At 47.4% G+C, this 70,773-nt stretch overlaps 1 protein-coding gene across 8 annotated transcripts; it reads left to right on the top strand.

Annotated features, from left to right (window-relative positions):
• Positions 1-19,021: 19,021 nt before the first annotated feature.
• OAT (ornithine aminotransferase) lies at positions 19,022-41,518 on the top strand. 8 transcript variants are annotated; one of them, XM_025395592.1, is made up of 11 exons: positions 19,022-19,125; positions 23,838-23,924; positions 26,436-26,661; positions 30,266-30,490; positions 30,593-30,688; positions 33,649-33,776; positions 35,298-35,420; positions 36,082-36,210; positions 37,294-37,407; positions 38,146-38,290; positions 40,727-41,518. In XM_025395592.1, the coding sequence occupies exons 3-11, from the start codon at positions 26,463-26,465 to the stop codon at positions 40,885-40,887; spliced, it is 1,320 nt and encodes a 439-aa protein (XP_025251377.1). In that variant the 5' UTR covers positions 19,022-19,125; positions 23,838-23,924; positions 26,436-26,462; the 3' UTR covers positions 40,888-41,518. The 8 variants fall into 8 exon arrangements, with proteins under 8 accessions (XP_025251377.1, XP_025251378.1, XP_025251379.1 ...); XM_025395593.1 differs by having other exon boundaries at positions 23,838-24,151; XM_025395594.1 differs by lacking the exon at positions 23,838-23,924 and having other exon boundaries at positions 19,022-19,120.
• Positions 41,519-70,773: the final 29,255 nt, after the last annotated feature.

The raw sequence follows: 70,773 nt of genomic DNA, 5'->3' as shown, positions 1-70,773 counted from the left end.
CGTGAAACCAAAAACCACTTGTACCCCAAAAGCTATTGAAATAAAAAAATATAGATTTTAGAAAGAAGCCAAGTGTTGTGGCTCACGCCTGTAATCCCAGCACTGTGGGAGGCCGAGGGGGGCGGATCACTTGAGGTAAGGAGTTCGAGACAAGCCTGGCCAACATGGTGAAACCCTGTCTCTACTAAAAATACAAAAAAATTAGCGGGGCATGGTGGCACGCACCTATAGTCCCAGCTACTTGGGAGACTGAGGCAGCAGAATTGCTTGAGCCTGGGAGATGGAGGTTGCAGTGAGCCAAGATTGCACTACTGCACTCCAGCCTGGGTGACAGAATAAGATGAAAGGAAGGAAGGAGGGAAGGAGGGAAGGAGGGAAGGAGGCAAGGAAGGAAGGGAGGTTGCTAGGGTCCAGGTGTTCAGCCTGGGCAACAAAGTGAGACCCTGTGTCTACAAAAATTTTAAAAAGAAAATTAGGCTAGGCAGGGTGACTCATGTTTGTAATACCAGCACTTTGGGAGCCCAGGTGTTCAAGACAAGCCTGGGCAACATGGCGAAATCCTGTCTCTACCAAAAAAATATGCAAACATTAGCCGAGTGTGGTGGTATGCGCCTATAGTCCCAGCCATGCAAGAGGCTGAGGTGAGAGAATCACTTGAGCCTGGGAGGTTGAGGCTGCAGTTGGAGCAGTGATTGCGCCACTGCATTCCAGCCTGGGTGACAGAGTGAGACCTTGTCTCAAAAAGTTAAAAAAAGAAAAAAACCCATCCTAGTAGGTAGAAAGTGGTAACTCCTTGCGGTTTTGATTTGCATTTCCCTAATGACTAGTAACACTGAGAATCTTTTCAAGTGCTTGCTGGCCATTTGTGTGTCTTCTTTGGAGAAGTGTTCATCAAGTCCTTTGCTCATTTTTAAATTGAGTTGTTCATCTTGTTGAGTTTTAAGAGTTCTTCATTCAAAACATTTATATCCTCCCTCCATTTCTTTTGTATATTAAAATAAATATATGGGGCAGGCACAGTGACTCATGCCTGTAATCCTAGCACTTTGGGAGGCTGAGGCGGGCGGATCACTTGAGGTCAGGAATTCAAGACCAGCATGGCCAACCTGGTGAAACCCTGTCTCTACTAAAAATACAAAAATTAGCTGGGTGTAGTGGCGCCTATAATCCTGGCTACTCGGAAGGCTGAGGCGAGAGAATCGCTTGAACCAAAGAGGCGAAGGTTGCAGTGAGCCAAGAATTTGCCATTGCACTCCAGCCTGGGCAACAGAGCAAGACTCCATCTAAAAATAAGTAAATAAATAAATACACAGCCACATTACTCCTCTTGGTCTGCTGTGTCAGGCACTGTGCTAGGCCCTGGGGGTGCAATGGTGAGCAAGAAAGCCTGGTCCTTGCCCTCCATTCCTGCCATGTATCTAATCCAGTGGCCTTTCAGCTTAAAACAGTTGTTCTAAATTGATGCATAATAATTGTACAAATCTACATGGTACTTGGGATTTTAAAACAAATTAAAATACATATATGATCTAAAGATTCCCTCCTCTCTCCTTTTGCACATTTACTGGGCACCAACTGTGTGCCAGGTGCTACCCTGGGCTCCGGGAGTACAACAGAAGACCCTGGCTTGGCATTGGCGAGGGAGCTCAGGTGGATGGAGGTAACAGACAGGTGATGGTTGGTACAATGCAGTGCAGAAAATTCCATGGCTTTCTCATCAGCTGTTTCCGTACAAAGAAACCTTGCTCTTTGCACTGATGTCATTTGGGATTCAGGCTGGAAAGAAAGAACTCTGTGCTACTAATTCCTCCTTTGCCATGCTTGTTCTATACAGATCTGGTGTGTATTTTAGAAAAGTTTTTCCAGGGGCCCAGCTTGGTGGCTCACGCCTGTGAGTCCAGCACTTTAGGAGGCCGAGACTGGGGGTTGGGGGGGTGGGGCATCGCTTGAGGCCAGGAGTTTGAGACCAGTCTGGGCAACATGGTGAAACCCCATCTCTATAAAGAATAAAAAATGTAATTTTGTTAAAAAGAAAAGTCCTCCCAGACATTTATACCTCCCAGAGTGTAGCAAAACATTACTCACAAATAAGTCAATGATATTACCAAGGCAAGTTCAAAGTACCAGAGTTACTTGTTTTTTTTGTTTTTTGTTTTTTTTAGTTGAACCATAACTGGCTCCTTTCACTTATAAAGCCATGAGCTTCCATCATGGTTTTCCACAATAAGCTGATTTATAACCACCTTAACTGTGTTTTGGCAGTCTCTATTTCTCTGTCTTCCAGGTGGCAAGATTCCATGTGCTTATGGAGAACAAACTCATGTAAAAGGATCCACAGCTGATTTCGAATTTCTCTCTTTTTTTTTTTGAGACGAAGTCTCACTCTGTTGCCCAGGCTAGAGTGCAGTGGCACAATCTTGGCTCACTGCAACCTCTGCCTCCTGGGTTCAAGTGATTCTCCTGCCTCAGCCTCCGAAGTAGCTGCGATTACAGGCACACACCACCACACCCATCTAATTTTTGTATTTTTAATAGAAATGGGGTTTCACCATGTTGGTCAGGCTGGTCTTGAACTCCTGACCTCAGGTGATCTGCCCACCTCGGCCTCCCAAAATGCTGGGATTACAGGTATCAGCCATTGCGTCTGGTCTTTATTTATTTATTTATTTATTTACTTACTTATTGAGACAGGGTCTCGCTCTGTCACCCAGGCTGGAGTGCAGTGGCGCAATCTCAGCTCACTGCAACCTCCACCTCCCAGGTTCAAGTGATTCTCTTACCTCAGTTTCCCGAGTAGCTGGGACTATGGCACACAGCACCATGTCCAGCTAATTTTTTTTTTTTTTTTTTTTTTTGAGACGGAGTCTCGCTGTGCTCCCAGGCTGGAGTGCAGTGGCGTGATCTGGGCTCACTGCAAGCTCCACCTTCCGGGTTCACGCCATTCTCCCGCCTCAGCCTCCCAAGTAGCTGAGACTACAGGCGCCCGCCACCACGCCCGGCTAGTTTTTTGTATTTTTAGTAGAGACGGGGTTTCACCATGTTAGCCAGGATAGTCTCGATCTCCTGACCTCGTGATCCACCCGCCTCGGCCTCCCAAAGTGCTGGGATTACAGGCTTGAGCCACCGCGCCCGGCCGTTTTTTTGTATTTTTAGTAGAGACGGGGTTTCACCATGTTAGCCAGGATAGTCTCGATCTCCTGACCTCGTGATCCACCCGCCTCGGCCTCCCAAAGTGCTGGGATTACAGGCTTGAGCCACCGCGCCCGGCCCAGCTAATTTTTATATTTTTAGTAGAGATGGGTTTTTGGTATGTTGGCCATGCTGGTCTTGAACTTATGATCTCAGGTGATCCACCCACCTTGACCTTCCAAAATGCTGGGATCACAGGCATGAGCCACCACACGTGGCCTCAAATTTCTCCTTCAACTCAAAAAGATGACAATACTTGGCCGGGCGTGGTGGCTCACTTTTGTAATCCCAGCACTTTGGGAGGTCAAGGTGGGTGGATCACGAGGTCAGGAGTTCGAGACCAGCCTGGCCAAGATGGTGAAACCCCATCTCTACTAAAAATACAAAGATTAGCTGGGCACGGCGGCGAGTGCCTATAATCCCAGCTACTCAGGAGCCTGAGGCAGGAGAATCATTTGAACCCGGGAGGCGAAGGGGTTGCAGTGAGCCAAGATCATGCCACTGCACTTCAGCCTGGGCAACATGAGCGAGACTCCATCTCAAAAAAAAAAAAAAAAGAAAAAGAAAAGAAAAGAAAAGAAAAGAAAATGCTATGTTTGAATAACTCCCTGGCAGGACAGATATGGGATGCTTTGCCTTATCCTTGTCTTTAGAAACTGAAATATTTAGCAACCACACCTACAGAAGCATGCTGGCTCTTGATGCGGGTACTTATTTTCAAGGCTGTAAACAGCCACATAACCCCTCTTGGCACTGTGCTAGGCCCTGGGGGTGCAATGGTGAGCAAGAAAGCCTTGTCCCTGCCCTTCATTCCTGCCACGTATCTAATCCAGTGGCCTTTCAGCTTAAAATAATTGTTCTAAATTGATGCATAATAATTGTACAAATCTACATGGTACATGAGATGTTCTGATACCTGCACATGACATGTAATGATCAAATCAGGGTATCTAGGCGATCCAGAACCTCAAACATCTATTATTTCTTTGTACTGGAAACATTTCACATCTTTTCTTCTAGCTATTTTGCACTATACAACAGATTGTTGTCAACTATAGTCACCCTACTGTGCTATCAAATACTAGAACTTATTTCTTCTAACTATATTTATGTGGTGTCTTTTTGTGTGTGTGTGTGTGGTTTTTTTTTTTTTTTTGTTTAAGACAGGGTCTCCCTCTGTTACCCAGGCTAGAATGCAGTGGCATCATCACAATCACAGCTCACTGCAGCCTCGACCTCCCAGGCTCAAGAGATCCTCCCACCTCAGCCTCCTGAGTAGCTGGTACTACAGGCATACACCACTACGCGCAGCTGGTTTTTTGTATTTTTGTTTTTTTAGAGACGGGGTTTCACCATGTTGCCCAGGCTGGTCTTGAACTCCTGGGCTGAAGCCATCCTCTCACCTTGGCTTCCCAAATTGCCGGAATTACAGGAGTGAGCCACTGTGCCCAGCCCCTAACTGTATTTTTGTACCCATTCACCAAACCTCTCTTCACCCCTCCCCACCCTTCCCAGCATCTGGTAACTACTACTTGACTGTCTGCCTCCGTGAGATCAGCTTTGAAACTCCTACATATGAGTGTAAATAGGCGATATTTGTCTTTCCGTGTCTGGCTTATTTCATTTAACATAATGACCTCCAATTCCAACCATGTTGCTACAGAGGACAGAATTTCATTTATTTTTAGGCTGAAGAGAATCCTATTATGTATACATGTACCACATTTTCCTCATCTATTCTTCCATTGAGGGGCACTTAGGTTGAGTCCATATCAGCTTTTTTTTTTTTTTTGAGGCGAAGTCTCACTCTGTCGCCCAGGCTAGAGTGGCACAGTCTTGGCTCACTGCAACCTCCACCCCCTGGGTTCAAGTGGTTCTTCTGCCTCAGCCTCCCAAGTAGCTGGGACTGCAGGCGTGCACCACCACACCCAGCTGATTTTTGTATTTTTAGTGGAGACGGCATTTCACCATGTTGGCCAGGCTGGTCTCAGAACTCCTGACCTCGGGTGATCCACCCACCTGGCCCTCCCAAAGTGCTGGGATTATAAGTGTGAGCCACTGCGCCTGGCCCATATCAGCTTTTTGGATCACATACCATTCAGAATAAGAAAATAGTGACCCTGCATCATCCCCAATATATGTATTTATCTGAACTATGTGTATGTTTACATATGCTTCAGTGCTAATAGATTATCTACATTGCAAAGTAAAATGTACATTTAAAAGAATAAGATTGGCCGGGTGCGGTGGCTCACACCTGTAATGCCTGCACTTTGGGAGGCCAAGATGGGTGGGTCACTTGAGGTCAGGTGTTTGAGACCAGCCCGGCCAACATGGTGAAACCCCGTCTCTACTGAAACTATAGAAATTAGCCGGGCATGGTGGTGCACACCTGTAATCCCAGCTACTCAGGAGGCTGAGGCAGGAGAATTTCTTGAACCCAGGAGGCAGAGGTTGCAGTGAGAAAGATCGTGCCACTGCACTCCAGCCTGGGTGACAGAGCCAGACTTCATCTCAAAAAACGAATAATCAGAATTTAAAAAGGGAAAAGATTATAAAACATAAATAGATTTTCTAACCTTTTCTTTCTGCTCATTCATATTTTATCTTATCCCCACTCCCCATTTTTTGGAGATTGGATCCCAGCAGACAGACTGACTCCTGATGCTTTGCTTTTCTGCCTGGGGATTCTGGGACTTATGCAGGTGAGATGTCACCATGTCCTTTAGCACCTATGACATTTTGTACTGTGCCATTGCCATTCGTTTCATCTGGGAGAGGCGTGCTTTTCCTCTCTCACTCCTTCTCTCTCTAACAATTCATCCACGTTTGATGAATCTTGTATCTCTCACACCCCAATATGTTGATGTTCAAAACATTGCTGTTAAATGATTGAAATAGGTTTTCTCTTTTTCGTTAGCTTAATTATATTTTATTTTTTGATGTTTAGGCATAGTTCTATTCTTCCACAACTTTTCTGGAGGTGTGAATAACAAGCCTTTCTGGATGTGAAATGATTTGAAAGGAAAATCTCACGTTAACAAAAAAGCTTTGCTGGATGTGGTGGTGCACGCCTGTAGTTCCAGCTACTTGGGAGACTGAGGTGGGAGGATTGCTTGAGCCTAAGAGTTTGAGTCCATTCTGGGCAACATAAAATTTTAAAATAACAATAATAATAAAGAAGTTGTTTGTAGCTTTGGAAACATTCATTTTTATTTGTTATTTTATTTTATTTTATTTTTTGAGAGGGAGTCTCCAGGCTGGAGTGCAGTGATGCGATCTCAGCTCACTGCAGCCTCTGCCCCGCAGGTTCGTATGGTTCATGTGCCTCAGCTTCCCAAGTAGCTGGGATTAGAGGCGCCCGCCACCACGCCCGGCTAATTTTTGTACTTTTAGTAGAGATGGAGTTTCACCTTCTTGGCAGGGCTGGTCTCGAACACTTGACCTCAAGTGATCTGCCCGCCTCAGCCTCCAAAAGTGCTGGCATTACAAGCGTGAGATACTACACCTGGTGTGATTTTTATTTGTAATTTCGAACATGTCTTGCATAGCCATGAGGAGTATTTTTTGAATGGGCTCGGTGGCTCATGCCTATAATCTCTGCACTTTGGAGAGGCCAAAGTGGGAGTACTGCTTGGCCCAGGAGTTGTAGATCAGCCTCGGTAACGTAGGGCGAGGCCATCTCAACAACAACAACAACAACAACAAAAATTAGCTGGGCGTGATGACACATGCCTGAAGTCCCAGCTACTCTAAAGTGGAAGGCTAAAGTGGGAGGATCACTTGAGCCTGGGAAATTGAGGCTGCAATGAGCCATGATTGTGTCGCTGTACTCATCCTGGGCAACAGATCAAGACCGTATTTTTTAAAAAAAAAAGTAATTTTTTTCTTTCGTATCTGTGGTCACAAATTGTTAAAATCAATCCTTAGAAAAATGGTAATGCACTTTGGTATTGCAACAAGGTAAAGTTGCTCTAAATTCTCTGACTACTGTCAATTTCCGCAGTATTTCCTTGAGAGACTGGCATCAGCCCATGGACCGCACATTGGGCAGCACGCTTCCTGTCATCCAAGCCCTGGGTTTAGAGTCTTAACCTTATTGTTGGACACGTAGGCAAATCCTTTGACCCAGCAATCCCACTTGTAGGGCTTCATCATGCAAACATACCTGCATGAAATGTCAGAGACAAAGTGTCCTTTGTGGCACTGTTCATCATAGCAAAAGACTGGAAATAATCCAAGTGTTCGGCAACATAGGGCTATTCATGTAGCTGTAAAAAAGAATGAAGGAGAGCTCTCCATACTGACACAGAGAGAAGTCCATGGTATTAAAAGGTAAAGTCCCAGGCCAGGTGCAGTGGCTTATGCCTGTAAGCCCAGCATTTTGGGAGGCCAAGGTGGGTGGATTGCTTGAGCTCAGGAGATGGAGGTTGCAGTGAGCCCAGATGACGACACTGCACTCCAGCCTGGGCAATAGAATAAAAGAAAAAAAAGGATGGCCGGGTGTGGTGACTCACACCTGTAATCCCAGCACTTTGGGAGGCCAAGGCACGTGGATCACGAGGTCAAGAGATCGAGACCATCCTGGCCAACATGGTGAAACCCCATCTCTACTAGAAATACAAAAATTAGCTGGGCGTGATGGCGCGTGCCTGTAGTCCCAGCTATTCAGGAGGCTGAGGCAGGAGAATTGCTTGAACCTGGGAGGCGGAGGTTGAAGTGAGCCGAGATCGTGCCATTGCTCTCCAGCCTGACGACAGAGAGAGACTCCATCTAAAAGAGAAAGCAAAAAAGAACACACTCATTTTTTTTTTAAGGTAAAGTACGAAAAGCACATATGTGTTACAGGGAAGAAAATAATGCATGTATTTGTATTTGCTTCTATTTGCATGATGAACCATTGAAAGGATAAAAAAGGAAACGGTATAAAGCATTGCCCACTATGGGCTGAGTGGGGTTGAAGCAGGAAAGAGAATTCTCAGAGTGTACTTTTTAATTTGCCTTGATTTGTGAAGAAAGGAAATGAGTTAACTGTTTATAAAACAGAAAGGCCAGGCGCGGTGGCTCACACCTGTAATCCCAGCTCTTTGGGAGGCCAAGGCGGGGAGATCACCTGAGGTCGGGAGTTCGAGACCAGCCTGATCAACATGGAGAAACCCCGTCTCTACTAAAAATAGAAAATTAGCTGGGCATGGTGGCGCACGCCTGTAATCTCAGCTACTCAGGAGGCTAAGGCAGGAGAATCACTTGAATCTGGGAGGCTGAGGGTGTGGTGAGCCAAGATTGTGCTATTGCACTCCAGCCTGGGAAACAAGAGCAAAACTCCGTCTCAAAAACAAAAACAAAAACAAAAGCAAACAAACAAAAAGGAAACAGAAAGAATGAGTTGCCTGGGGGAGAAAATGTCAAAGAGGAAAGTAGTTCTATAGAGTGATGAAAAAAAAGAAAAAGAAAAGAGCTAGATGCTTTAATTTACATGCCTTGAAGGTTTCCAAAGTTCCTTCTAGCATCAATCTTTGGAAGTTTAGAAGAGAATTTAAACTGTCTTTTGACAATCTGCCAGTGGGGCATTGGGCTACCTCCCTGGATTTATCTCAAGCTTCCTCTAGAAAATTACCAAGTAGGAAGTGTTAATATGGCTTGTTTATTGTGCAGAGGAAGACCAACTCAGAGTGAAATTCAAAACCTGTAATCCAGCCTCACTGGGCTTCCCAAACTCCAGGGAGTGGCAGAGATAACTCTAGGGTGGCCAGGGATTGTGCCAGAGTGGGAACAGTTTTCTTTCTTTTCTTTTTTTTTTTTTTTCCATCACAAATAGCACTTTTTATTTGCCACTATTTGAAGTCTGAACTTTAAACAGATTCTTGGACTGGTGGTTCATATCCATCAGCTTGTTCAACTTTAGCACCTGTCTCATCCCCAGTGGCTTTTCCAGAACTACTGCCTTCACCATGAAGCTCCATGAATTTTCCCAATTCAAACTTTGGCTTCATACTTGGGAACAGTTTTCTGAGCTGTCTGAAGGACATCTTATTCAACAGAGTAAAATTAAAGAGTGGATTTTTCTGAATACAATTACTCAAGTAGATCCCAGATCCTAGTGATAAAAATATCATTGCCTTTTTTTTTTTTTTGACAAGGTCTCGCTCTGTTACCTGGGCTAGGCTGGAGTGCAGCTCATTGCAGCCTCAACTTCCTGGGCTCAGGTGATCTTCCTACCTCAACCTCCAGACTACCTGCGACAAGTGGCACGCACCACCATGCTCAGCTAATTTTTGTATTTTTTTATAGAGACAGGATTTAGCCATTTTGCCCAGGCTGGTCTCAAATCCCTGGACTCAAGCGATCCACCCACATCGGCCTCCCAGAGTGTTGGGATTACAAGTGTGAGCCATCGCATCCGACATCATTGCCTTTTAAATGGACACTTTACAAAAGCTTTCTAAGTATGTGTACTTGATTTCTTTAGATTTCAATAAGAATCTCTGTAGAAGAGGGAAGATTCAAAGCTAGAGGACTTGGAGAAGGGCCTTTACTTATCATTCTAAATAAAGATAATTACACCACCATGTAAGCCACCGGGTGGCTTAGAAGTAGCTGGAGAAGTCTCACATGTGTCAGGGATCCTCAGAACAACCCCTTTTACAGGATGGGATAAGTAAGGCTTGGGGTCTCAGGTTACCTAAGTAATTATCAATAGAGTCAGGATTTCGCTTCTGGATTGCCTCACTCAATCCAAAGCCTGCTCTCTCAGGCACTCTGTAGTATGAATGCTGGGTGCTGTGGGGTCTGGAAAACATGTTTCTTAGAGCATTCGCCACAGTCAAGACTGACGCCAGCATGTGCCTCAGAGGGCCAGAGCTGAAATGTATTTAATTGCTTTGATTTTCCTTGGAATCAAAGGGCTGTGCACTGCCCTTTGCAGGTTAGGAGCCCTGCAGAAACAGTTCAAAATTGAATTAAAAATGGGGAGAGGCCAGGCATGGTGGTTCACACTTGTAATCTCAGCACTTTGAGAGGCTGAGTGGGAGGATCACTTGAGCTCAGGAGTTCAAAACCAGGCTGGGCAACATAGTGAGACCCTCTCCATGTCTACAAAAAAAAAAAAAAAAAAAAAAGTAGCTTGGCATGGTGGCACACACCTGTGGTCCCAGCTGCTTGGGAGGCTGAGGCAGGAGGATTGTTTGAGCCCAGAAGTTCGAGCCTGTAGAGAGCTGTGATTGTGCCACTGTACTCCAGCCTAGGTGACGTAGCGAGACCCTGTCTCAAAAAAAAAAAAAAGGTAATTTGTATGATCAAAGGACTAAGTCAAACTTTAGGTGGTGGAGAAGAATGTAACTTAAGGATCTCCAAGAATCTTTTTTTTTTTTTTTTTTTTTTTGAGTAAAAGTCTTACTGGGGCACCCAGGCTGGAGTGCAGTGATAAGATCTCGGCTCATTTCAACCTCCACCTCCACCTCCTGGGTTCAAGTGATTCTCCTGCCTCAGCCTTCCGAGTAGCTGGAATTTCAGGCACACACCACTGCGCCCAACTGATCTTTTGTATTTTTAGGGGTTTCACCATGTTGGACAGGCTGGTCTGGAACTCCTGACCTCTAGTGAGCTGCCCACCCTGGCCTTCCAAAGTGCTAGGTGGGTGAGCCACCGCACCTGGCCTGTAACTAAAATCTTCTGGGGGAGAATTCAGGTTAAAGGAAAGGATCCTGGTTGGGTACAGTGGCTCACACCTGTAATCCCAGCACTTTGGGAGGCCAAGGTGGGCAGATCACAAGGTCAGGAATTCAAGACCAGCCTGGCCAATATTGTGAAACCCCATGTCTACTAAAAAATACAAAAATTAGCCAGGCATGGTGGCGCCCCTCTGTAGTCCCAGCTACTCGGGAGGCTGAGGTAGGAGAATTGTGGGAACCCAGGAGGCAGAGGTTGCAGTGAGCCGAGATCGTGCCACTGCACTCCAGCCTGGCAACAGAGTGTGACTCCATCCCCAACTCCAAAAAAAGAAAAGAAAGAAAGGATTCTATATGACTTTTTTTTTTTTTTTTGAGATAGGGTCTCACTCTGTCGCCCAGACTGGAGTGCAGTGGCGCCATCTCGGCTCACTGCAACCTCTGCCTCCCAGGTTCAAGCGATTCTCCTGCCTCAGCTTCCCGAGTAGCTGGGATTACAGGCGCACACCACTACCACCCAGCTAATTTTGTATTTTTAGTAGAGACAAGGTTCCACCATGTTGGCAAGGCTGGTCTTGAACTCCCGACCTCAAATTATCCACCCACCTCGGTCTCCCAAAGTGCTGGGATTACAGGCATGAGCCACTGTGCCCAGCTTTCTATACCACTATTAAGGATGTGACAGCCACAAAGGCAGAGCGTTTTGATGACCCAAATACCAGGACTGGCATTGCTTTTGGCAAACTCCATTATCCAAAACGGTGAAACTCTCTGCAAAGTTCTGTGCGAAAAATATTAAATGTTTTCAGCAAAGATGAAATGATTTACAATACCCGTTGTATTAATGAATTTATTTCATAGCATTTAGCTTTGAAATTCAAAGAATTTTAAAGCTACATTTACTTAGGTCAAAAAGTTCAGGAATAAATTGTGGAAATTTTTTCTTTTCTGGTTTGTTTTTATTATAGTCCAACTTCAAAGAGTCAGAATTAAAGTCTTCAAAAGAAAAGTAATCAAAGTTATCTAAGTTTGCCATCATGGAATCAATAAAAAAAATTATTGCAAAACACACTGATCTTCTTGGTACCTAAATACATAAGGATATAAAGTAAATGTTTAACTAGTAATCGAGGTTTATCTTGTTTTTTAAATTAGCTAGCAATGTAGTATTCTTTAAAGAAATACTGCTGCTCATTCCTTACATTTTTATTAAACATTTTTATTTCAACCTTTTTTTGTTCTTAGTCAAAATTCTTACTTCTGATTAAATGTCTCAAATATGGAACACATGATTGGTAGAACACACAGTTTCTTGGCTGCCCCCGCGACCCATTTCGTAACACTGATGGGGGCCCTTTACCTTGGAATCTTGGATTGGATTTCTCTGCCTTTAAAAGAGTTAGATTAGGTTTTTTTTTTTTTCTTTTTGCGACAGAGTCTAGCTCTGTCACCCAGGTTGAAGTGCAATGGTGGGATCTTGGCTCATGGCAACCTCTGCCTCCCGGATTCAAGCGATTCTCCTGCCTCGGACTCCCCAGTAGCTGGATTACAGGCATTTGCCATCATGCCCAGCTAATTTTTTTTTTTTTTTTTTGTATTTTTGTAGAGATGGGGTTTCACTATGTTGGTTAGGCTGGTCTTGAACTCCTGACCTCAGGTGATCCGCCCACCTTAGCCTCCCAAAGTGCTGGGATTACACGCATTAGCCACCAAGCCTGGACTAGATTAGGTTTTAAAGTGTCTATCTCTAAAATCTATTCTGTATTTGCACCTCTAATGCTTATATTCATAAGAAAGAAAACATATTATTTTTCTTTCTTTCTTTTTTTTTTATTTTGAGATGAAGTCTTGCTCTTGTCCCCCAGGCTGGAGTGCAATGGTGTGATCTCGGCTCACTGCAACCTCCGCCTCCCAGGTTCAAGCGATTCTCCTGCCTCAGCCTCCCGAGTAGCTGGGATTACAGGTGCCTGCCACCACGCCCAGCTAATTTTTGTATTTTTAGTAGAGATGGGGTTTCCTCGTGTTGGCCAGGCTGGTCTGGAACTGCTGACCTCAGGGGATCTGCCCGCCTCGGCCTCCCAAAGTGCTGGAATTACAGGCGTGGGCCACTGCACCCAGCCAACATATTATTTTTCAATATTGAGACTTAGCTGACTTTCACAGCTCCGTGAGCATAATGGCTTTTTACATGTTTGCTTTTGGGCTAATTTGAATAGCCCTGACCCTCCCGCTTGGTGAACTGAATGGGCCTGGTCCTCCTCTATCCCTCTGCTGGTATTTTCTGTTCCCCCCACTCCCCTGTACCTAGTCTTTCAGGCACCCAATGTCCTCTGGCCTCAGCCCCCGCATCTCTCAAGATCCTCACAGAGGCTCCCCTCCAGATTTCATGCCACATCCAGAGAACTGTACATCTCCTCTCCGGACAACTGTAAACGTGCCAGGCCCGGGCAACATTCCTTCAGCGGGACAGTTAGCAAAGTGTAAATGGGCAATAATACTTTGGAGTATCCTCCTGCCTTCAACTCAAGCTTCTGGGGCTTTAATTTGAATAGCTGTCACTATTCTAGGGTTTAGAAGAGGCTTTTGGAATCTCAGAACCACTCCCATAATGACTACGTGCTCTGCCTCTAATTCCTGTCCACAGGAAGAAAGACGAGTAGTGACAAACGAGTGAGAATAGTAATTTCTACTAGAGCCATGTAGAGATGGGCGCTGGGAGGCTGTGAAAATCCTGCAAGACAAGCTCTACCTTTAAGAACTTAAATCTGGTTGGGAAGATAAGACGCTGTCAACCTTAAATAACGAGACTCAGAAAATACGGTGAAGTATTGAGTTTATTCAAGCCCAAAGTTAAGGATGGCCACCTGGGAGCATCCATTCAAATTGCCCTGACCATACGCTGTGATTGACATCAGTTACGAGTGGGTTTTTTTGTTTTCGTTTTTGTTTTTTGAGACAGAATCTTGCTCTGTCGCCCAGGCTGGAGTGCAGTGGTGTGATCTCTGCTCACTGCAACCTCTGCCTCCTGGGTTCAAGAGATTCTCCTGCCTAAGCCTCCAGTGTAGCTGGGATTACAGGCGCGTGGCACCACGCCCGGCTAATTTTTGTATTTTCAGTACAGATGGGGTTTCACCATGTTGGCCAGGCTGGTTTCGAACACCTGACCTCAAGTGATGGCCTGCCTTGGCCTCCCAAAGTGCTGGGATTACAGGCGTGAGCCACTGTGCCCAGCCCCAAGTGGGTTTTCAAGGAAAAAAGAAAAGGCAATTCCTAAATTGTTTACCAAGAATTAACATTAAAATAACAAGCTACTGATTGTCTATACATTGTTTTTTGTAACGTAAATTCCAGGAACTTGAAGATCATGAGTACCTTAGGTAGTCAGGAACAAAAATGCCTTTAAACATCTACGCCCCGGGGCATGAGTTGTGGGGGTTGTAACTGATGTCGGGTATTGGTGTTTCTCTGGCCTGATTTCGCAAACCTTGCATATCTGCTATGAGTTTTTGTTTCTTTTCTTTTCTTTTGAGACAGAGTTTCACTCTTGTTGCCCAGGCTGGAGTGCAATAGTGTGATCTTGGCTCTCTGCAACCTCTGCCTCCCGGGTTCAAGCGACTCTCCTGCCTCAGCCTCCCGAGTAGCTGGGATTACAGCTCCACCATGCTCCACCATGCCTGGCTAATTTTGTATTTTTAGTAGAGACAGGGTTTCTCCATGTTGGTCAGGCTGGTCTCGAACTCCTGACCTCAGGTAATCCGCCCACCTCAGCCTCTCAAAGTATTGGGATTATAGTCATGAGCCACTGGGCCCGGCTGAGTGAGTTTTCTTTTCTCAACATTGATAGACAGAGCTAGAGATCTAGAGAGATACTGTAGGTTAAAAAATGACTGCAGGCCAGGCATGGTGGCTCACACCTGTAATCCTAGCACGTTGGGGGGCCGAGGCCGGAGGATCGCTTGAGCCCAGGAGTTTGAGACCAGCCTGAGCAAGATGTCCAGACCGTGTCTCTATGTATATTTTTAAATTAAAAAAAAAAAAAAAAAAAAGACTGCAGGCCAGCCTGATGTGGACAGGAAGTGCTCAGGAAGAGGAGGAGGCCCCTGCAGTCTCAGTCATCAGGGAGGGTCTCGCCTGGGGGAAGGGAAGGGGTTGCAGCCAGAGTTCTTAGGTGGAGCTTAGCTCAGGGGAGAGAAAAATTAATACTCCCGTCAGCCACAGCCTCATATGAGGACCCATAGATGAAAAGCAACATTTCTAAGTCTCTGTCTATCGTTCTCAGTTCAGAACTTTTACCATCGATCCCCCTCCCACTGTCCTCGATGCTTTGCTTAATCTGCTCCTTCTGGATCCCTGCCCTTCTGGACTTAAAGGAGGTTTACTCTCCACCAGACCTAAATACCTGCCCTGACTTGGTGCACTGGGAGCAGGAAGGATGCGTTACACATGCTGCCCAGACTTCTGCTGCAAAGACATCTTTTTAGGTTGAATACAATCTGGGAAACAAAATTTCTCCTGCTGAGTAAAAATCACCAAACACTTATTTTCTCTGTGTCATTAACAGTTTTCCTCCTTGGCTGTCAGCTTGGATTTTCCTTTTTAATCATTTGAAGCCCAGGTATATGCAGGCTATACTAATAAGAAGTCAGGACAAGTGGGACGATGAAGGAAGCAATGCAAAGCAAGAGACCTGCATAGCCCATGCGTTGTTTTTCTAGCCACTAAAAACTAGAGGCTTGTCTGTATAAGAAAATCAATGCTGCTTTCCTTTTTAAAAATACAGTTGCAGCTTTTTTAGATTCCCAACGTTGCAAGGTTTTTGTTCACGCCTGTTAAAGGAACGTTTCTGGAACTTCTCCCTCCTTACTGAAGAAACTAATATGGGTCGGGCAAGGTGGCTCATGCCTGTAATCCCAGCACTTTGAGAGGCAGAGACAGGCAGATTGCTTGAGTCCAGGAGTTCAAGACCAGCCTGGACAACGGTGAAACCCCGTCTCTACCAAAAAGATACAAAAATTAGCTGGGCGTAGCGGCATGCGCTTGAAGTCCCAGTTACTCAGGAGGCTGAGGTGGGAGGATCCAGGAGGCAGAGGTTGCAGCGAGCCATGACCATGCCACTGCACTCCAGCCTGGGCGCCAGAGCAAGACTCTGTCTCAAAAAACAAACAAGCAAGCAAACAAAAGGACTCACATGGTGTTGCCTGATGATGTGAAACCTCTCGCAAGGTCAGACACCTGAGGCACTCAAGGGACATTTGTCGAATGAACTGATGAAATGAATTTAGGTCTTGGATGTCTGTTATGAGAGCCACGGAGTTTCGCTCTCGTTGCCCAGGCTGGAGTGCAATGGCGCGATCTCGGCTCACTGCAACCTCCGCCTCCCGGGTTCAAGCAGTTCTCCTGCCTCAGCCTCCCGAGTAGCTGGGATTACAGGCATGCACCACTGTGCCCGGCCTGAGGGCCACTCTTTATATCCTCAGGTTTTCTGGCCCCCATATAGTTAATTACTTGAATTATTAATAGTTTTAGAGACTCAAAAATCTTTGTAATGTACACTTTAACTTTATGTTTCTAGATTGTACAAATAAAATACATACAAATACAGCAGCTCTGTTTCTTGGTTGAAAAGAAGCAGCTTTCGGCCGGGCGCGGTGGCTCAAGCCTGTAATCCCAGCACTTTGGGAGGCCGAGGCGGGCGGATCACGAGGTCAGGAGATCGAGACCATCCTGGCTAACATGGTGAAACCCCGTCTCTACTAAAAATACGAAAAAAACTAGCCGGGCGTGGTGGCGGGCGCCTGTAGTCCCAGCTACTCGGAGGCTGAGGCAGGAGAATGGCCTGAACCTGGGAGGCGGAGCTTGCAGTGAGCCGAGATCGTGCCACTGCACTCCAGCCTGGGTGACACAGCGTGAGACTCCGTCTCAAAAAAAAAAAAAAAAAAAAGAAAAGAAGCAGCTTTCAAGTTCAGATCTCCCTGTCAAGGCCACATTATGCGGAAAAACAACTCTAGTACTGAAACCATAAAATGTTATCATGCTCTCTGGACCTATTGCATTTTTCTGATAAGAGGAAAGAGATAAAACCCAGACATTTCCAGCAATTTCTTGCACATGAAACTCCTTAAAGAGCACCTTATCTGTGAGCCCAAAGACATTGTAACGTACTTTGTGTTACCCCTGGATCCTGGGTGTCATGTGCTTCTCCTGAACTCACCTGCTCCTCCTCGACAAGGCATAACTGGGGAGTCTTGGGCTTTATAAGAGTTCCAAGAGCTGGGCATGGCCCCACATACCTGCCCAGGTTTATAGAGCACGACCCTGGAGAAACCATTCCTTTCTGACCCCTTAGGTGGAATAACCTAACTTCCAAGAAGTTAATCACATTGTATTGGGTGCTGTGGAGGAACATCAAAGAAATAACAGGCAACGTTCTGCTCTCAGTGAGTTCCAGAGAGCCCATGGCCACAACAGTCTGAGAGAATGACCTTTGTCTAGGGCAGATGGAGCCCAGGAGGACTGAATCCCTTTTGGTGTCTTGTTCTGTACATCTGCAGATGTTGGCTCTGCTGTTCACAGCTCTGCACCCGTATCACTTTCTTACCCCTACCATTTAGCATGGACTTTACTTTCTGCTTAGCTATGACTTATCTTAGCCAGTTATGTGTGTTGAATGTCTTCCAACTGCTTCCCTACCCCGTCTCCACCCTTTTCCACCCTGCTGTGTGTCCTAGGAGGCTGACCTGTCTTAAAGGGCTCCCCTGGCCTCTGGCCTCCTAATGGCTTCGGCCCATGTGGAAGCCTGACAGGAGATGCTCATTATCCAGCTCCTTCCCATGCAGTTGCTGATGACTTTGGTGACCAGACAGCCTTTCCCACACTCCTCTCTTTGGGTTCTGGAATTCTGGAAAGCCCTCTTGGAGGCCGTTAGGCCTAGGGTGGATAATGGCCCTCCCTGGTGCATGAGATCCTGGTTATTTCTCCATCCCTTGTGGTTTACTTGCCTACACTGATTGATGGATTGGTTGATTAAGATGGTCTTGCTTTGTTGCCCAGGCTGGAGTGCAGTGGTGCAATCATAGGTTACTGCAGCCTCAACCTCCTGGGCTCAAGTGATTCTCCCACCTCAGCCTTTGGATTAGCTGGGAACATAGGTGTGCCACCACACCAGATTAATTTTTAATTTTTTTGTGGAGACGGGGTCTCACTGTGTTGCCCAGGCTGGTCTGGAACTCCTGGGATCAAGCAATCCTCCTGCCTCGATCTCCCAAAGTGCTGGGATTACAGGCGTGAGCCACGGGCCCCCACCACCACGTTTTAGGAAATGTTCACATTGGAGTGTGTCCTCTGTTTCCAGCTGGGCCCCTGACTGGTCACTGTGGTCTAATGGAATGTGGTGCCAGCAGCTGCCAGCGCCTGCCCTCTGAGAGGGGTGCCGAGGGGCACACAGGAACAGACTGCCCCTACTGTTGGATGACTGGGTTAAGTCGCTTTCCCTCTCTGGGTCTCTGTTTTCCAATATTTAACATAAATGTTGTGGGCTAAGTGAAATCCAAGTCCCTTCCAATTCTAACATGAGATTGTCCCGGAATATCTATTTTGTGTTCTGAATTTAATAATCGTTGCAGAGGGCACCACAGGCAAATCTGTACTCTGAGTGGGTTGCTGCCACTCAATTATCTGACAGCAGCTGCGAACAGGTGGGCAGTGTGTTTTCCATAGGCAGCGACGACTTTTGGAGGTGGATTCAGAGGCACAACTAAACTGCGCGGCGCATCAGGGTTCAAGGGCATGGGGCTCCCGCAGCTGTGGCTGGGGCAGAGCTGGGGCTGGTCCCTCCCTCCGGGAGCACAGGGCGGGCGGTCCAGCCTCACGTCTCTCGGTCTCCAGCCACACCCGGCCCGCGCAGGGGGCCCAACAGACTTTTCCTTTTCGGGCCTCAGTCTTCTAGTCGGCAAGGGCGGACAATGACCCTTCTCGTCCCGCCAGAGGAGGCGACCGAGGGGCCTGAGCTCAGAGACCGGCCTTCGGGCTCAGGAGGCGCGAGCGCGGATCCAACCCGCGGGAGGAGCAAAGATCCCTGATGCGCGGCGGGGCAGGCGGGGCGGAGGACGGGGCCCACGCGATTGGTGCCCTGCCCTCCGCTCCAGCCAATGAGCGGCGAGGGCGACTTGGGGGCGGGACGGAATCAGCCTTTAAGTTGCAGTGACGCGCTGGCGTCGCGGCTGCGCTTCGTAGACGCCGCGTGTCCCGGGTTGTAGTCAGGCGTCGTCAGGTACCGCCCCGGCGCCGCAGTCTTGGGGCTCTGGCTTGGGCCCTGGCCGGGGTTCCCTGACGGCGGCGGGGGAGGTGGGCGGGCTCGGGGTGGCCGCGGCCGGGGTTCTGGGGATGCTGGCTGACGGGGCGCGCTAGGCCTCGGCCGGGGAACGAGTGCCGCTCCCGCGGCCGGTTTACTCTGCTGGCGGCTCGGACCCGGGCGCCCTGGAGTCGCCGGCAGTCGCGCATCTTCAGGTGGCAGGGGCGTGGCGCCCCACGGCTTGCAGGCCCGAGTACTGGTTCCAGCCTAGAGCGGCCGACTGGCGGGCGGGTGGGGCGGGAGGCAGGGAGAGGCTGAAGATGTGGCAGCTCCGCCTGCCAGACCAGGCGGAGCCGCCGCCCCCTGCGCTCGCGGCCTGTGGAGGCCAGGACTCGGCTCACCCGGCCCGGAGACCCCGAGGCGCCCCGGGGTTCCGGGGAGGAGGCCTTTGGGCACTCTCGGTTCCTGGGGTCGGCGGGGAGGCTGCGTTCTGGGGACGGGGGAGCTGTGCAGTAAACAGGTGGCCCTGGTCACGCGGCGGGGGCGCTGATGCAGCCTTGGAGGGCTGGGTCCTCCTGGCCTGCTTCTGCGCCCTGCAGATCGGCCTGCCCATCGCTCCCCTCTTCCAGCCTATGATTTTTTTTCTCCAGCTTCTGTCGAAATAAAGAAAATTACGGAAGCAGAACCTTCCTTACAGTAATGTGCAGGTTAATTAGATGGTGGGGAATGGGGGGCAACAGGATTTTCAGCATGAAAACCTCCCTTTGAGGGCTTTTTGCAAATCCTGCTGAACATCAATAAATGGGCCTGACCGGTGTCTTTCCTCGGTCGCCTTCCCGGGCCGGACGGGAGGGGTCATTTTCCACCCTTTGCTGGCGAGAGGACTGAGGCCCGAAGTCACCTGGGCACTCACCCTGTGACCCACCGTCTCCTTTTGTCACTCTACATCTTACCTTTTTGGTGTTGTTTTACTTCTTAGATAAATTACGGTGATAAGGGGGAAAAGAGAGTGACTTTGGAATGAAGTGGCTTTACCTTAAGAAATGACTAATGTTCAGTTTCTAAGTTCTAAATTTCTTCGTCTGGGATTGAAAGGGTTTCTGTGGATAAGCTAGTTCTTTCAGTTAACCCCGGAACTGTTCTTTAGATTGTAATCCATCACTCTTATCCATGTGAAATAACAATAGACTCCTTTCATTAGAGTATCCTGGTTCTGTCTTTAGATGAGTCTTTTCATAAAAACAAGAGTTAAATTAAAAAGCTTATTTTTGGCCAGGCACGGTGGCTCACACCTGTGTAATCCCAGTACTTTGGGAGGCCCAGGCAGGCGGATCACCTGAGGCCAGGAGTTTGAGACCAGCCTGGCCAACATGGTGAAACCCCATCTCTACTAAAAATACAAAAATTAGCCAGACATCGTGGTGCGCGCCTGTAATCCCAGCTACTCGGGAGACTGAGGCAGGAGAATTGCTTGAATCCGGGAGGCAGAGCTTGCAGGGAGTTGAGATCATGCCACTGCACTCCAGCCTGGGCGACAGACTCCGTCTCAAAAAAAAAAAAAAAAAAAAAGATTATAGTTTTGGGTTTGCAGTTTTTCATGGTGTTTAAGATTAGTTTTGCATCCCCCCCTCCCAAAGAAAAACCCAGTATAACTTTAAATAGTAAACTTTTTTAAAAGACATTTTTTTCCTTCAAAGCAACTGTCTTAATTTGTATTATCCCATAGCTTGTCTTTATTACAGTTATTTGTGTGCATATTTTATGCCCTTTAGTGAGTTCTTGAGGACCAGTCAAATCTCAAACATTTACAAATAGCGATGAAAGCACCGAATTTGGATGTGTGTGGAGGATGTGCTGTAGTTGACCCCAATCCTTTCTGAGTAGTAAAACTAGTTGTTTGCCAATGATGCACTTGACTTGAATTTTAGCCAGAATACTGATTACGTAAAAGAGACTTCTGTTGGTAGAACTTTTTTTTTTTTTTTTAAAGGCCTGTGTTTGTGAATGGTTACCTCAGGAAAAGTAAATATTTGTCAAAATAGCAAGAACAAATTTACTCCTCAAGTTGAATATTTTAAGTGGCTTTTGGATGACTTTACACTGACTATTCTTTTAGAGTAAGAAAATAGTTTTTAAGAGCATAGGCTAGGCCGGGTGCGGTGGCTCAAGCCTGTAATCCCAGCACTTTGGGAGGCCGAGGCGGGCGGATCACAAGGTCAGGAGATCGAGACCATCCTGGCTAACACGGTGAAACCCCGTCTCTACTAAAAAATACAAAAAACTAGCCGGGCGAGGTGGCGGGCGCCTGTGGTCCCAGCTACTCGGGAGGCTGAGGCAGGAGAATGGCGTGAACCCGGGAGGCGGAGCTTGCAGTGAGCTGAGATCCGGCCACTGCACTCCAGCCTGGGCGACAGAGCCAGACTCAGTCTCAAAAAAAAAAAAAAAAAAAAAAAGCATAGGCTAAATTAACTTCAAAATGGAGCCTTTTGTGGAAATTCTACTGTAGGTGTGTTCTAATGTAGATGGATGGGCTAGATGGAGAGAGTAATGGTAGCCTGAAGGACTCTGTTAATTATGTGGATGAAACTTTCAGTGTTAGAATTCTAGCTTGCCAAGAGCAATTTGTTCTCATTTCCGGGACCTGAGTATGGGCCTCAGGTAGATACATGATAGCAACCTGGAACACATTGTTTTGACCTTTAAAGGCCATTAGATCTAATGAAGTAAACTCTTGATGAAGAGATGAGTTCTTCTAGATGAGGTCAGACAGTGAACACCCCCTCTTAGAGTTAGACTCAACTTGGTCAGGGATAGGTGATCCCATAGTCTTGATCACTTGCTACCTTGACTCCCTCAGGAGTCCTAAGTAAGACTGACCTCGTTTATTTGACAAAGGCCCACAGGATGCCCAACCTGGGCTAGGTTCTAGGAATGCAAAGTGAATTTTACTGTTTTGTAAGGAGCTTAGAGTATAGACTTACAGGCGTAAAAACAAGTGGCCTGAAGTGTTAGGACCCGTTACAAGTCTGCACAGTCCCGGGGAGTCTTTAGGAGGCACTTAAATGGTAACTTCTATAGGGAAGGGTGAAAAAAAGCTAATGTGGATGCTAATTATGCCTAGAAAAAATAACCAAATGTTAATGGTTGTCATGCAAGTATAAAATTGCAGGTAATTTTCTTGTCTGTGTTTTCTAATTTTTTATCAACTGAAAAATGGTGTGTGTGTGTGTGTCTTTTTAAACAGTTTTAAAAAGAAATCATGGCACTGTTGATTCTGATATTTCAGAAACTGGCTAGTTTTAAGGGCAAAAGGGAACTGAGTGGCCATTTTGTGCTGGATTTGGCACAATAACATTAACCCATTTAATCCTCAGTAACGCTTCAACCTCATTTTACAAATGGGGAAATTGAAGCTCAGAAAGATTGACAGCATCACCCAGAGTTGCTCTTAAGAACCACAGACAGAATTTAAAATCCTGGTCTCCAAACTCTGTATTTTCCACTTGATTCTCCTGGTTTTGAAACCTCTGGAGAAGAGGATATTATTGATGTTGGCTATTTTCAAGTCCATCTTAATTCTGCTGTAAGATTTCTCATACAGTGCCAAGCACAGTAACTTGAACACAAAAGGTTCTTTAATAGAAATGCATTTACAGGATTTTGATATGTCAAGGCGCATCTAGTTTCTGACCTTTCCCAGTCGAATTAAATATCCAGACTTCATCTTAAAAACCTTAAGAATAGCTGACCCAGTGGTGTACGCCTGTGGTCCCACCTCCTCCTGAGGCTGAGGCAGAAGGATCCCTTGAGTTTGAGGCCAACTTGGGCAACATAGCTGAGACTCCATCTGTAAGTGAAAAGAAGCAAAAACCTTGAGAATGAGTATTAGTAATGTTTTGAATGTTATTATTTTGTCACCAGTTATTCTTTAATAAAACTGCCTAAACTTGACAGGTAAATGAATTTTTCATTCCATTTCTGTTGGAAATTAGCTGTGCAGATAACTTTTATATAAAATAAGAATGTTGAATTTAGATAATCTCAAGATATATATATATTTTGAGACACGGTCTCACTTTATTGCCCAGGCTGGAGTGCTGGTGGCATAGATCGTGGCTCACTGCAGCCCAGAACGCAAGGCTCAAGAGATCTTTCCACCTTAGTCTCCTGAGTACTTGGGACTACAGGTACACGCCGCCACACCTGTCTAATTTTCGTATTTTTTATAGAGACAGGGTCTCCCCATGATCTTTAACTCCTGGGCTTAAGTGATCTGCCTTGGCCTCCCAAAGTGCTGGGATAATAGGCGTGAGCCACCATGCCTGGCCCTAGAAAGTTGTTACAGTTTAGAGCACCACTAAGTATTGCCTGAGTGTTTTACTGCTAATTTGATAGGCAAAAATTAATATTCTAATTTTTTAGTTGATCAAACAATTCATACTGAGTAAAGCATAAAGAGCCCAAGAAGGAAATCATATATGAGTATTTTAGACTTCGCAGTAGTATTTTGGGGAAGCTCTGTATGGTACGATTAGACATTTTCGCTAGCAGCTACCTCCAGTTTGATGATTCTTACATCACTTTTTTTTTGATTGTTGGTACCCACCCCTTTGAGATAAAGTCTGATGAAAGTTATGGACCTTCCTCTTGGAAAAATATGAGTCTGCATATAATTCTGCATTTTATTTCAGGAGATTTTGGACTCTCTGCAGACTGTCCCTGGATCGTGGGTTAAAAATCTGTATTCTGGTCTGAACCGTGGGAAGAAAAAATAGTCGGTGAGTCTTTGGCAAACTGGAGTGCTGGATTTTGTTTAGTAATTGCAAATTCTTGAACATGCTGGATTTATTGGGTAGTGCCAAGTTTAAAGGGAAGTAAGCCAAACTCCAAGTATTATGTTCTGCTAATTTGGCAGCTCAAATCAGGAGTGCTGTGAGATTATACATGGTTTGACTTGTCATTGGTAGACTTCTGTTGAAACATGAATTAACTAGTCTTTTAGAAAGTAAGTATAGATAGAATAAATATGCCTAGTTTTTGGCAACTTTCTCCTAATCATGAATTTATCTTTAAGCCTCTTTTTTTTTTTTCTTCCTTCCAGAGGTGATTCCTATGCACGTGCTCTAATTTCCTTTTAATTGTTAGTTTCTTTCATAGTTTAGTTTTTACTTCATGGCTTATCAGGATGCTTAATGGTAAATTGGGTACAAAGAGGTGTGTGAAGCCTTGTGGAGGGGCTGGTTTTAGGGCTGGGGATGACCGAGAGAGTAGCCCTGACTCTGCCTTATGTGATGGGGTGGCAGGGCAAACACCAGCCTGCTCAGTGATGTTTAGACTTTAAGGCTCATACAAGTAACAGATTGTAGTTTGTAGTTTGACAGTCTGTAGTTCTCAGTTACCTTTTGCTAACAATAGCTTTTTTTTTTTTTTGAGACAGAGTTTCACTCTTGTTGCCCAGGCTGGAGTGCAATGGTGCAATCTTGGCTCACTGTAGCCTCGGCCTCCCAGGTTCAAGCGATCTTCCTGCCTCAGCCTCCTGAGTAGCTGGGATTACAGGCATGCACCACCATGCCTGGCTAATTTTGTATTTTCAGTAGAGATGGGGTTTCTCCATGTTGGTCAGGTTGGTCTCAAACTCCCGACTTCAGGTGATCTGCCTGCCTGGACCTCCCAATGTGCTGGGATTATAGGCATGGGCCACTGCACCCGGCCAACAATAGCTTTTATGCTACAATTTTTTGAGGATAAGTTTTGTAGAAACAACCATCCTAGCAGAATAGATTGTTTTGTTTGGGAATCTTATATATATGTGTGTGTGTGTGTGTATGTGTGTATTTATGTACGTATGTATGTGTTTGGTCTAATTCAACTTACTATGAACACTTTAAAGCTATTATAAGTTAGCATTCTTTTCCTAGTCTTTTTGCCTTTCACCTTTATGATAAATTTGACCTACAGAAGTTTTAGATATTTGTGGCTAAATAAAAGACTTTAGGCTGGGCACAGTGGCTCACACCTTTAATTTGAAAACTTTGGGAGGCTGTGGTGGGCGGATTGCTTGAGCCCAGGAGTTCAAGACCAGTCTGGGAAACATGGCAAGACCCCCATCTCTACGGAAAATACAGAAATTAGCTGGGTGTGGTGGTGCCCGCCTGTAGTCCCAGCTACTAGAGAGGCTGAGGTCGGGTAATTGCTTGAGCCAGGGAGATTGAAGCTGCAGTGAACCGTAATCATACCACTGCACTCCAGCCTGGATGACAGAGTGAGACCCTGTCCTCTCCACCCTCGAAAAAAAAAAAAAAAAAAAAAAGATTTGACTTTTTGTAGTTTAGATCTTTGGTGTTAAGCAATTCCCATACCCCAGAAGTCAACTTTTTCCTCTCCACACCTGTTGTTTTTATTTTAGGATGGTCCCTTTTATTTTGGTAGAAACCAAATTCTACCTTAATTGCTTCACTCTCCATATAGAAGGACAAATGAGTTGTCAGTCCCGCTGTCTCCTGCCCCATGCCTAGTCTCTGGCAGTCTTCTCTGATTTGGTTTCCCTGCCTCTGGTCTCTGCCCTACGATTGTAGCTGTCTCATAGCATCGTGCCTGATGGTATTGAACTGTGGTAGGCGCTTAACAAATACTTAGTGTTTAGTAGGTATTCAGTCAACACACAGTTCATTAGCTCTGGAAAGAGTCTTACTCTTACTGATTGGTTGATTGATTGATTGATTGACAGGGTATCACTCTGTTGCCCAGGCTGGCCTCAAACTCTTGGACTCAAGTGACCCTCCTGCTTCAGCCTCCTGAGCAGCTGGGGGCTACAGGCACAAACCACCAAGATTCTCACTCTTTTTTTTTCTTTTATAGAGACTGTGTTGCCCAGGCTGGTCTTTAACTCCTTGGCTCAAGCAGTCCTCCCATCTTGGCCTCCCGAGGTGCTGGAATTACAGATGTGAGCTACTGCGCCTGGCTATTTTTTTTTTTTTCTTGATACTGGGCCTTGCTCTGTCTCTTGGGTTGGAGTACAGTGGCACAGTCTCAGCTCACTGTAGCCTCAACTTCCAGGCTCAAGCAATCCTCCCACCTCAGTCTCCCAAGTAGCTGGGACTACAGGTGCACACCACTACACCCAGCTAATTTTTCAATTTTTTGTGGTAATGGAGTGTTGCTATGTTGCCCAGGCTGGTCTCAAACTCCGGGGCTCATGTGATCCTCTGGCCTCAGCCTCCCAAAGTACTAAGATTATAGGCATAAGCCAAGGATTCTCACTCTTAATGCATTCTCTTTTCTTTGGACAGATCTGGTTTTTCTGCTTGAAGGACACAATGTTTTCCAAACTAGCACATTTGCAGAGGTTTGCTGTACTTAGTCGAGGAGTTCATTCTTCAGTGGCTTCTGCTACATCTGTTGCAACTAAAAAAACAGTCCAAGGCCCTCCAACCTCTGAAGACATTTTTGAAAGGGAATATAAGTATGGTGCGCACAACTACCATCCTTTACCTGTAGCCGTGGAGAGAGGAAAAGGTACGTTTCAAATTAATCCGTCTCTTCCCTTTTCTTGAAACCTTTTATTAAAAAAATTGCTTCCATATTTTCTCAATATACATTTTTCCAGATGTATTTAATGTATATATTGCAGACACAGTTAATTCTTTTTTTTTGATTTTGCTTTGTTTTTTTTTGGGACGGAATCTCACTCTGTCACCCAGTTTGGAGTACAGTGGCACAATCTGGGCTCACTGAAACCTCTGCCTCCCAGGTTCAAACGATTCTCCTGCCTCAGCCTCCTGAGTAGCTGGGACTATAGGCATGCGCCACCACACCCGGCTAATTTTTGTATTTTTAGTAGAGATGGGGTTTCACCGTGTTGGCCAGGCTGGTCTCGAACTCCTGACTCTGTGATCCTCCCACCTTGGCCTCCCAAAGTGCTGGGATTACAGGTCTGAGCCACTGCACCCGGCCAGTTAATTCATTTATTGAGTGTCTAGTGCTGCTGTGTTAGGTGCTATGGAGGCTTCAAAGAGGAACCATTGTCTTTGTCATGTGGACCTTACCAAGAGGGAATGCAAGAGAAATAAGGAAAGTACGGTCATATTGCTGTCATTTTTTTCTTTTAACTTTTATTTTGGCGTAATTTTAGACTTAAGAAACATTGTAACAAGTAGTACTAATATTTTTCTTCTACTCTTCTCCCAGATTTTCCAAGTGCTAACGTTTTACTGCTTTGGTCTTAGTGTGTTCACTCCCTTCTTTTCTCTCCTCCCACGCCTGCATATTGTACATTGTTTTCTGACCTGTTTTGAGAGGAAGTTGCAGACATGACTCTCCTTTTTTGAGATGGAGCCTCGCTTTGTTACCCAGGCTGGAGTGCAGTGGCACGATCTTGGCTCACTGCAAATTCTGCCTCATGGGTTCAAGCGATTATCACACCTCAGCCTCCAAGTAGCTGGGATTACAGGCACGTGCCACCACACCTGGCTGATTTTTGTGTTTTTAATAGAGATGGGGTTTCACCATGTTAGCCAGGCTGCTCTCCAACTCTTTTGACTTCAGGTGATCCACTTGCTTCAGGCCGGCCTCCCATAGTGCTGGGATTACAGGTGTGAACCACCATGCCTGGCCATACATGACGTCTCTTTTTTTTTTTTTGAGACGGAGTCTCGCTCTGTCGCCTGGGCTGGAGTGCAGTGGCCGGATCTCAGCTCACTGCAAGCTCTGCCTCCCGGGTTCACGCCATTCTCCTGCCTCAGCCTCCAGAGTAGCTGGGACTACAGGCGCCCGCCACCTCGCCTGGCTAGTTTTTTGTATTTTTTAGTAGAGACGGGGTTTCACCGGGTTAGCCAGGATGGTCTCGATCTCCTGACCTTGTGATCCGCCCGTCTCAGCCTCCCAAAGTGCTGGGATTACAGGCTTGAGCCACCGCGCCCGGCCTTTTTTTTTTTTTTTTGATAAGAAGTTTCACTCTTGTTGCTTAGGCTGGAGTGCAATGGCGTGATCTTGGCACACTACAACCTCTACCTCTCGGGTTCAAGTGATTCTCCTGCCTCAGCCTCCTGAGTAGCTGGGACTATAGGCCCACACCACCACGTCCAGCTAATTTTTATATTTTTAGTAGAGACAGGATTTCATCATGTTGGCCAGGCTGGTCTTGAACTCCTGACCTCGGGTGATCCACCCGCCTCAGCCTCCCAAAGTGCTGGGATCATAGGCATGAGCCACCGCGCCCTGCCACATGACATTTCTTTACCTATAGATACTTAGTGTGTCTTTCCTAAAACACAGTGACTTTTTGAGATAGGGTCTCGTTCTGTTGCCCAGGCTGGAGTACAGTGGCGATCATGGTTCACTGTAGCCTGGAACTCCTGGCTTCAGGTGATTTGCCCACCTCAGCTTCCCAAGTGTTTTTTTTTGTAGAGATTCGATTCTGCCCGTGTTGAGATCACTCCTGGTCTCAAGTGATCCTACCGCCTCAGCCTCCCACAGTGCTGGGATTGCAGGTGTGAGCCACTGTGCCCAGCTGACTTTCTCTTTTATAACCATAGAGTAATTGTAAAAATCAAGAACACTGGTACAGCACCGTGAGTCTGGAGACCTAATCCAGATGTTGTTTGTTCTCTTTTATAACAAAAGAAAAACCTCCGATGAGTTGCATTCAGTTGTCATGTTTAGTCTTCTTTAACCCAGAGCAGTTCCTCAATTCTTCTTGGTTGTCTTGGTCTTCTTTCCCTTTGTGTTAAGTATCTTGTGGGGACAGAGTGTAAAACTCTGTAAATACCCAGTTACTCATGAACTTTTACACACAATTTTAGCATCCACTAATGATTCTTGCCTGAATAAATGATTACTGTGATAGTTGCCAAATGGTGATTTAATCTACAATTTGGAATAAATAACAGCCTTAACCAAATAAAACCAAAATTTATTACTTAGCTTTGTACCAGAAAATGACAATATAAGAGTATCACACATTTTTGTCATTTGCCTGTATTTTATTTGGTGCCAGTATTATAGACATATCTTCTTTTGAACTATGGAAAATCTGTTTCATATTACATGACACGGCAACATTGTTTTACTTTCCCACTAGCAATATATGAGAGTGCCAATTTCTTCAGATCCTGTCAAAACTTGTTTTTTTTAATTATAACCATCTCAGGGAGTGTGAGATGGTATCTCATTGTGGTTTTAACTTGCATTTTCCTAATGATTAGTGACGTTGAACATCTTTTCATGTGTTTCTTAGCCATTTGTATATCTTCTTTGAAGAAACAGCTATTCAAGTCTTTCTTCATTTCTTAAATTGGGTTGTTTGTCCTTTTGAAATTGAGTTGTAAGAGTTCTGGAAGTTAGATCTTATCAGACACGTGATTTACAATTTTTTTTTTTCCATCCTAAGGGTTATTATAGACGATTTCTCATAATTTTTGTCTGTTATGTATAACTTCTGCTTTTTTATTTTAAAATTTTATTTATTTATTTTATTTTATTTATAGGCAGGATCTTGCTCTGGTGCCCAGGCTGGAGTGCAGTGGCACAATCTCAACTCACTGGATCCTCTACCTCTCAGGCTCAAGCAGTCCTCCCACCTCAATCTCTGTAACTGGGACCATACCCATGCCCGGCATTTTTCTGTAGAGTCAAGGGTTTTGCTGTGTTGTCCAGGCTGATCTGGAACTCCTGGGCTCAAGCGATCCCTGCCTTGGTCTCCCAAAGTGCTAGGATGACAGGCATGAGCCATGGCTCCTGGCCTAACTTCTCTTAAATTCTAATTTTGGGTCCTAAATTTTAGAATTAGGTAAAGGTTTTACTCCAGAGTTTATAACCTTTTTGTGTTATTTTTGTTAAATGTGTATTTTGAAGCCAGGCAGACAAAATACAATTCTTAATAATTCCTTACAAATCAAAGTTTATTATGCCTGAGCTAAAACAAGCTTTAACTACAAATATATAAATATGACATATATATATATAACTGCATATAACTATAACTATATATATATATAAAACTACAAATATATAAATAGAGGTTCATATATAGGCATTCAGCGGGCTTGCTAGCACTCTTAATCTTTGGACTTCATGCCACATAGTAACTGTCTAAAATAATTTTCCTTTCTTATGTATTTAGGTATTTACTTATGGGATGTAGAAGGCAGAAAATATTTTGACTTCCTGAGTTCTTACAGTGCTGTCAGCCAAGGGCATTGTCACCCCAAGATTGTGAATGCGCTGAAGAGTCAAGTGGACAAATTGACCTTAACATCTAGAGCTTTCTATAATAACGTACTTGGTGAATATGAGGAGTATATTACTAAACTTTTCAACTACCAGAAAGTTCTTCCTATGAATACAGGTAAAACATTTCCTTTTTTTGTTAAATACCCTCAAAAATAACCTTTTTATTTTTTGATAGTTTAACATTTTAAAAAATCCGAACATTTTTCTCTCCTGATAGGAGTGGAGGCTGGAGAGACTGCCTGTAAACTAGCTCGTAGGTGGGGCTATACCGTGAAGGGCATTCAGAAATACAAAGCAAAGATTGTTTTTGCAGGTATGTGAAATTAAATATTAATTTCTATGACTGAAACATACAATATAATTTACTGTGGCCAGGCGTGGTGGCTCATGTAATCCTAGCACTTTGAGAGGCCAAGACAGGAGGATTCCTTGAGCCCAGGAGTTCAAGACCAGCCTTCTGGGCAACATAGGGAGACCCTGTCTCTATTTAAAAAAAAAAAAAATATATATATATATAAATATATACACACACACACACACTCTCTTATATATTTTATATATAAAAAACACATATAATTTATTATTTTAATTTACTGATGAAATACTTGTAATATGTTTTGCCTAGTACAGGGTACGTATTTGCTGAATGTTTCATAACAATTAATGAGGGATTTCCTGTTCTTGGAGATTATTTCTTCATGTATGGGTTTTTCTTTCTGAACTCCCTATTCCTCTCATTTGCCTGTCAGATTTTTTTTATAGCAGTTATCCAGTTAATTAGATAGTCTTACTGGTGGAGGGTTTGTGTTGGGTGCTGGGGTTGGGTGAAGTTAGTGTGGGGCCATGGCCTACATAGAGTGTGGTTTGAATCTTGATATTGGAGGTGCTGTTATGCCATGTTCCTCTTAGAAGCTGTTGGAAAGAGGAGGCTTGGAATTGCCCTTGTTAGGCTTCTGGGACTGGTTGAAAGGAATAACTTGAATTTTGGTTAGGGAGACTAATAATTAATTGAGTAGATGTAGTTTGACTGTTGGATTCTTTATATGATGTTCACTTGTTTTTTAAGCTTTATTTTTTTAAAAATAGGTATGTATAGATTTGTCGCTATAATGGTCAAAGTTCATTCTTGTGATCATTGAAATCATTAAATATTCTGCCGTGTGAACACATGCAGTTAAATGATAAACCCCATAACATAATAGAATCCAGAGTTCAACTGAAGGCCAGAGGTAATTGGTATTTGAGGGGACAGATTGGTATTCCCAAAGAAGAAATCTTTGCAAAACTCTGTAACTTGCCGTTTAAAAATCTTGTGCTTTCATTGTAGGACAACATAACTGTCTCTTGCGAACAAAAATGGTGTTTCTGGTGACTTTCATTCTTATAGACTATGTCCAGTCTCTTTCTTAATAGCAAAGGGTGCAAAGATGTTTTCACCTGAGTATTGAAAGAAGCTGGTGAGTCAGTGGGGTGGAGAGACAGAGGAAGACTGTCCCTAACTGTAAGTCCCTTATACCTGCAGGGTAAGTGACTGAGGATGAGGTTCCTGAGGCTAGGCAGGGGAAAGAAAATAGGCTTATGGTCTAATCAGTGCATTTCTTCTTAAACAAACCTAGTCAAAATCAATGTGCTATTGTTTATGGACAAGTAAAAGAAGAGATTACTTGTAGGTAAGGGATGCTGATGAAAGAGGCTTTGTAAGAATAGTAATTAGAAACAAGATGAAGCCAAAATACGATAATCCAGCACTGATTAATTGAGTTGCTGCTGGCAGAGATGGTAAGAAGATAAAAACATTCATGATGTCACAAACTCCCAACCTCTCTGTTATTTTACATGGTGTCTTTCCTTCTTGAATTTAACCCTCTCTGAAACTATCCAGCTCACTTTACTGGTTTATGTTAGGTGTTTTTTCCCTACTAGAAAGGAAGCTCCCTGAGGACAGAAATCTTGCCAGTTGTGATCCTGATCTATTTCCCAACATTTTTTTTTTTTTTTTTTTTTTTTGAGACAGAGTTTCACTCTTGTCACCTAGTCTGCAGTCTGGAGTGCAATGCATAATCTTGGCTGACTGTAACCTCCGCCTCCAGGGTTCAAGCGATTCTCCTGCCTTAGCCTCCTGAGTAGCTGGGATTACAGGTGCCCACTACCACGCCCAGCTATTTTTTATATTTTTAGTAGAGACAGAGTTTTGCCATGTTAGCCAGGCTGGTCTTGAACTCCTGACCTCAGGTGATCCGCCTGCCTCGGCCTCCCAAAGTGCTGGGATTATAGGCGTGAGCCACCGCACCTGGCTTCTCCAACATCTTTATTATTATTATTATTTTTATTTTTTGAGACAGAGTCTTGCTCTATCACCCAGGTTGGAGTGCAGTGGTGCGATCTTGGCTCACAGCAACCTCTGCTTCCTGGGTTCAAGCGATTCTCGTGTCTTAGCCTCCTGAGTAGCTGGGACTACAGGTGTGCACCACTGTGCCTGGCTAATTTTTGTATATTTAGTAGAGATGGGGTTTCACCATGTTGGCCAGGCTGGTCTTGAACTCCTGACCTCAGGTGATCTGCCCGCCTCAGCCTCCCAAAGTGCAGGGATTACATATGTGAGCCACTATGCCCGGCCTATTCCCCAACATCTAAAACAATGCCTCACATAGTAGATCCTCAGTCACCGTTATTAATGGATAAAAAATGTTCCAGAAGAAAGGGAAACCTCTGTCATTTAGCATCATAAAGGATTATAATATCAAGGAAGGCAAAATGGAAACATGTTTGGATTGCTTGAAGATCTTTTCTCCAAATGAAATTGGAAATGCATTCTGTTGTTGGCCTGCAGTATTGGAGTTTTGAAAGGAAAGCTGCTAATTGTCTGTGAAGGATATTCTCTTTCTCATATCAGTATCATAAATGCACCTTCTCTAGAAAACTCGCATTGAAGACCTCAATTACCTCAATTATTAGGGCTTGTTACTGGGTTGGGGATTATTGAAAGAAAAGTAAGTTATCTATCTGCAGGGGCTATATATTCCAGTCAAGAGGCTCAGCAGAGAGAATAGACTGAAATAGGAATTACAAGGCCAGACCTAATGGTCTTGTGTCATAGGAGCCATGGTGTTTAATATCAGACTTTGTTTTAACAATTGAAAGCCCACGGAAGGTGCACTAAGGCAAGCCCTTGATTTATTTTTTGAGTCAAACTTCTTGTGGTGTTTTGTGGGGATAGTGCTTATTGAATTTTGGGTTTCTTTGAAATAATCGCTGTTTGTTTCTCCTTTCTAGCTGGAAACTTTTGGGGTAGGACGTTGTCTGCTATCTCCAGTTCCACAGACGTGACCAGTTACGATGGTTTTGGACCATTTATGCCAGGATTCGACATCATTCCCTATAATGATCTGCCTGCACTGGAGGTATTTCACTAGCGTCATGGTGCTTAGCTCATTGTGAATAGAAATTAAAGCTGTTGAATATATGAATTCTAAATACATTATATGACAGTAATGCAAATTTATCTCACTTAAGTTAGGCCACGATTTCAGACTTGTTCCCAGTAGCGAGCAATTAGTTTCCAACACAGAGAAAGCTGAGTTCTGTGATCTACTCTGAACAGCCCGTCAGCTGCTTTAGATGTGTGTCCTTCATAACAATTAACTTGGGTGTACCTGCTTACTTGCTAGGTAAAATTTCTGTTTTTAGCTAGTTTTTTAAAGTGGAAGTGGAAGGCTTTTAAAGAAAGCCTTAAGTTGGCTTTAAAAGGCTATTTACTTTAGATTTAATTTAAGTAATTAATTTCTTTTTTTGAGACAGAGCTCACTCTATCGCCCAGGCTGAAGTGCAGTGGTACAATCTCGTCTCACTGCAAACTCCGCCTCCTGCGTTCAAGTAATCCTCCTGCCTCAGCCTCCCAAGTAGCTGGGACGACAGGCACACACCATCACACCCAACTCACTTTTCTATTTGCTTTAGAGACATGGTTTCGCCCTGTTGGCCAGGCTGGTCTTGAACACTTGACTTCAAGTGATCTGCCCACCTTGGCCTCCCAAGGTGCTGGGGTGACAGGCATGAACCGCTGTGCCCAGCCAGATTTAATTTATACTACATTTATATATTAGAAAACAGGCTGGGCATGGTGGTACATGCCTGTAATCCCAGTGCTTTGGGAGGCTAGGGCTGGAGGAGCACTTGTGTTTAGGAGTTCAAGACCAGCCTGGGCAGCATAGGGAGAGCCTGTCTCCACAAAAAAATTTAAAAATCAAGATCAGGCACGGTGGCTCACGCCTGTAATCCCAGCACTTTGGGAGGCCAAGGCAGGCAGATTGCTTGAGGTCAGGAGTTGAGACCAGTCTGGCCAACATGGTGAAACCCTGTCTCTACTAAAAATACAAAAAACAATTAGCTAGGTGTGGTGGTGCGTGCCTGTAATCCCAGCTACCTGGGAGGCTGAGGCAGAATTGCTGGAACCCAGGACACAGAGGCTGCAGTAAGCCAAGATCGTGCCGCTGTACTTCAGCTTGGGTGACAGAGTGAGACTCCATCTCCAAAAAAGAAATAAAAAAACCAAAATAAATAAAAAATTAGCTGGGCACGGTGTGCAGCTACTTGGGAGGCTGAGGCAGGAGGATCACCTTGAGCCCAGGAGTTTGAGACTTTAGTGGGCCCTGTTTGTGCCACTATACTCCAGCCTGGGCAACAGAATGAGGCAAAAAAGAAAATGTAGGCTAGTGTAACTTAAAGGTGAAGTGTTTGGAGCTTCTGATAATTGAATGGCAGTGAATTTGAAGTCTTCCACTTCAAATTCTTGTGAAGTCAGAATTTATGTTAGTGCAAAAACTTGTTTTGCATACTTCATAGAAAATACATGTGGTGTATGCTTTCAGATTTCCAAGTGTGGTAGAAAGATTTATTAAAACCTATTCCTATTTCTTTTGCAGCGTGCTCTTCAGGATCCAAATGTGGCCGCATTCATGGTAGAACCAATTCAGGGTGAAGCAGGCGTTGTTGTTCCGGATCCAGGTTACCTAATGGGAGTGCGAGAGCTCTGCACCAGGCACCAGGTTGTCACGTTTGCTGCCTGTGATAAGACTGAATGGGCTCCTGCCCTTAAATTACTTTCCACTAGAGGGCGATGGCATTCTAAGAGCTTAAGTACTTTCTAGTGCTTAGAAATGACTTTTTCCTGTCTCTGGCCTTGTCCTGGGCCCTGTGCAGAGCTGCAGATATGGCCTTAACAGCGTTTCCTTCCTCGCTGCTCTAAGAGCCTTTCACTGTGAGCCCCTGCAAGCCCTTTGTTGTATTCTCTCCTCCTTTCTCCCAGGGCTGATAGTAGTGTATTTTGTTTACCATTTGAGAGTTCTTGTCACATATTAAATGTTTGTGGAATAAACAAATAAATTAATTTGTTCCCAGAGGGTAGTTATGTCCAGAAAAGCCATACAAAACCCTCAGCTTTGCATCAGCACCTTTTCACTATGTAGAGCAGGGCAGAATGGGCCTCTAGGGAGAGAGTGGCCTGACAAAGGAAATAGTTGGTGAGTCTACAGGATTCTCATAGAATAGTCTTGAAATTGTGTGTGTAGTTAAAACATTTTTACAAATCCGAGGGCACATCAGAATTACACATTTATTGTTGGTAGGGGGACAGTGAAATAAAGATGGCTGTTTTCCCTGTGGAAATGAAAATGATCACTAATGGAGTTAAGTTTTTTTCCCCAATAGGTTCTGTTTATTGCTGATGAAATACAGACAGGATTGGCCAGAACTGGTAGATGGCTGGCTGTTGATTATGAAAATGTCAGACCTGATATAGTCCTCCTTGGAAAGGCCCTTTCTGGAGGCTTATACCCTGTAAGTTTCATGTCCCCCCTCTTTCCATTTCCTACTCTTGTAAAATATACCCCTGAAGTATTTATACATCAGCTGATTGTGACAATAATGCCTTTCAGATGGTTTGATTTTACCAAGTGTGCTGTAGGCCACTTGGAATATCTGTAATAAAAACATTTAAGGTACCAGTGTGTGACCCACTTACTTATTGCCTGAAGAATTGAGTGTGCCTTGGAATTTGCTATGACACTGGATTTGGGTGGGAACAATTCATCCTCAAAGGACTCCTGTAGACTCCTGTCCTTTTTTCCAGTGTTCAGAAGCATGGCATATTACTAATTGTTTAAAACCATGACTGGTGAACATAGAGACTGAAAAAATTAATGTTTGTTGTAGTTCATGTCTTGGGTTTGCCTTTCAGAGCCAGTAATTGTTACTGCCTCAGAGGTCTCTGAAGTATAGATGGTTTTGCTGAATAGACAAAACTTTTGCTAAAAAGAATTGCTCAGCTTTGGTTTTTAAGCATTTAAACAAAGCATTTCATCTCGACATTGGAAGGAATTGTGAAATTACATCATTGCAGAAATAGCTTTTCTCTTTTAGTTGCAAAAGTATATTGTTTTGTGCCATTTGTACCTGAAGTATTTGTAATGTTTTAGGGTATGACTTAGTTTGTTGCCAGTAGTTTTAGGCTGGCTGATGTAAACTCTTGTTGAAGTCATTAAGTATCAGCTTCTTGGCTGGGTGCGGTGGCTCACGCCTGGAATCCCAGCACTTTGGGAGGCTGAGGCAGGCAGATCACCTGAGGTCATGAGTTCGAGACCAGCCTGGCCAACTTGGTGAAACCACATCTCTACTAAAACTACAAAAAAATAAAAATAAAAATAAAAAATTGCGTGTGTGGTGTGGTGCTGGGCGCCTGTAATCCCAGTTACTTGGGAGGCTGAGGCAGGAGAATTGCTTGAGTCTGGGAGGCAGAGATTGCAGTGAGCTGAGATCACGCCACTGCACTCCAACCTGGGTGACAGCGAGACTCTGGGGATAAGAATGCTTAGTAGAATGCTTAGTGCTGAGAAATGACGTGGTGAATTGACCGTCTTTCAGGTGTCGGCAGTGCTATGTGATGATGACATAATGCTGACCATTAAACCAGGGGAGCATGGATCTACATACGGTGGCAATCCACTAGGCTGCCGAGTGGCCATCGCAGCCCTTGAGGTAAAAGCTGACACAGCCACACCATGTCTATTCTTTAAAGCAATGTTGAAGTGATGTTTAATTTGGGCCCACTGATATAATAAGACATTCAATAAGAATGCCAAATATTAGAAAACATGAAGTACAGAGGAAAAATTTTAGGAACAAGATATTCTCAAAAAGTAATTTAAACTTGGCCTAGTAGACTGGATTTCCTCCGTGGGCTTCCTGAGTTCACAGACACCTGGTGCTTTGGGTTCTTCGGCCCTGGCTGGCCCTCACAGAACTCTCAACTGTGACCCACCTGCCAGCCCCGTCTTTTTGCTTAGCAAGCAAGTCTTCTTTTAAGTGTGGATTTATAATGTTTTCAGACTGATTTTTTTAAGTGCCTGCTGAAGGCATGCAATTATTATGTAATCTCTGAGGCTAGATCTTTGTGGAGGGGAAGAAACTATTGCAGTTTAAGAATTACATTTCCTCCATTGACGTATTCAATTAATGACAGTATGTGAGTTGGATTAAATAATCTTTAATCCTTATTTTGCCATGAATGATTGGCAATAGATTTGTGACAAAGGCAAGGCTCTGAGCTAGTGTATGTTTAATTAGAAATTAATACAGGCTTTGAAAAATAGCAATGAAAGTTAAGTTCCTCTGGTCTTTAGTCATGTTTTTCCTGTGCTTACAGTCCCCGTTGTCCTCCAAAGAACAACAAAAAAAAGGACAGTCTTAACATTTATATACTTTTTTTAAATGTAGGTTTTAAAAGAAGAAAATCTTGCTGAAAATGCAGAAAAATTGGGCATTATCTTGAGAAATGAACTCATGAAGCTACCTTCTGATGTTGTAACTGCCGTAAGAGGAAAAGGATTGTTAAACGCTATTGTTATTAAAGAAACCAAAGGTATGGAGATAAAACTTTTACTCAAGATAATTTTTTTAGAAAGACCTAAAATACACTTGGTATTTTATTTAATTAATTAATTTATTTTTCGAGATGGAGTCTTGCTCTGTCTTCCAGGCTGGAGTGCAGTGGTGCGATCTTGGCTCACTGCAGCCTCTGCCTCCTGGGTTCAAGCAGTTCTCTGCCTCAGCCTCTTGAGTAGCTGAGATTGATTACAGGTGCGTGTCACCACGCCCGGCTAATTTTTGTATTTTTAATAGAGACGGGGTTTCACCATATTGGCCAGGCTGATCTCGAACTCCTGACCTTGTGATCCACTTGCCTTGGCCTCCCAAAGTGCTGAGATTACAGGCGTGAGCCACCATGCCCAGCTACACTTGTTTTTTGTTTTGTTTTTTTTTTAAGATGGAGTCTTGCTCTGTCGCCAGGCTGGAGTGTAATGGTGCCATCTCGGCTCACTGCAACCTCCAGTGCCCTGGTTCAAGTGATTCTCCTGCCTCAGCCTCCCAAGTAGCTGGTATTATAGGCACATGCCATCATGCCCAGGTAGTTTTTGTATTTTTAGTAGAGACGGGGTTTCACCATGTTGGTCAGTATGGTCTCGATCTCCTGACCTCGTGATCTGCCCGCCTCGGCTTCCCAAAGTGCTGAGATGACAGGCATGAGCTACCATGCCCAGCCACACTGGGATTTTAATTGGTTGTTGGTTCTGTTGAAACTGTTGACTGACATAAATGGCCAAGCCTTTTAGATAGATTATTGTCTGATTTATAATTACATTAAGAGTATAAAAAATATAGCTCTTTTCTAAATGAAGGCATATTTAACTAATTTGACTCTTGTTCCTTTAAGACATTTGTTTTTCTGCCTTAAGTTAGTCAGGCAGTATTTAGAGAGTTCAAGTTTTTTTGTTGGTGAGTCTGGACTAGAAAGTGTCCTCTTTGCTATCCTTCCCTCCCTCGCTTTCATGCTTTGTGTCAGTAGAGGTTATAGGAGCAGCAGTAATGATGACATGAATGACAGTGATGGTGTCAATAATAAAAGTAATGCTGGCTGTCACTTAATTGGGTGTTTTAGTACATCCATTATAACCCTTAAGTGTTCCTTGCTGGATTTTCTTGTGATAACTCTTCCTTTTAAAGCAACTATTCCAACCTCCCAACCTTGGCTGCACTTAAAGAATCACCTGGGGAGCTTTTTAAAAAAATGAGTCAAAGCCTGGCCTTACCCCAGGGATTCTGAATTGACGCATCTCGGGTGGGGCACGGGCATTAGCAATAGCCTTTAAGGTGATTCTGATGTGTAGCCAGGTTGAGAATCGTTGCCATAAAATGTTGAGCTCAGGAAGCGAGTCCCTTTTCAGAATGTGTAGTGTTCACTGGGTTTTGAGTATTGCCTATTTTATGTTAGTTAATCATCTGTATCATATCCAGGTTCCTTTTTTTCTTTTTTAAAATTTTATTTATTTATCTTATTTATTTATTTTTTGAGACAGAGTTTCGCTCTGTGGGGCTCGAGTGTCTGTCGCCAGGCTGGAGTACAGTGGCGTGATCTTGGCTCACTGCGACCTCTACTCCTGGGTTCAAGCGATTCTCCTGCCTCAGCCTCCTGAGTAGCTGGGACTACAGGCATGTGCCACCACACCCAGCTAATTTTTGTATTTTTAGTAGAGGTGGGGTTTCACCATGTTGGCCAGGATGGTCTCGATCTCTTGACCTCGTGATCTGCCCACCTCGGCCTCCCAAAGTGCTGGGATTACAGGTGTGAGCCACCGTGCCCAGCCCATACCCAAGTTCTTTTGCATTAGTTCCTTGTGTGATTAATACAGCAGCCTTAGCACTTTTGTTTGTCTTTTTTTTTGGCCTGATCTTTTTCATTTATGAAACACTATGATATGTCTAATCATATAATTCAAACCTAGTTATGTGCTTGCTGAAAAGTGAAAAGGAACTTCATTTTTAGGAGTAAAAACAAACCAAGCTTGCATCTCCAAGCTTTCCTTCCTTTTTTATTTAAAAAAAAATTTTTTTAAAGATGGTGTCTTGCTCTGTCACCAGGCTGGAGTGCAGTGGCGCGATCTCTGCTCACTGCAACCTCCACCTCCTGGGTTCAAGCGATTCTCCTGCCTCAGTCTCCCGAGTAGCTGAGACTACAGGTGCGCGCCATGGCACCCAGCTAATTTTTGTATTTTTACTAGAGACGGGGTTTCATCATGTTGGCCAGGATGGTCTTGATCTCTTGACCTTGTGATCTGCCCGCCCCGGCCTCCCAAAGTGCTGAGATTACAGGTGTAAGCCACCACTCCCAGCGCAAGCTTCCCTTATTTGAGCAAGTTCTGGGAATTTTGTTTTGCCAGGCTGCACTTTGCCCATACATATGGCAAGGGATGTTTAAACATTTATCTTTGAGCGTGTATGTTTTACTATTTTTCTTTAGATTGTGATGCTTGGAAGGTGTGTCTACGACTTCGAGATAATGGACTTCTGGCCAAGCCAACCCATGGTGACATTATCAGGTTTGCGCCTCCGCTGGTGATCAAGGAGGATGAGCTTCGAGAGTCCATTGAAATTATTAACAAGTCCATCTTGTCTTTCTGAGGGTAGCCAGCTGTTTTCAGAGCGAGCTGGAGACAGGTGGTCCTGTAAAAGCTTTGTTCTTAATGCGGGCACATTCCACTCCCATGAGTCTTCAAAAACTTTTTTTTTGGAATATATGTTTTTTTCAGTTGATACATAATAGAACAACGTTTCTGACCCTGCCATTTGCTTTGTAATGTAACTAAGAGAATGTAATGGCATATATATTCAGTGAAAGTGTTTTGATGTGCACGTGTACTTTCTAAGTGAAATGCATCTATATACAAACAGCCTCTAAATCAAGTTCTTCAGTATAATTTATATATGTTTTTATAATTTCCTCACTGGTATAAGTGTTTCATATTTGAAAAAGTTATCTCTGGGGTATTACATAAAAGTCTTCACCTTATAAAATGAAATCATTGTTATTGAATTTTAGGAAGGATTAATGGTTAAATGTATGTAAAATACTAACATTAAGTAAACTTCATATTGGCCAACACCAGGGTTGTATTCTATGGATGTCATTATTTTGAATGAAGAATTAGTGTTTAACATTCCTAAAATGTTTGAGTGCTTGATTATAATTTGTAAAAAATGTTTATTTTCAATATTTCTTTAAATTTAAAATAAAGCTTATATTTCAGATGTCTGTTTTGTGATGAATATTAACCTTAAAAAGAAGAAGCTGAGGCAAAATTAATACAGAATGTTTAGGTGGGCCAAGGCTGGGGACTGCAGCTCAGGACACACTTCCAGGTTGCCCTGGAGAGTTCTCCAGAGAACATTTTTTAAAGAAAAAAGGATAGATCAGCTGCTCTTATGCCCTCTACTGACACAAGGTGAAGGGGTGATTACAAAAGTTGTTTGTCAGGAATTCTCATTGGTTTACAGAACTAACCTTGGTTAGTGATTGGCTGTATGCTGTTGAACTGTAGGGTGTATGGCATTTGATAGATACTTGGTTTCAAGAGGTAATTATTTAGCTTGGGAGAGAGTGACCTGACTACAGTTTCATTCTAACGCCTCTCTGGGCCTGATAATTTAGTTTTTATTTATTTATTTATTTTTTGAGACGGAGTCTCTCTCTGTCACCCAGGCTGCAGTGCAGTGGTGTGATCTTAGCTCACTGCAGCCTCCACCTCCTGGGCTCACATGATTCTCCTGTCTCGGCCTCCTGAGTAGCTGGGATTACAGGTGTGTACCACCACACCTGGCTAATTTTAGTATTTTTAGTAAAGATGGGGTTTCATTAAGTTGACCAGGCTGGTCTTGAACTCCTGGCCTCAGGTGATCCCCCCCACTCGGCCTCCCAAAGTGCTGGTGTCAGCCACCATGCCTGACCTGGGCCTGATAGTTTAAAGGGGCTCACGTTCTTCATATACAAGATTTCTTTATTCCCCATGTCACTGTACTATTACTGCAGTATTATCAGTTACATTTTTAACCTTTTTAAGACTCTTCTTTATTCCATGTGTTCTCTTTTTCTTCTTTTTTTTTTGGGGGGATAGAGTCTTGCTCTGTCACCTAGGCTGGAGTACAATGGTGCAATCTCAGCTCACTGCAACCTCCGCTTCCCAGGTTCAAGCGATTCTTGTGCCTCAGCTTCCCGAGTAGCTGGGACAATAGGCCTGCGCCACCACACCCGGCTGACTTCTGTGTTTTTAGTACAGACAGGGTTTCACCATGTTGGTCAGGCTGATCTCGAACTCCTGACCTCAGGTGATCCATCTGCCTCGGCCTCCTAAAGTGCTGGGTTTACAGGCGTGAGCCCCTGTGCCCGGCCTATTCCATGTGTTTTCTAAGAGCATTTCAGCTCTAATCTACAGAAAACCAGAAGTTATAAAAAGAATACATTTAAAAGATAGGTCTTTTATACTTCCCTTTCAAAACGGCGTGTTCCCTGTGCATATACTAATATTTATCATTTTTTAAAAGTTATCCTTTTTATATGTGTTGCAACTTTTTTTTTTTTTTTTTACCTGAACAGAGTATTTTGGTTGTTTTTCTGTGTCTCCTCAGATAACTAGCATTTCATCATATGTGGGTATACTGTAATTTCATCTCATATCAGGGGACCATTTGACTTGAATAAAGCTTGTGTCCACTTCATATCATTTCACGATGGTGCAAAAGTGCACAGTGTTTCTATGGAGTAAATGCCTAGAAGTGACTTGCTTTTCAAAGAGAAAAAACTTCTCAAGTTAATGGTGTCACATTCCTCCCTCCCTCCCCCAGGTTCTAAAAAGTTACCTCTTAGCAGTATGAGAGCTGGGTCTTTGGTACTCTGTCAGGGTAGTGTTCCGTCACTGAATGACTACATTTAAATGGGTGAGGCCGCCTCATACCAATTACAACTGGGGTGGCACCCAGGCCGGGCAAGCTCTCCAGGGGATTCAAGGTTGAGAACTGGTCTTAGGAATCTTATTAAGATGGAGATTTTGTTTTTGGAGACTCACTGCCACCTAGGTTGGAGTGAAGTGGTATGATCTTGGCTCACTGCATCTTCCACCTCTCAGGCTCAAGAGATTCTCCCACTTCAACCTCTCTACTAGCTGGGACCATGGCCAGCACCAGATTTGGCTAATTTTTTGTATTTTTGGTAGAGACAGGGTTTTGCCGTGTTTCCCAGGGTGGTCTTAAACTCCTGAGCTCAAGTGGTCCACCTGCCTTGGTCTCCCAAAGTGCTGGGATTATAGGTGTGAGCCACAGTGCCCAGCCTTAAGATGCAGATTCTAATTCAGTCTCTGTGTGTACTGGAGATTCCACATTTGCAGGTTGCCTTAGGGCATACTATTATTATCAGGAGTCAGTTTAATTTGCATTCAGCTATTCTCACCAGAGATGACCTTAGGGCCAGGTGATTTTTAACAAAACTATCATCCTGCTAAATTCTTTGAAGGCTTTAAAAGTCAGAGAGGACCCAGAGGTAGCAAAGCACAGGGAGTTGTGGAGAATGTGGCTAATGACAATGAGGGCCTTGGGTAATTTTGGCTTAATTTGTTGAGCAGTGGGGTCATTGAAGGAGGGGGTTGAAGCAGGGGCGGTGCATGACCTTGTTAGAAAATCCTAGGCTGGGCGCGGTGGCTCACGCCTGTAACCCCAGCACTTTGGGAGGCTGAGGTGGGCGAATCACCTGAGGTCAGGAGTTCGAGACCAGTCTGACCAACATGGAGGAAGCCTGTCTCTACTAAAAATACAAAAAATTAGCTGGGCGTGGTGGTGCATTCCTGTAATCCCAGCTACTTGGGAGGCTGAGGCAGGAGAATCACTTCAACCCAGGAGACGGAGATTGTGGTGATCCGAGATCGTGCCATCGTGGTCCAGCCTGGGCAACAAGAGTGAAACTCCGTCTCAAAAAAGAAGCAAACAAAAGAAAATCCTTTCTGGTTGATGGTTTAGGGCTTACTCATGCAGTACACACTGGTTGTAGGGCCTCAGGGCCTATGTCCAGTGGTGAACAGGCGGGCAGGAACCTGCTGACTGCACTTAGTGCCCTGGGGATGAAGTGGAGGGGTGGTGAAGTGGGAGGCAGGGAGAGTCAGACACAGGCTTTGGATTTGGGGTGGAACATCAGAGCTCTTGCTGTGGTTAGAGACTCCCTTTCGTTAGCTGTGAGGAAGTGGGATGCTATCTACCTTTCAGGGGAGTTAGGAGGATTAAAAAAGATGGAGTAGTTCATGCTCCTGGCGGAGGACCTGGCACAGAGTTGCAGATCAATAAATGAGTTGCTAGCTCCCCCTCCCCACCCCCAACACACACAGTTGGAGGAGTTTGGGAGAGAGGAAGCTTCTGGAGAAGGAATCTTTCAGGTAAGGGTGACATCTAGATAAGGAAGAGATGGTATAGAGCTGATAGGCTGGCTGTATCACAAAGGGGATGTCAACTTAAAGGAAGAAGCTGAGGCAAAATTAATAACCAGAGTTATTTGTGATAGCAGGAGGCGGACAAAATGCCTAGGCCTATAGGGGTGGGTCCCCAATGAAACCCCACCTTCAAGCCAAAAACAGCCTGAAGTCTGAAAGACTGGACTGTTGGTTCTGGATGAAACCTGTGACCCAGAGTGAGAACTTCTGTTCCTATTTGCCCACCCTTTTCCAATGGGTTCTTTCTGAATAATGCTTTTTGACCAATTGAATGTTGCCTTTTCTGATACTACCTATGGCCTGCCTCTCCCCCATCCTGTGCCTATAAAAACCTCAGACTTAGCCACAATGGAGGAGACCACCTTCCCATCTCCTCTCTGCTGAGAGCTGTTTTGTCACTTAATAAAATTCTCTGCCCTCACCACCCCTATGTTGCCAGTGTGACCTCATTCCTCTTCGATGTGGGACAAGAACTGCAGACTCACTGAACATGGGTACTCATAAGGCTGTAACACTGTGGCCCTCTGCCCTCCACTGGCGGAGGGCAGCTGCCTCACGTGATGGGAAGTAGTAATGGGGCTGAGCTGGCCCCAGAGCTGTGGGCTGCAATGGGGCAAGGGGCTGAATGAGCTGCTAACATGTCACTGTTGAGCCGTGGATGGTGGGACTAAAAGAGCTAATGAGCACATTGTAACACCCTTTGGGGCCTTTGGGGTCATGGGCACCCCTGCCTGGGAATCACTGCATTCCCCTTGGGGTGACATACCTGGTCCAGCTACAAACCCTGCATGGAGCCTGCCCCTGTGCCACCATTTGGAATGGCTGGCCGGACCCCACACTACTTATTCACACACCCCCTCCCACCAGGGCCTGAGCATGCAGTAGCAGCTGCTGTGGGATCTGCACCGGAGTGGCCTGGCAGGCCCAGTAGATGGGGTGCCTCCTACTGCATGCCCGGCAAAGGGGCCAAGAAAAATCCTCTGTCATTTGGGCCAAGTTTGAGAACTGCAGCCCAGGATACATCATCAGTTTGCCTTGGGGAGTGCTCTGGAGAATATTTATAAAGAAAAAAAGAGATCAGGAGAAGGTGTGATTACAAAACTTATTTATTAGGAACTCTCATTGGTCTAGAGAATTGGCATTGGTTAGCGATTGGCTATTCATTGGTCTAGAGAATTGGCATCGGTTAGCGATTGGCTATTCATTGGTCTAGAGAATTGGCATCGGTTAGCGATTGGCTATTCATTGCTGAAGTACAGGATGTTTGGCGTTTTTGTGGCCATTTGGCTTCAATTAGCCTAGAGCTGCATGGCGAGGGGCTTCAAGAGATAATTATTTAGCTCAAGGGGGAGTGAGACCTGACTGCCGTTATATTTTAGATACTTTTCTGGGCCTGATAATTTTAAAGGGGATCACATTCTTCAGAGAAAGTTAGAAGGTCTTTCTTCTTCGGGGAGGAGTGGTTCAAAGTAGAGGAGAACTCATAGAGTATGTGGTGTCCAGATGCATAGTTAGATATGTGTGAAAGAAGGATGATAATCTCGGTACATTTTTGCACTTTAAATAGTCACCACATTCACTCTCCACAACCCCTAATGATAATGTGTTCTTTGGATTCTGACCTTCCAGAATACCTCATCTAAATTACTGCACATATAAGAAAATTGAGGTTGGGACAGGACATCTGACGTACCCAGAATAACAGAGGTGAAAGTGACAGTGTGTGTCAAGCACTAGGACTGTGAAGCTCCCAGCATGCTCTCTGCAGCATACCTGTATGTGATGGGGAAGCACCACAGCGGTGGGGGGAGACATATAGGGGACATTTATAGGTTTAGATCTGTGCTGCTCAATGCCAGCTGCACTCAGAGTCACCTGGCTTGCTTAAAAATTTAGTATAGCTGGGCGTGGTGGCTCATGCCTGTAATCCCAGCACTTTGGGAGGCCGAGGCGGGCAGATCACAAGGTCAGGAGATCGAGACCATCCTGGCGAACACAGTAAAACCCTGTCTCTACTAGAAATACAAAAAATTAGCCAGGCGTGGTGGCGGGCGCCTGTAGTCCCAGCTACTCGGGAGGCTGAGGCAGGAGAATGGTGTGGACCCAGAAGGCGGAGGCTGCAGTGAGCCGAGATTGTGCCACTGCACTCCAGCCTGGACGACAGAGCAAGACTCTGTCTCAAAAAAAAAAAAAAAAAAAAATTTACTATCGGCCAGGTGCAGTGGCTCATGGCTGTAATCCAAGCACTGTGGGAAGCCGGGGTGGGTGGATTACCTGAGGTTAGGAGTTCAAGACCAGCCTGACTGACACGGTGAAACCCCATCTCTACTGAAAATGCAACAATTAGCCGCGCGTGGTGGTGCACACCTGTAATTCCAGCTACTCGGGAGGCTGAGAGAGAAGAATCGCCTGAACTTGGGAGGCGGAGGTTGCAGTGAGCCGAGATTGTGCCATTGCACTCTAGGCTGGGCAACAAGAGTGAAGCACTGTCTTGAAAAAAAAAAATTAATATTGATGGCCAGACCTCACCTCAAATCAATTACATCAGGATCTCCTGGGATGGGCCTTGCACCTGGATACTAAATGCTCCTGGGGATTCTAATGTGCAGTCTTTGCAAAGTAGGTATTGAGTGTGAGGCAGGGTGTCATTCACCCAACCATGCTGGGGCACTGATGTCTACTGGTGAATAAGGCACACGATTCCTGGCATCAAGGGGCTTTTTAACAGGTACATTTATTTCAAAAATGTTTATTGAGTACCACTTGGCTGGTCCCGCAGGATAGACAGTGGTTCAAATAAATAGCATTTATTCAGCAGTCTGTGCCAGGCACTATTTCAAATGCCTTAAGTCTCACCCCAGGTATTGTTACTTCCGTTTACAGATGAGGAGACCAAGGCTCAGAAACACAAGCTTGCTTTAGGTCATTGAAATAGTGCTGATGCCCAAGAGCCCTGGATGGGCTGGACAAACCTTCTGAGGGAGCCAGTAGGTGGTCCTGGTACCTCAGAGACTGGGGGCTTTGAGGACAGCTCCTCCCTTTGCCTCAAGAGCTTGGCCGAGAGGCTCCTGCAGCCTGTAAAAGCATTTCAATTTGTTTTGAACTTGGGGGATTGATTCTTAAAATAGCAGCAGGAGGCATCAAAATGAATTATATATATATATATATATATATAGAGAGAGAGAGAGAGAGAGAGAGAGCAGCTTAGTCCATTTAGTAAAAAAAAACCCCCTTTTTTTTTTCCCCGAGACAGAGTCTTGCTGTCTCACCCAGACTGGAGTGCAGTGGCACGATCTCCGCTCACTGCAAGCTCTGCCTCCCAGGTTCACGCCACTCTCCTGCCTCAGCCTCCCAAGCAGCTGAGACTACAGGCGCGTGCCACCACGCCCGGCTAATTTTTTGTATTTTTAGTAGAGACAGGGTTTCACCGTGTTAGCCAGGATGGAGGAAAAAAGCTCTTTAAAATATATTTCAGGGCTCACTCCAGTGTTCCATGCATGTACAATGGCTCAGAAGAGGTTATTAGTTCCCTAGCCTTTATTTTGATTAACTTGCAAATGAGATTTCTTCTTTATACATCAGCCTAGTCCTTCAAATTGTTAATGAGATATCTGAACTAATATGGCTTTTATAATTTGCATCACAATGCTTAAGAGCCCAGCAGATGATTGCTACAAATAAGGCTTGTGTGGAATGGCTGAGCATGGCTCAAGGCAGGGTTCAGGAGGACTACTGACAGCTCAGGCTTGCACATCCATGGGGATACAGGGGCTGGGGGCCTTTGATCTTGGTGGCTTTCTCCTAGGCCAGTCTCTGAGATGGGTGGTGAAGGGCAAGTGGGATCCACCAGCCCCTAATCTCTCCTGCCTTCCTTTTTATCACAACATCTCTTTAATTTATGGCCCCTGAGTGCCAAGCCGTGTACCTGTGAACAAATGGAGTAATTACCCCTGGAAGAAATAGAAACCATGGATGCAGACCATACAGAAGGCTGCTGGCTTTCAGTGGGGTGACCTGGGAGTGGGCACCGGCTGTGGGTGTCCTGCCAGTGTTCTAGGAACCCTGGAATCATGGAGGGTCTCCTGCCAGTGTTTTCATGTTGCTGGAGGCTCAGAGGGTGGAAGGGACTTGTCCACCGGCTGCGCTCCCTGGGGCAGAAACCTGGGGAGGCCTCCTGATGATGATGGGAGGGGGTGCGGTGGGTGACTGCTGCGAGGCGCAGAGCTTCAGTTTTGCTTTTGCCCCGACAACCAGGAGACCTATGGCAACTCAATGTCTCTCTTTCCTTTATGGAATGAGGGGGTTGAATTAGGACAGAACAGTCACGTGTGGTTTCACAACAGGTGTATGTACTGAGAAATGCATCCTTTGGCGATTTTGTCGTCATGTGAACATCATGGCGTGTACTTACACAACCCAGATGGCACAGCCTGCTACGGCACAATGCTAAGCATTTGCATAGGTAAACACAGAAAAGACACAGTAAAAATACGGTACAATCTTTTGGGACCTCCGCCATATTAGAAGGGCATGACTGCCTGGTCTCTGGAGGTGGGAGCGAGGACTGACCAGGTGAACCTGAGCCCTCATCCAGTGGGCACCGGGCTCAGGTGGGCGCGCGACGGGTCTTGGGAACTGACAGAGGAGCCAGGGTCTGAGGACCCTGGCAGGTTTTATGTAGAGATGGCCAGAAAAGCGCCCCCACATCCTGTGGGGTTCCCATTCCCCCGTCTTGGGTTTTAAGATCCCCTTGAGACTTAGTTTCCCCCAAAGTAAGTTTCCCAAGAAAAGGAGGCCCCATTTCAGCAGAGAGGGGCTTCGAGCTCTAGGGAGAGGACAGGAGTGTGGCGAGTTGTCCCCTCGCCTCCAAGACTCAGCGCCCACGTGCAAGTCAACAACCCCAGGGCCGGGTCCTGGGGCTTTTGGCCTGAACTGCTCGCAGCCGCAGGGCGCCAGGCGCATATGGACTGCAGGGGGCGCTGCCCGCAAAGCGTTGCTTCCCGGCCGACCTGCGAGCCGCCGAGACGCGCGTGCGCGAGGCCGGGGCTCTGGGACTGGGGCGGGGCAGTGGGCGGGGCCAGGAGCCGGGCTGGGGGCCGTCCCTCCTCTGACGAGGCGTGTAGGGCGCTCGCTTTTCTCGGGGCCGAGTTCCCCCCGCGATGCAGAGCAATGCACTTCTGTAAAAGTTTATTATTCTGACGGTGGAATGTGCTCCTTGGAGACAATTCAGAACATGCAGAAACCAGAGCCCCGCGGCCGCTCCCTGCGTAGACTGCGGGCGGCTGTCCCGGGCGTGGGCTGCGGCCCCGCGGGCCCATGCATGTTCTGGAGCTCTGGGGCGCTGGCTCAGCCCCGCGTGTGTGGGAGTTGCGTTCACCTCCTCAGTGCCCGGTGCTGTCCGCGCACCCCTTGGGGCGCCTCGGTTCACCGTGCAGAGGTGCGGGCTCCGGGGCAGGGGAGGGTCTACCCCACCTCCCGCGTTGCGACGAGCTTGGCAGGTGATGGTCACCTGCGCGTCCGTTGGGCCGGGGGCAGGGGCGCTCTGACCCTGTGGGCAGGGCCTCCTGGGACTCTGTCCGGAGCTCTTGGCTGTGCTGTGCTGGGAGGGATCTGAGTGGTGGTCCCTGGGCCACTGCGGGCCTCAGTTTTTGCCACTGTGCAATGGCCTTACTCATACCTACCCTGGTGATTAGGGGACCGAAGTTGTGGAATGATGCGAGGCCTGGTCCCTGCCTGGCTGGGGCCCACCTTGATCCGTGTGGCCCTGCTGGCCCCTGTCCACTGGTCACTGAGATAGTGACGGTCCTGGGCTGGGCAGGTGTGGCAGGCCCTGGGTGTGTGGATGCCATAGGGAGGAGCAATAGCTTTTCTTCACCATCCTAGGTTCCTGCCTAGGACTCATATAACAAGAGAAAAACATACACATTTATTTAATATAATTTTTACCTGATGCAGGAGCCTTCATAAGGAAATGAAGAGCCAAAAAATGTGTAAATCCGTGTTTTTGTTTGTTTTGTTTTGTTTTGTTTTGTTTTTTGAGACAGAGTTTTGCTCTAGTTGCCCAGGTTGGAGTGCCATGGCAGGATCTTGCTCACTGCAACCTCCGCCTCCTGGGTTCAAGAAATTCTCCTGTCTCGGCCTCCCAAGAAGGTGGGATTACAGGTGCATGCCACCAGGCCCGGACAATTTTTGTATTTTTAGTAGAGATGGGGTTTCATCATATTGGTCAGGCTGGTCTCCAACTCCTGAGCTCAGGTGATCCGCCCACCTTGGCCTCCCAAAGTGCTGGGATTGCAGGCGTGAGCCTCCACACCTGGTCAAACCTGTGGTTTTTTTTTTTTTGAGATAGAGTCTCGCTCTGTTGCCCAGGCTGGAGTGCAGTGGCCGGATCTCAGCTCACTGCAAGCTCCGCCTCCTGGGTTTACGCCATTCTCCTGCCTCAGCCTCCCGAGTAGCTGGGACTACAGGCGCCCGCCACCTCGCCCGGCTAGTTTTTTGTATTTTTTAGTAGAGACAGGGTTTCACCGTGTTAGCCAGGATGGTCTCGATCTCTTGACCTCGTGATCTGCCCGTCTTGGCCTCCCGAAGTGCTGGGATTACAGGCTTGAGCCACCGCGCCCAGCCCAAACCTGTGTTTTTTATGCTTGATTTGATAAAAAAGTGGATAGTCCTAGAAAAGTTTGATTGGAAACAAATGTCTGATGTAACAGTAACAGATGTGGGGACTTAGCCAGGCCTACGTGTTCACAGTCTCCTCTGTCCCTGTGTCTTCAGAGGTGAGGATGTTTCTTCCGGGTATAGGGAGACTAAGACCTGAATGAGGGTTTTACATCCTGCTTCAGGGGAGAAGGGAGGGCGGGAGGTGAAAGCGACCTTTCTGCTTCTGCTGTTTCCTCAAATGCCAAGGTGCCGTATTTTGGGGTACCATGTCCTGAACCCCATCAGTGCCAAGGGCAAGGCTGGTGCCCAAGGCCCAGTCCTGGACTCACCTTGGACTTTGTGGGTGGGAGGGGAGGTGGGGGCCTGGAAGCTTGTGTCTGCGTCCCAGGAGGCAAGTTACCATCTCTGAGACCTAGGACCGGTCACACAACCTCTGGAGTCTCAGTGTCCTCATGAAGAAATGGGAGCAGCGGGCTGCAGGGAGGGTGATATTGGCTGCTTGGTCCTGCCTGTAGCTCCCTCTGCCCCCGACCTCAAACTCTCGAGCTCTCTGGGATCACCTGAGGCTTGATAAACACACAGGGGCCCTGGCCCTGCTTTGACAGGTGGCTTCATTTGGGTGGCACCAGGAATCCCGCTGGGAACAACCCTCTTAGGGTCTGGTCAGGCACCCTCCCAGCCCCCAGCACAAGGCAAGAAAGTGCCAGGGCCATGGGACAGCAGGAAGGTACCCTCCCCAGGCCCAGCAGTCCCACAAGACCCTGCTGAGAAAGAAGGATTTTAGTGGTTTGGATGGGGACGCTGAATCAGTGTTCCACTTAAGAGGGCTCAGGGAAGCGAGGACACCCTGGGACACCCCGGGGGGTAGGTCCTCAAACTGGCTTCAGTTGACCGGGGCCTGGTTTCTAATCCTGGGCTCACTTGCCCTGTGCCTGTCTCTCCCCCCAGTCTCAGCCTGATGAGTGAATGAATGGTGATGATCACCCTTCCTTTCTGGAGGGCCGGTTGATGCATTACATCCCACGATCCCCACGCCAGCCTTGAAAAGCCAGAGCTCGTAGGACCCAGGTGCAGGGAGTTCAGACACCTCTTAACAGAGACTTAAGGTGGGGCGCTGAGGCTGGATCCACCTGGACCTGGTCCCGGACAGCCTGGACTGTGCTGTGGAGTGAAGTGAAACTCCATCCCCGTGTTCTCCAACCGTGAATGGGCCTGGCTGCTTTGCTAAGTGTGGTGGGGGGATTGGGCTGGGTCCAGGATGTCTGGAGGCCTGGGGCAAGGGGAGGGCTGCGTCTATCCCCTGCTACTCCATTCCCCTCACCTGTTCCTGTTGCCTGGGGTTAGGGTTAGCGAGTTGTGAGCCCACCCTCCTGCCCGGGTGGGTGGCCCTCCCTGGAGAGGGTCTGCCAGCCTGCCCTGTAGAAGAGTGGGTGTGCTCTCCTGGGGTGGGAGGGGCCTCACCTTTCTGTTTGGAGGAGTGTCTGCCTCCGTGGTGCATTCCGGGGAGAGCAGCCCCTCCCAGCTTCTTTAGGCTTCTCCACCTTCAGGTGAGCAGAGGGGCAGTGTCGGGCCTGCAGCAGCTGCGCCTGACCCCGTTTGCGAGGACTCTGCCTCCCTGGGCCCGGGCTGTTTGTGGTCTCACCTCCCAAGCATGTTTGTCTGGGTCACCACGGCCCCTGCAAACAGCCCTGTCTGGGGTGGCCAGACCAGGCCCTGCCCATGGCCAGCCACTTCTCCAGCAGAAAACTCAGCTCCATTGGAGTCCCGTACCACAGCCCTGCTTGAAGCTTTGAAGGTAGGAGCCAGAGGGGCACAGACAAAATTGCAGGGAGAGTAAACAGCTGAGGACCCAGTTTGGCCTGGCGGAGACGCTGGGTGGCTACAAAGGGACAGTGTGAGGGAAGCCCTCGCAGCAGAAGGGACCCATTCAGTTCTCCTAGAAAGGGATTCGCCTGCTAATATGCTAATTAGGCGGGGAGGACCCTACTGGTGTGTGGGTTGCAGGAAGGGGTGGCATGTAGAGGGGAGCTGGTGACCTTGTTTGGGGAAGAACCTGCTGGTTCTGAGCTGCTGGAACCTTTCCGTCCACACCTGACCCTACAGGCCAGCTGCTCCAGAGTCAGGCAGGGAGCTCCTTAAACAATGGCGATGCGTCAGCCCGAACCCAGGCCTCCTGGCTGAGCCACAAAAACCATGATTGCCTGGGGTCCTCCGATATACCAGCCCTCTGCCTAGTGCTTTGCAGCCATCGGGCCTTCCCACTGCTGCCCCTTAACCTCCTGCACCTGAGACGGGGGTCCCTTCAGCCCTGGGGTGACCGGAGGCAGGCTTGCTCATGTACTAGGTGCACTGTGTAAATCCGTTCACATTCTCCACACACGCTGTCCGGAGAAAGGCTGCGAAGCACCAGAGTTTCTCATTTCATTTCATCCCTGGAAAGTCTATTATTAGCTCCATTCCACAGGTGAGAAAACTGAGGCTCCATGAAGTTAACCGACTTGGGCAAGTCACACCACGCTGGGGCCAGGCTTTTTCCCATGATTCTGCCTTCTGGGTATGGGTGGGGTTTGTGCATGTGAGGTTGTAAAAGGCTCCCCGGTGGTTGGACTGTGTAGATCTCTGGTCCAGATAACCTCTTGCCACCATGTCCTGTGGTCTCACTGCACACGGGACACCCTGGTTCTGGGGAAAGTGAAGAAGAATCCTTTAAAAGTGCTGATGGATAGCGTGAAGACAGGCCCAGGGAGGGACCCCCCTCTACAGGATGCCCAGGCTTTGCATGTGATACTCTATTGTCCCATATAGCAGTGATGGCAGCTGAGAGTCATTTCCAGACCCTTCTGGAGAGGTTCCTATCCCTGTAATGACAGCAGCTTGTTTGCTTAAGAATGGTCTGAATGCATGTTGCTGGGCATCACCGTGCCATGGACTGTGGGCATCTAGTGGATTCACGGGAGGTCACTTGATTTTGTGCCCACTGTCTGTGCCTGGCATGGAGGTTGGCCCCCAGAAGGCATTTGTTCTGGGATGCTGAGGAGTGAGGGAAACGGATCGCAAAAGATGGGGCCAAAGGGGCGATCAACTGTCTGCTGCTGGAGAGAGCCCTGGGGTTGAGCAGGGCTCAGTGGTCTTGCCAGAGGCAGAGAGAGGGGGACTGGGATCAGGTAGGACAGAGGGGTCTTGAGCAAGGGGGGTCCTGAGAGACTCCCTCCAGCACTGAGGTGCTGGGCAGTGCTGGGCACAGGCCTGGGGCTTGCAGGCCAAGGCTGCCGGGGCACTGCTTGGTCCCCATTGTTCCCTGTCCTGCCCGTGGGGCAGCACGCTGGCTACAGGGCAACACATTCCTCCCTGTCATGCTGCCGACTGGCGTCAGGCAGGGGGGTGTGGGGACGTCCCTACTGCAGGCCCCTCACCTCTCGCTGGGACCTTGGCGCCATGAATTCCTGTGTGAATTATTCTGTGATGAGGATGAAGGGAGAGCTGGGATTCCCATCGGTCCTCTCTCAAGGACTCAGAAGAATGTGCTTGGACAGGTGAAAAATGGAAAAGCTTTGCTTAGCTAGCAGATTGCTCCTAAAGCAATTCAGTTTGGATTGAAAAAGTGGGTTGCTATTTCTTAGGCTGTCCCTTGGGATCCTGCCCTCTGAGCCCTGGCAGGTTTTTCATTCTGGTGAGAGAAGTCTTGGCTGGGGTCCTGTGAGGCTGAATGGAGCCCAGAAGGGCCACCAGGTGTCCTGATTGCAGAGGAATTCAACATTTTTGGTACCTTGCCTCTGCTTTGGTTTTAAATGAAGGATTGGTGGCCAGAGATTCTGGAAATAAATGTGAGTTCCTCAGCCCCTGGAGAGCTAGCCCAGGCTGGGCACAGGGGCTTACACCTGTAATCCCAGCACTATGGGAGGCTGAGGCAAGAGGATGGCTTGAGTCCAGGAATTTGAGACCAACCTGGACAACATAGTGGGACCCCACCTTAAAAAAAATTAACCAGAGTGGTGGCATGCACCTGTGGTCTTAGCTGCTGGGGAGACTGCGTAGATCAACCTGCTGAATCAGCGAGCAGATGAAGAGATGTACCGTTCACTATCTTGAGTTATTCATGGGGTAGGAGGATCGCCTGAGCCCAGGAGGTTGAGGCTACAGTGAGCCATGATTGTACCCTTGCACTTCAGCCTGGGTGACAGAGTGAGACCCTGTCACCCAGGGTCAAAAAAAAAAAAAAGTCATAAGAGACCTTGAACTGTGCCTGTCATTTTTCGGATCGCAAAGACTCGGAGTGATGGCTGTCGATTCCACACGCTGGCCGGAGGGGCTTGCGGTGGGGGTGAGGTGCCTGCCTGGGGCTGCGCATGCAGCCGACTTAGTGGTGCATGGACTGTGCTTGAGTCGGGAGAGGGCCCTCAGTCCGGTCTACCCTGGAGCCAGTAGGCAGGCAAGGTGGCCAGGTCGGGGTGTGTCAGGGAGTTCAGCTAGATGTAATTTTATTTAGAAAAACTGTCAAATGAGATATTTCTTGAGTCTGAGTGTCGTAGAGCAAACTCATACTTCTTTACACAAATAAAAATAATATTTGTGACTGGCAGCTGCTTTATAAGTCTGTAGAGTGGATTCCTGTGCTTGGGGTGGACCTATGTGGTCAGTGGGGGCTTAGAGTTTTTTTTTTTTTGAGGCAGAGTTTAGCTCTTGTTGCCCAGGCTGGAGTGCAGTGGCGTGATCTTGGCTCACAGGAACCTCTGCCTCCTGGATTCAAGTGATTCTCCTGCCTCAGCCTCCCGAGTAACTGGGACTACAAGCATCCTCCACCACACCTGGTGAATTTTTTTTGGTAATTTTAGTAGAGATGGGGTTTCAGCATGTTGGCCAGGCTGGTCTTAAACTCCTGACCTCAGGTGATCCGCCTGCCTCAGCCTCCCAAAGTGTTGGGATTGAGGCATGAGCCACTGCACCTGGCCTGGTCCCTTAGGGTTTTATGATGTCTGTTTTACAGACAAGGGAGTTAAGGGTCTGCCTAGCACTGATTTCACATGATGTCAGAGGCAGAGCTGGGACAGGGTCCCACCACTCTGGCCCTCTGTGAGGCCAGTGGTCTTCAGTCTTTGGAGTACTCCAGGGACATGTGGCCACGTTTACAACATTTCTATGCCTTGTTTGGGTGGGTCCGACACATACGTGTGTGGATGTATACACGTAATTCTTATTTTTGGAGACAGGGCCTGACTTACTCTGTCACTTACGCTGCAGTGCAGTGGTGTGATCATAGTTCACTGTAACCTCAAACTCCTGGGCTCAATCACTTCTCCCGACTCAGCTTCCCGAGTTCCTGGGACTACACGTGTGTGCCATAATGCCTGGCTAATACAAAACAAATTTCTGGCCAGGTGTGGTGGCTCACGCCTGTAATCGCAGCACTTTGGGAGGCTGAGGCGGGTGGATCATGAGGGCAGGAGATCAAGACTCTCCTGGCTGACATGGTGAAACCCCGTCTCTACTAAAAAATACAAAAAAATTAGTCAGGCGTGGTGGTGGGCGCCTGTAGTCCCAGCTACTCGGGAGGCTGAGGTACGAGAATGGTGTGAACCTGGGAGGTGGAGCTTGCAGTGAGCCGAGATTGTGCCACTGCACTCCAGCCTGGGTGACACAGCGAGACTCGGTTTAAAAAAAAAAAAAAAAAGAAAAACAGAAAAAAAAATTTTTCTTTTTTTTTTGAGAAAGATTCTTACTCTGTCACCCAGACCTCCCAAAGTGCTGGGATTATAAGCATGAGTCACCACACCTGGCCAACATTTTTTTTCCTTTTTTTTTTTTTTAGAAATGAGGTCTTGCTATGTTGCCCAGGCTGGCCTCAAGTAATCCCCCTTTCTTGGGCTCCCAAAGTGTTGAGATTATAGGCGTGAAGCACTTTACCTGGCCTACGTGCATATTTTAACAGACTTTCCAGGTGCTTCTGCAGCACAGCCAGGGTTGAAAATGCCTGGAGCAAAGTTTCAGTGATCAAAGCAAGAAGATTCGATCGGATCAGTGAGTCGGTGAAGAGATGTGCCGTCCACTGTCTTGGGCTAGTCTTGACTTCCTCTGGTGACAGTTGTTGACCAGCTTGTTTTCCTGGGAGTGCACCAGACTGTGCAGTTGGGATTATGTGCTCAGTGCTGACCCACAGCCAGCACTGGGAATTGAGAACCCATCAGTCAGCCACCTTTACTGAGTACCTGCTGTGTATGAGGCCGGGGATGCTGAGGTGGGTACTACAGAGAGAACCCTGAACGCCGGGACACTCATTTTAGCTTTACACATTCTGTGGCTCTGCCAGGGGGCCCCCATCCATGGCATAGCCGGGGCAGGGCGATGACAGAGGCTTCTGGGCACTTCTGTCTCTAGATGGGGTCTTGTCTTTACCGTCCTTGGGTGCCCATTCTGGCTCTGACATGGTTGGCTGGGAGCCCGGGGCACCCAGCTAGCCTTCCGCGCTCAGGGTTCTCTCGGTCAGTCCAGTCTGCATTGATCATAGTCCGCAATCCCCTGGATGCAGACATCAATTAAACAGTGTCCTCCACAGGAAGGGCTTTGATTTCTTTCCTCAGCTCTGACGGGCGGCTTTATTGATGTCGCTGCTGCTTTCCGATAGCGCTTGCAAAGCCGTTTCTGTTCTCCACCGCGAGAGGTGCCTCTTGTTTCCAGTGATTTATTGCACTTACAACGTTGATGTTCACAAAGAACTGCATATTTATTCAAGCACAGAAGTTCATTTCCCGCAAATACACGTGTGAAGGGAAACCAGACGAGTCAGAGTGTGGGAGGCCTTCCCAGCAGGGGTGGGGGTGTTGGTTTCCTTGATTTCCCCAGCACACCTGCCCCTGCCCGGCTGGGCATCCTGAATCAATTTGCAGACAACTGCCAAGAAAAGCTTGAGGTGCATTAATTTCAGAAATTGATGAGCAATTCGAAATCAAACCAGGGTCTATTGGGTGTTTACAGTGCCAGGATCTGAGCTAGGGGCCAGAGAATGAAAGCTAAGGATAGAGATAGCATCTCAAGGTCGTGTGGGAGGAGAGACAAAAAAGAGCAAAACTCATACAAGTCAGGAAGAAGAAGTGATTGGGACAGAGCTGGGGATGAGCACTGAGGAGCTGGGGCATCAGAGGAGGAGCTGGAGTGTCAGGGCAGTGCACGGAGTTGCTGTGGAGTCAGGGGAGGAGCACAGAGGAGCTGAGAGGAGCTAGGGAGTCAGGAGAGGAGCATAGAGGAGCTGCGGAGTCAGGGGAGGGGTACGGAGGAGATGGGAAGGAGCTAGGAGTCAGGAGAGGAGCACGGAGGAGCTGCGGAGTCAGGGGAGGAGCAGGGAGGAGATAGGGAGTTGGGAGGAGCACAGAGGAGCTGGGGAGTCAGGAGAGGAGCACGGAGGAGCTGCAGAGTCGGGAGGAGCAGGGAAGAGATAGGGAGTTGGGAGGAGCACAGAGGAGATGGGGAGTAGGGAGGAGCATGGAGGAGATGAGGAATCAGGGGAGGAGACGGAGGAGATGGGGAGTAGGGAGGAGAACGGAGGAGCTGGGGAGTTGGGAGGAGAACGGAGGAGATGGGGAGGAGCTGAGGAGTCAGAGGAGGAGCATGGAGGAGATAGGGAGTTGGGAGGAGCACAGAGGAGATGGGGAGTCAGGAGGAGCATGGAGGAGATGGGGAGTTGGGAAGAGTACGGAGGAGATGGGGAATCGGGAGGAGTTGTGGAGTCAGGAGGAGCATGGAGGAGCTGGGGAGTCAGGGGAGGAGCACGGAGGAGATTGGGAGTCGGGAGGAGTTGGGGAGTCAGGAGGAGCATGGAGGAGCTGGGAAGTCAGGAGAGGAGCACGGAGGAGATGGGGAGGAGTTGAGGAATCAGAGGAGGAGCATGGAGGAGATGGGGAGTTGGGAGGAGCACGGAGGAGATGAGTCAGGGGAGGAGCTGGGGAGTCAGGAGGAGCTGGGGAGTCAGAGGAGCACAGAGGAGATGGGGAAGAATTGAGGAGTCAGAGGAGGAGCATGGAGGAGATGGGGAGTTGGGAGGAGCACGGAGGAGATGGGGAGTCAGGAGAGGAGCACAGAGGAGATGAGGAGTCGGGAGGAGCTGGGGAGTCAGGAGGAGCACAGAGGAGCTGGGGAGTCAGGAGAGGAGCATGGAGGAGATGGGGAAGAGCTGGGGAGTCAGGGGAGGATCACGGAGGAGATGGGGAGGAGCTGAGGAGTCAGAGGAGGAGCATGGAGGAGCTGGGGAGTTAGGGGAGGAGCACAGAGGAGCTGAGGAGTCAGGAGAGGAGCACGGAGGAGATGGAGAGGATCTGGGGAGTTGGGAGGAGCACAGAGGAGCTGGGGAGTCGGGAGGAGCACAGAGGAGACAGGGAGTGAGGGGAGGAGCACGGAGGAGATAGGGAAGACCTGAGGAGTCAGGGGAGGCTCACGGAGAAGATGGGGAGTCAGGAGAGGAGCACAGAGGAGGTGGGGAGGAGCTGGGGAGTCAGGGGAGGAGCAGGGAGGAGGTGCCATTACATCAGGCCTTGCAGCCTGGGAGGAGTGCAAACCTCAGGGGAAAGGGAATCAGGCCCAGCGGTTGGTGGTGGGACATGGCTGCTTCTGCTTGGCTGCAGAGCAGGCAGAATAGAGATTGAAGGGAGCCAGCCGGGCAAAATTCCCCGGGATTTCAACCTTTAAGGACACAACAGCATCACAGAAAATAAGCGGAATTGGCAAAATGTAAAAAGACCCTGCCCCTATCACTGCGCAAGGCTCTGGGAAGTGGAGAGAAATTAACAGCCTCTCAAAGTGCCTCTGTGGCAGTTGCCAGGCTGGAAAGTCCCATGTCATCAAGCCTTTACCCTGCACACAATGTAGGCAGCATTGGTCCTTCCTGCAGTCAACAAATACATTTGAACAAATAGATGAAGAATATCAGTTGGAAGGTACCAAATTATAAACCTTGGGTACCTGCTGTGAATCTGGCTCTTTAGAGTGGGGCACGTGCCCTGAGCTATGGGAAACCCTTTGGTTCCCAAGCCGAGGGCCAAGAGGCACTGGATGGCCATCTGCCACTCATCTGCACTCCTGCAGGGAGGGGGCTGGGCAGGCTCTCCACGGCCTGTGCTGTGGAACTGAATGGCCTGGGGGAGAAGCTGGATCCACTATGGGCTGTCCTGGCTGGCAGCAGCGGCCCCTGGGGTAAGCCTGTTGCTCCCTGCAAGGCCTTCTCAGCAGCCTTCCTCCCTCTTCGACAGTCTTTTTACTGGGCTAGGACTCGTGCCACCCTTGGAAAGGCCAGGGAGGAGATTGTACACACAGCGCCTGGGATTTTTGATACTTAAAGGGGGCGAGACACTCCCCCCTTACCATCCTTGGCAAATGCCTCCTGAATGAGGGATGCCGGCTTGCCAGCTCCCCACCCTGAGATCTCTGCTGACAATTGGGAACAGCCAGCAGGAGGCTAGAGATTGGTGACCAAACCTCTTGGAAGTTTCAAGCCTCAGGTATGCCCTTGGTGTCGGAAAGGCCAAGAGAAGCAACCTTGTTTGTTGCCTACGGAATACCTCTGGGTGCCAATCGGCGGGCCTTGCCCAGCTCAGGCTCCCTTGGCTGTGGCTTTGCCCATCAAGTAGATCTGCTTGGAGTGAACTAGAGGCTGAAGGAAAATTGATATAAAAGTAATACATGTTCCTTGAAAACCCCTTAATAATAGGAAAATACACAGGAGGAGGGAAAAATCATCCATAATCCCGTCTGGCAGATAGAACTCCTGAAGATGGCTTGCAGCTTTCTTTCCAGGCCTTCTGTCCGTATCCTTGCATAACTGTCCTTCCAAAATTGGGCACTGTGGGCACCATGGAATCTGGGAAGACTGAAGTTAACTTACCTTCCATGGTTACTTGAAGGGTAACATTCTTGGCTGCCCTTGGCTCTTAGGCCCTCATGCTGCATGGGTGGGCAGGTGTACTGTCCACCCGCCCCTGGTGAGCCTGCCTGGGCTAAGAGGAACGTCAGCACTGTTGGCCACACCCAGCATCTTCTTTGCATCTGTCCTGACCCTTTCCCACCTGGCCTCGTCTACACAACCTTCTTCCTTCTTGGACTTAGGGCTCCTCCATCCCTCCTCACTGCATCCTCCCTCCCGTGGGGGCTGATTCTTTCCCCAAATGGCATATGCGTTTCCATGTCACCAGGTTTGCAATAAACATGCAGGGGTTAGGCTGTGTTGGGCAGGCAGGAGTTGGCAGTCTTCAAGAGCACAAGCCCAGTGCCCAGTTATTCTTCCCTTCCTCTGCCCTCTGCATCTCCTTCCTTCCTTCCTCCCTCCCTCCCTCCCTCCCTCTCTTCCGTCCTCTCTCTCTCCTCCCTATCTCCTCCATGCTCCTCTCTCTCTCTCTCTCTCTCCCCCGCCTTTCTCTCTTTCCTTTCTTGCTTTTTGAGACAGGGATCTTGCTATGTTGCCCAGGCTGGTCTCGAACTCCTGACCTCAAGTGATCCTCCTGCCTCAGCCTCCTGAGTACGTGGAATTACAGGTGTGCACCTGGCTCCCCACACCATCTCTGAATCACATTAACTGGGTGCCGAAGTGTCAGGTTCCAGAATGGTCCTCACCATCAGGATTCCACTTCATCCTCCCAGGATCCCAAGGCAGGCACTGCCATTAGCACCACTATGTACGTGTGGCCCAGCAAGTTTGCCCAACATTGTCCTCCTGTGCTGAGAGAGCACTGCCACAAGCACTCTGTGCTGGTCGTTTGCCATGCGGCATTGTATCTAAGTCTCGCAACAGCCCTGAGAAGGAAGCATTATGGCGTCCATTTCACATGTGTGCAAATGGAAGCCTGGGAGCCAAGTCAGTGCAAAGGTGACGAGGCACAGTCCTGGCCCTGGAGAAGCTCATGGTCCGCCAAAATCATTCTTCCTGACTCTAGGGGACTCTCCGACCACTTCTGCAAAGAAGCAAGACAGGGCTGGGTGCTCCCACTGCCATCTTCTTTCCCCACCTCCTTTTATTCATTTCCCAAACCGTCAATTCACAGAGCAGGTGCTGGACCTGCAGCCGGTCCCCATGGACACTCAGCTGATTTAAGGTGGAACAGGGTGGGTGATGTGGTGGAAGAAGGTGGGGAGGAGAGTTGAGAAAGAAAAGGGCACCAGGAGGGTGGTCTCGAAGACTGACGTGCCACCTCCATGTGGTCTTCACTCCAAAAGACGGCACGGTGTGGGGGGCCTACTTGGCGCCAACAGCCGGGCTCCCTCTGAGACAAAGCCTGGCGGCCAAGAGGAAAGGGGGGCTACTGGCAGGGAACCCCATGCACTCTTGTCCCTTGGAGACCCCGGAAGATCTCAAAGAAAGGGGCAGAGCCACAGTCTTCCAAGGCTTCTGTAGAGCCTTTTGTGCACGAGAGAAAACTCAGGCACGACCTCTATGAACAAGCCCTACAGGGACTCGGGCTGGGAGAGACAGCATCTACCACCCCTTGGAGGTTATGCCCAGACACACTGGCTCTTTGAAGTGGAATTTTCAAAAAGTTCCTTTATACCCAAGTTCACAAATCTGTAATCTCACCTGGGATAGTGGGGTAGGGGTCGGGACAGGAGACGATCCCAGTCCTTGAGACTCCACGGGGCTTTGTCTGCCACTGGCGGGCACTCTAGGGAGGATTTGAATGATGAATGGGCCAAGGGGATGGAGGCCTCAAATGGACTTCCACCCACCTGCTTGCAGAAGGAGGCTGATGGCTCTATAATAACAAGCCTTCGTCCTATCCAAAAACCTGCAGGAATGAATGTGGGGAAATGACAGCATTTCCCCCAGTTCCTTACCTCATCCTCTACCTCCTGTCTGGCTTGTGTGCCGTAATCTGGAAGGAGGAAATGATGTGATATGATGTCTTTATTAACAGTGCCTTCGGGAGAAGCAGGGGGAGCCCCAGGTGCTGGGAGGAACTAACTTGGTCCCACAGAACCCGAGTGGAGGGGCTCCATGGGCACCAGAAGGCAAGGTAGTCTTACAGCAGTGTCAGACCCAGGGAGAGGACGGATGTGCTGTCAGTGTGGGTGCCTATAGAGAAAGGATTCTCTTCCCTCATTGGCTGAGGTTCGCCCACCTGGGCCATGGTACTCGACTCATTCCTCCCATCTCCAGGACGTCTCTGTCCCAGACACCATCTTTATTTATTTTTATTTTTTGAGACAGAGTTTCACTCTTGTCACCCAGGCTGGAGTGCCATGGTGCGGCCCCAGCTCACTGCCACCTCTGCCTCCCGGGTTCAAGTGATTCTCCTGCCTCAGCCTCCTGAGTAGCTGGGATTACAGGCGCCAGCCACCACACCCAGCTAATTTTTGTATTTTTATTAGAGATGAGGTTTTACCACTTTTGGCCATCCTCTTCTAATAATTTAGAATGTGCTTCTACTGGGATATCTCATGGTATTACACAGAAAGTGTCCAGGCACCAGCTGGGGGAATTATTTTCAGGTAGGACTCCCAGTAGGAAGTGATCCCTCCCTCCCAAGAAGGTTTCAGGCAGAACAGTATAGGATTTAGGCAGACAAACCTGCGCATATCTTGCCTTCCCTCTTTCTAGATGCGCTGCCTTCGGCAAGTTGCAAACCTTCTTTGAGCCTCAGCTTCTTCATCTCTAAAACTGGGCAATAATGTTATCCATGCAATTGGCTTGTTGTAAATGGGTGCTTACAAGAGTACCTAGCCCACAGCACTAAATGAGTGGTAGCCATGGAAGAATTTCTGGCAGTGAAGATTGGTTAACAGTGGAATGATGCGTTTAAAAAAGGGTACAGATGCTCTTTCAAAACTGAGCCTCTCAAAAGGCATCAAGAGCTCTAAAGACATCCATGACCTACCTAGTCATTCCATGTTTAGAAATCCATCCCAGGAAAGTAATCTACAATGCAGTCAAAGACTTGTGCACAAATATGATTTAACAGCACGACTTCTAAAGTAGAAAATGGGAAACAACCTTAATGTCAAATAGTAGAGGATGGCTAAAAAGAGTTATGAGAAATCCTCATTTTGGATTGTTAGACGTGACAAACCAGGCCTTCAAAGAATATTGATGATATGGAAAAATGACCACAACACAGTGTGAAGCAGAATACAAAATTGTGTGTTGCTGGGGCTGCAGACTGAATCTAAGCTTTGTCTAGCCCTGAGCTTGAGGCCTGGGCATGCCTGGCAGGCTGGGGGCACTCCTGGCAGCCACCTGGAGTCTACTCGAAACCTCATGTGTCCTGGAAAAGAAAACCTGGCAGATTCTACCCTGGGATCCACGCTTAGCAACTCTGTGTTTTCTCATTGAATCCTGCTCACAGACTCGATGGAGATGAAGAACCCAGTTTACACCAGCTGAAGGGAAAAGAAAACTGACTGGCTGATTTTTGTGTAACTCCAAGCCCATCTGGATCCAGGAGCCAGAAGGTGTCATCAGAACCCCCTCTCCCCAGCTGGCATTTAGAGACTGGGTCACCCCAAGAGGTACTCCCTGCATCATGGCAGAGACAGCTGCCTGCAACCAGGATGCACCTCAAACTTCACACCCACTCCACCCGAAACAGTTGGTCCTGTTTAACCAGAAACATGCTGGGGACACTTCAATGAGCCTCTTGGAGACCCATGCCCATCCCTGAATGAGTCACGAGTGAACTCCCCGCAAGAAAGAACAGGCCCTATCACCAGGAAGGAAGAAAGCATTTTCAGGGAGAAAAATCCTGAGGTTGATCACAAATCCTCAGTATTATTATTCTCATTTCGCAGAAAAAGTTCAGAGAAGTTGAGGAGGGGAGAGAAAAAAAATAGGAAAAAAAGTCAGAGAGGCTAAGTAACTCACCCAAGAGCCCCCAACGAGCCAGGATCTTAACCCATGCCTGTGGCTGCTGAAGCCTATACTCAAAACCACTCTCTTACTTTGCTCATGGGAAAGAGGAGAGAGCCAGCAGCCTAGCCTTGAAAGTGGGAGGTCACCCCGAGATCAGTTCCTGGCTCACTCCAAAGCTTCCCACCAGAATCCTAGAGGAGCTGCAAGCAAAAGTCGGAAGAGCTGTGTGCACGAAACTGCACGCCAATCAAGGAGCATAGCTGCAAGCAGCTGCTGGTAATTTTTGCTCATTAAAGCAAACCAGAAATGTACTAAGGGATGTCAGGCAGCTCACAGGATTTCTGCATAGGTTGGACAACAAGGTTTGAAGGCTATGCAGCCTGGAAATAATATTCAAAATCACTTTGCAGGACCAGGGGAGATACCCTGAGACCTCTGATGGGTACTGACACCTCCTTGTGTGCCGCTGACTCCACCAGTGTAAGGACTGGCCATCACTGCTTCAACCCAATTCTGGAAGCCTCTAGAACTGACAGTGGGTATCTCTGCTACCCCAACACCCCAAAACTGGCATCCACACAGTGACAGACTTTTTACGTTGCTGGCTCTCACATGCATCTAATTGGCAGAACCCTTATCAAATGTCTGTTTCCCTGGCTGCAAGGGAGGCTGCGAAGGTAGGTTTCTGGCATTTTCAGGCTTTATACATGGGTTGGGGTTTCTGCCTTCCTCCAAGATACATGAAGTGGGGAAGGGGTATATCAAGATGCTGGGTGGCCAAAGAGAATGACATGTGTCACTCAAGTCTCAATTGGAGGAGAAGAACCATTAGAGAGAGTGTGTGTTTATATATATACATATGGAGTATTAGTTTCCTAGTGGTGCTGCACAAACTGGGTGGCTTTGAGTAACAAACCCAGGGCCATGCTCTCCCCGGCTTCTGGTGCTTGCTGGCAGTGCCTAGCGTTTGTTTTCTTGCAGCTATGCCACTCTCATCTCTGTCTCTGTCTTCCCACTGTGACTGTGCCTTCATGGGGCATGCTCCTCTGTGTGTGTGTCTGTGTCTTTTCTCCTCTTCAAATAAGGACAACAGTCATATTGGATTTAGGGCTCATCCCAATCACAGGATCCTAACTTACAGCTTATCTACATGTAAAGACCTTGTTTAGTCTGTTCTCCACACTGCTATAAGGGCATAAACTGAGACTGGGAAAGGAAAGAGGTTTAATGGACTCAGTTTCACATGGCTCTACATCCTTACGGAAATGTATAGGCCATGGAAGGAATCAGAACCAAGCACACACTGCCTCATCAAACTGCCCACACAACAGAAAACAGAGTCCAGTTGGACATTCCTGAACCCGGGGAGGCCATCAATGCTGGGGCCTCACAATCATGGTGGAAGGTGAAGGAGGAGCAAAGGCACATCTTACATGGCAGCAGGCAAGAGAGAGAAGTGCAGGGGAACTGCCCTTCACAAAACCATCAGATCTCCAGACTTATTCACTATCAAGAGAACAGCATGGGAAAACCCCGCCCCCCATGATTCAATTACCTTCCACTGGGTCCCTCCCATGACATGTGGGGATTCTGGGAGCTACAATTCAAGATGAGATTTGGGTGGGGACACAGCCAAACCATATCAGACCTTAACCCTTAATTACTGCAAAGACCCTATTTCCAAATCAGTCACATTCATAAGTACTAGGGGTCAGGACTTGACACATCTTTCTGGGCGACATGATTCAACCCCCATCACCCTCTCTGCTTTTCCATCTTCCCTTGTGCTTCCTGGGCTGCCTCCCAAATAAACTACCTGCATCCAAGTTCTTTGCTTTGTTTGTCTTTGGGGAAACCCAAACTAAGACAGGGGGCAAAGATTCTGAAGAAAATAAAGAAGAGGGAGCAAAGCCCAGGGATGAAGAGAGTTAGGAATAAAGTTTCCTTTGGCCAGGTGGTGAAGAAATAAGCTCAAGTTTGCGGGGACTTCCAGGAGATGGAGGAGCAAGGAGGAGCCGGAGAGCCTCAAGCAGAAAGGAGCTTCTGTTTTCAGAATCTGGGGCTGAGGAAGCTCTGGCTTGGGCTGGGGCCACATCTGTGAGGAGGTGAGCAGAGAGAGATGGAGCTAGTCCTGAGCCTGGGGACCTGGGTAGGGGAGCCCAGACCTTCAGGTTAGGTCCCATACCCCAGCTGACTCTGGCTGTGGCTGGGGAAACTGAGGCCCAGGAACAGCCTTGGCTCACAGCAGGGACTGGAATCTTCATCTTGAGACCTCCCATTTTTGCTTCGCCCCCGCTGCACTGAGGGGCTTCCCTGGCAGGGGTGTCAGCATGCAGGCAGGTCTGTCGAGACTCTGCTTACCAAGTCCGTCTGTGCTTGGACCCTGGTGGAGAAGGACAAGACCCCATGGTCAAGCACTGACGGTCTCCCCCGGTTCGGGAACATCCACGTGGACTCTGTTTTCTGTTGTTTGGGCAGTTTGATGAGGAAGCGTCTGCTTGGCTCTGATTCCTTCCACGGCCTATACATTTCCATAAGTTTTGTTAATATAAGAGGGCAGCGTCCTGTGCACAGATGACTTGTTATATTCATAGCTCTTGGGATGCTCCCTGCCCCACAGCCTCAAACCCTCGACCCTGTCAAAGTCTAAAGCCCTTGGCTGCCCAGCCTGGCCAGTGTGGCTCCTTTCCCTGCGCTGTGATCTCAGCCTGGCCGTGGCTGGTGGCAGAGTCCACAGGTACATGGGGTGATTTGGTGGTGGACAGCGGCCTCCACCTGAACAGGGCTGGTTTTGTCAGAAAACACCTTAAAATCACTCTCTGAGAAGAAAATGTGTTTGATTTGGGGGCAGCAGGAAGAGTCTGGTGTCGTTTACAGTAATTATATAGTTTTCAGCTCCTACTCTTTAAACCCTCTGCAGGAAGTAGAACGGAATTATCTGCAGCCTCTTTTCTGTTCTGCAAGAGTGGAATTTGCAATCATTTTGCCCGGACCAAAGCAGACACTTCTGTGAAATCCGCAGGGTTCAGAGCTGCGGATAGAATTGCTCCCGTATGAGTGGGTGTTTGAGCCACTCTGTGAGTTCATTGTGGCTGCCATGGCAAATTACCACAAACTTGGTGGTGTAACACAACACAGATTTATTATCTTATAGCTGTGGAGGTCAGAAGTCCAAATCTGTCTCACTGGACTAACATCAAGGTATCAGAGGGCTGGTTCCTTCTGGAGGTTCAAGGATTGTCCAATCCGTTTCCTGCCTTTTCCAGCTTCCAGAGGCTGCCCTGGCCTTGGCCCCTGGCCTCTTCCTACGTCATCAAAGAGCATCTCTCTGGCCTCTGCTCCTGTGGTTGCATCTCCTTCTCTGCCTCTGAGCCCCCACTCTTCTCTCTTATAAGGACCCCTGTGATCACATTGGGCCCCCGAATAATAATCCAGGACAACCTTCCATCTCACGATCCTTAATGTAATCACACCTGCAAAGTCCTTTTTACCATGTAAGGACACTGTATTAGTCTGGTCTCATGCTGCTAATAGAGACATACCTGAAACTGGGTAATTTATAAAGGAAAGAGGCTTAATGGATTCACAGCTCCACATGGTTGGGGAGGCCTCGTGATCATGGCAGAAGGCAAATGAGGAGCGAAGCGCACATCTTACATGGTGGCTGGCGAGAGAGCTTGTGCAGGGGAATTCCCCTTTATAAAACCATCAGATCTCATGAGACGTATTCACTGTCAGGAGAACAGCATGGGAAAGACCCATCTCCATGATGCAGTTACCTCCCACCAGGTCCCTCCCATGACATGTGGGAATTATGGGAGCTACAATTCAAGATGAGATTTGGGTGGGGACACAGCCAAACCATATCAGTCACAAAGGCTCAGTTCCAGGCATTAGGACTGAACATTTTTGTGGGCCATTATTTGGCTACCACTGCCAGTAAAGCACTTCCCCTGGCTCAGCCTCTCCAATCCCGCTCACTGCCCTGGGAAGTGGAGGGAAAGGGGCTGCGTCCCCATTTCATGGAGATGTGCAGAGTTTGTAAAGTGAGTGTCAGAGCTCAGTGGAACCAGGGTGTCCCTATTCCAAGTCCAAAGTTTCTGCCAGCTCACATAAACCCACCCTGTCGACAGGCATGTGGTCACTGGCTGCCAACGAGTCCCATGTTTTAGACCTGGCGCCACTATCTGCCTAAGGTTGCACCGTCAGTAAGTTTCTTAACCTCCCTGTGTCTCAGTTTTCTATAGATAATCAACGTTCTTCTCTCATAGGTTATTCGTGAGGGTAAAATGTAATTCTTTAAAGCGCTTAATAAATGTTGGATATGTGATAGCTGTCACTGTTATTAATAACAATAGGGCAGGCCAGGTGCTATGGCTCATGCCTGTAATCCCAGCACTTTGGGAGGCCAATGCAGGAGAACTGCTTGAACCTAGGAGTTTGAGACCACCCTGGGCAACATAATGAGACCCTGTCTCTATAGAGAAAAAAAAAAAAAAGCTAGAGGTGGTGGTGCATGCCTGTGGTCTCAGCTACTGGGAAGGCTGAGGCAGGAGGATTGCTGGAACCCAGGAGGTCACAGCTGTAGTGAGCCATGATTGCACCACTGTGCAAGACCCTGTCTCTAAAATAAAAAAGGACAGAACTCAAATCTCAGATTCTCCAGAGATGTGCGCTGTGGCCGGGACTCCTCTGGTCCCCTCCTGCCATGCCTGGGCCCCTCTGCATGCCCCATTTTTCTTTGCTCCTCTTTCTGTCTTGTTTTCCTTTTTTTGAGACAGGGTCTCACTCTGTCACTCAGGCTGGAGTGCAGTGGCATGATCATGGCTCACTGCAGCCTCAACCTCCCGGGCTCAAATAATCCTCCCACCTCAGCCTCCCAAGTAGCTGGGACCACAGGCATGTGTCACCATGCCCATCTGATTTTTTTTTTTTTTTTTGGTAGAGACTACATTTCACTATGTTGCCCAGGCTGGTCTCGAACTCCCGGGTTCAAGCTATCCTCTCACTTTGGCCTTCCAAAGTGTTGGGATTACAGGCATGAGCCACCGTGGTCAGCCTTTTCCTCTTTTTAGCTAAACTCTCCTGTCACTCGAGGCCCAACTCAGACATCACAACTCCAGGAAGCCTTTGACTGGGCCAGGTGTTGCCAAGCTGGTTGCTTCTTCCCTGGTTGGCCTTCTCTCACCTCTGAGGAGGCCGCCTGTGTGGACGAGGATGTGGAGAGCTGGAGGACGCTCGCACTACCTGCCACACACCTGGGGTGGAATGCTGGCCTGTCACCACCAGTACCTGGCCTCGGGTTATTCCGAACCTGATTCCTTAGGTGTGATGTGGGGTTGATGATTGCATGCGCACCTCCAAGCTGCTGTCAGTCCTAAATGAGAGGATCCCACTGCGGCCCTTACCCAGGGTCATGCATTCACTAAATTATTCGTACACAGTAGCTACATACAAGTAGAATGTGGAAATCTCACAGTCATTTGAGATAGATGAACCAAAACAAGTGTCTTTGCTTTTGGTTGGAACTGCATCAGCACGAGGGCTCATCTCGCTACACTGGAC

Source organism: Theropithecus gelada, chromosome 9 (genome assembly GCF_003255815.1).
Source record: "Theropithecus gelada isolate Dixy chromosome 9, Tgel_1.0, whole genome shotgun sequence".
NCBI classification, from domain to species: Eukaryota; Metazoa; Chordata; class Mammalia; order Primates; family Cercopithecidae; genus Theropithecus; species Theropithecus gelada.
The sequence above is the reverse complement of the archived record's forward strand: the minus strand, read 5'-3'. Positions and strand labels throughout refer to the sequence as shown.

What these genes read in the sequence shown, in the direction of transcription:
- OAT (XM_025395594.1), top strand. Translation starts at nt 26,463, where the DNA reads ATGTTTTCCAAACTAGCACATTTGCAGAGGTTTGCTGTACTTAGTCGA. An exon ending in AGCCGTGGAGAGAGGAAAAG is followed by an intron (nt 26,662 to 30,265) that starts GTACGTTTCAAA and finishes TTATGTATTTAG; the next exon opens with GTATTTACTTATGGGATGTA. An exon ending in TGTTATTAAAGAAACCAAAG is followed by an intron (nt 38,291 to 40,726) that starts GTATGGAGATAA and finishes ATTTTTCTTTAG; the next exon opens with ATTGTGATGCTTGGAAGGTG.